The sequence below is a fragment of the Etheostoma cragini genome, chromosome 6 (assembly GCF_013103735.1).
Source record: "Etheostoma cragini isolate CJK2018 chromosome 6, CSU_Ecrag_1.0, whole genome shotgun sequence".
NCBI lineage: Eukaryota > Metazoa > Chordata > Actinopteri > Perciformes > Percidae > Etheostoma > Etheostoma cragini.
The window spans coordinates 22,748,748-22,811,188 of NC_048412.1; the positions used below are offsets into that span (position 1 = coordinate 22,748,748).

Genomic DNA, 62,441 nt, shown 5'->3' on the forward strand with positions numbered 1-62,441 from the left:
TAGATCTGGCTGTCGTCCGCACAAGAGTGAAAAGAAATGCCATGTTTGCTGAGAATAGAGCCAAGTGGGAGTAGATAAAATAAAAAGAGAAAATAAAAGAGGGCCAAGCACTAAGCCCTGTGGGACCCCACATGAGAGAGGAGCAGTGGACGACACAGCCATACACCATAGCCTTAGTACAGCCCCAACCCTTACCTTTTCAATTTTATAACCTTCAATGAGGGATGTTTGTGCCACTTGAAGGAAGCAAAAACAAGACAAACAACTTTTGAGTTGACATGGGGAAACGTGTTGACAAACCTTTAGCCTTTGGAGTCATGCTTGGCCACCTGGTGAACATAAGTCCATGTCCCATCAGGCAATGTATGTTAGGTAATAATTATTGGTTCCTTTGTCAATTCAAGCGATTGCTTTCAGTCATTTAAATCATTGTTATTGTAAAACTGTTGATTTAAGCTGCTAAACCCACGTTTTGAAATTCAAAATAATGCCCCTATGAAAATAGTATCAACATGGGCAGCGCTGGGAAGTATAGATAAGCCACATTCACTCACCTCTCCGTGACGGGAGACATTGGTTTAGGAGGGGTGAGGGGGGGGTTGGTTGGTGAGGAAAGCTGGCCCCATATATGTCATCTGCCTCCAGATCAGTCATTAGCAAAATTGAGTGATGCCCCAATGCCCCCAAAGATGTCACTTCACACAATGGGTCAGGCCCACAGTGGGGAGTAAAGTGGACATATCCAACCTTAAATTGCAATAACAATGACTCTTTTCAAGCTTTGTTTTTCTGCTGATATTGTTTCAGAAGGGACTAGATGTTTCAGTACACATTCACAACTGAAAAATTTCACTTGAAATATATGCTCTGTTTCCATTCCACTCGTCTGTTTGAAAGCTCAGTGTCAGGTTCGGATTATCAATTATTTCCTTCTACCTCCAAAAATACTGTAAGCCAATGCAGCGCTCCATCTCACTGTTCAGTCTCTGCCTGGTTTTTTGCCCTCTTCTCTGCCCTCTTCCTCCTCCCATCCTCTTATTTCTTTCCTTCTCTCCTTACCCTGCTGAGCCCCTTCACACACAGACACACACAGACACACTCACACTCACTTCTTCCCTATGGTGACAGATGACACCATAGCAGGGGGTCTGTGCCAGTCTAACCCCTCTAGCTTGGCATATGCCAGGCTCTGCACCACTGCAGCAATCACCTGCTCTTCTCTCCATTAAAGGACCAGGCAGACAGAGATCCAGCCTCTAAGTACTTTGCACTAAACTGTTTGACTTTCACTCAGCATCCCAGGGCTGTCCATTTCAGAGATTCAGTCGGCAGCCTCCATCTTTGTCTCTGTCTGAGCGCATTTAGGGGAAGCAAGAAAGACACTTCCATTGATACGGCTTGCTAGCACATCACCAGCCGTCAGGCTATTCTGTCACACATCAGTGCTTCCTCTCAGCTCTGTGTGGCATTAAAGTGCATGCACACTCGAGTGCATGTAGTCCCAATCGCAATGTGAACATCTACCGCTAAGGCTTGGACCATAGTGAGATTGTCTCTGTATTATAGACCAAGGACCGAAGAGGAGGAAGACATTTGGTCATGGACTGTTATATGGGTTGTATTTCCTTCCAATCTGTACGGTTTTGTAAAAAACTTTCACATTGGCTATTGAAATTAAAGATCCATAAAACATTTCAGAACTTAGAACATATTAAGCCTTACTATCGTATCAATTTATCACAGGGCTACTGTGTTAGCAAACATTTGCTGAACATTGCTCACACATCCAAGAAACAGAGCAACATAGGCATTCAGTCACAGCTCTCCTTCACCGCTTGTTTAATGAAGTCCAATACTCACTGGTGCTTACTCCACAATGTCATCCGCCAACTCCTGAGAAAAACATCTGGCTCTCTCTGGCTTCCTGGATGTTTGACTGTGTTCACCAGCCACTCAGTTTCATTGGCTCTACACCATTTCATGCTGGGCAGGAAGCCTACAATCAGCGTGTGTGTGGATGACAGCTGAATGTGGCTGCATACTGTTTAATATGAGGGGGTTGGTGAGAGCTGGAGTGACTCAACAATGTAGACCAGCGAAACCAAAATATTGAGATGGGGGCTCAAATTGCCTGATCCGTGGGATCTGTAACAGTTACATTTGAGAGACTCATTTGACTTAATGTAACTCATAGGTTAGCAGTTTAACTGTAATAATTTGTGTTCAGAATATCTTGCCATTTGTCACATCCTCATTCAACAAAGCAAAATTTGAAGTTTCTGCTGAAAACCTCTTAAAAACCCTTTTCAATTGACCACTACACCACTATATAGCTGCCAAGTTTTCATTGCACAGGGAAGACTGAAAGGGAGAAGTCAGATTCTCTGTGAATTAAAACCACCATCAAGCTCAGCAGTCATGACAATTCACTTGTCACAGCTATGGAAAATGAGTCCTATGTGAATATGACTTTTGCCCTCTTGTATATTCAAAAGAAATAATGCATGCATCATGCATTTTTGTTACATTAATGTCCGCTTTTCGAACATGTACAGCTGTTGATTCCGTGTGACTTCCTATTGCTTTTCTGTTAGTACTGGAAACTGTAAATTCTAGGAATCAATCAATCCAAGGCTTAAAACAATATTCAACAACAATCCATTTTATCTACATAAATTTGTACTGACCTACACTTTACACCCAATTTGTTTTACATATTAGTGACTATAACCAGCTCATAAATGCTTTTGGATTCATTGTTGTAGCTGCTGCTGTTGGGTGAAGGATTTTCCTGGTCTAATAGTTAGCTAATTGGAATAAATGTGAGAACAGACAAATAAAACAGCCGCCCATGCAGGTCTGACTTAATTAACAGAAAATTGCAGTTGCAGAAAGACATCAGCACTGGCCACACTGTTAGATTCAAAGGAGCAATCATAATCCAAAGAAAAGTCACACCTCATAAGCAAAAATTATTTGACCGTGCAATCCACCCCAAATTGATTGTTCTTCAATGCAATGTTTTCTGATGCAGTTAAAGTTGCGTTTACATGTAGTATTTTCTCTCTGTCCTGAGAAATGATGTACCTCCAAAACCTCTAAACAACATGTGTTTCAACAATAATGAGGACTGTCTCCAAACCTTAACAATGTGTTAATCATTGTAACCATTAAGGAAGTAAGCCACAAGGTTTCCCTAACCATAACAAAGTACTTCTTTTGTGTAACCCAAACCATGATTTTCCCCTGAGCCTGATCAAACTTAACCAAACCTTAACCATTGTCACATTGTAGAACAGGTTTATTTTACACTGATGTGTAACAATTGTGGAAGACATAGACAAATAATGTCAATAGTGATGTCTGATCAGAACCTTTTCAGCTGACCCAATTGGTTTTGAATGGTTTATTTAGCTTGAGAAGTTGGAGAATTTGAACCATAAAGGAAAATGTAATACTTTAAATATACTAAATATAAATATACAAAAAATACTTTAATTTATCTGAAAAACGTACAGCTTTAGTGCATAACTTTTTGATATTAATAAACGTCTGTTACATTCAAGCCATTGCCAAATGAGTTGCTACAAAGGTAATTAAGACTACCAGCTCCACACAACTCTCTCTGTGTTTCTCAGTACGGCTGTGTTCAGAAGATCTTGTCGTCCGGTGACTTTACCACACAGAAGCTTTAGATAAGACAATAACCTTTTCTGAAGACTCCATCATGTTTTCTTAATCCTCCGTGTCCTCCTTGGCTACTATCAACTGCGTGGAGGAGGGGTGGGGGGCGTGTGCACAATCACGTAAGGCTTGTGTCATGTGGACACAATGAAAGTTTTTGAGGATGAAAGAGGATTTTGCAGTTTAACACATTCTCCTTCCTCTCTCCCATCAGTGCATATCCAAACTGCAGGCCTCCCTGGGTGATCCTGGTTAGTTACTATCGCTGAGTTGATGGACCTTGTGTGTCTCTTCTCCTTCCCTTTAGCTTGTTCTATAGACCCTTCCTTCAACCATCCCTGCTCCCAGCCAACTCCTCTCCCTGACCCAATCGCACATATCCCCACGACACACTCCAGTGGGCCCCCTGGCTCTATTCATTTCATGCCCTTCACTCCATCGGTCCTAAATCTCTCTTTCATTCTTTTGCCATCTCTCCCTGTGTACACTATCTCGATCTGCATGATATACGCTGTCCCATTTGCCGTACCTGTGATGTCAATTTCTGTCTGTCTGTGCTTTGTTTGTCTCTCCTCCCTCCGCTCCTCCTTTCGTATTAGTTCTTTTCTTCTTTCTTTCTTGTTCCTTCTGTTCTACACTCTCTCTCATCTATCATTGCCGCCTCCCTTTTTTTACTGCACAAACCCCCAATCTGTTTTTACCCTTGCTCCTCGTTTCCAAATCCCCAATGTACTTTATTCGTGTAGTGTGCAATTCATTGCCAACACATTTCTCATGGTTGAGGTGTAGCACCACATTCCAATATAATGTAGAATATGTCATGCAGAAACATTACAGGATATACATATTTATTCTCTACCCTTTATTGCTGTTGCCTGTATCTTCATCTGTTTCAACATGCGCTGGGTTAGGTCCAAGCCTCTACCTGTGCTCGCCCGGTGAGGTAAAGGTCCTTGTAAATAACACTTCTGAAAAATTGATCCACCTTATCAAAGACCTCACCTCTTAAAAGAAAAAAAAGCCGCACGTCAGACCAAACAACCATAAAGCTTATATGTTAATGGCAGTCCCTGAGGGACTGGTAGTAACAGTTCATTTGAGCAGATAAGAATAATACTGGGCAGGTAAGAAACGATGAAATACTGGATGAATGCAATCATCCTTTCACCTGTATAATTGTACATATCGCTCTAATTATCTCTTCTATTTCCTTGTGGCCTTGCAGGACAGCTTTCTATGTGAAGGATCTCAATGAAAATATAAATTATGCTCGCAAACAATAAGATGGAATCGGTCTCCTTGATTACATTTGGCAACTTGCTCCAATCTTTTTTCCCAGGGAAAAATGAAAACACTTCATCGCTCAGGCTAAACTAAAATTCAGCATTGAGATTATCTAGTCATTAAGCTAGAAACGCACAAACAAAGCGACCTGAACAATTATTAGAGTCCCACCAGCAGAAGGCTTTGTATAGCCGGCGTAATTAGAATACTTATACTTTATCTCGCTCTCTTTGTGTTTATGTAAAAGAAATTGACTTTTTATGATTTACCTGCTCATTGATTCTATCTGTTATACTTTGACAATCTCTCATTTTCCACTCTCACTCTCAACTTCCTACATTCACAAGTTCTCTCTATCTCTCTCCCCCAACCTGTCCTGGAATTGCTTGGTCCCTGTCAATTATAGAATGTGGTCTAGACCCACTCTATCCAGGGTTGAAAATGGGTTGACATATTATCATTGTTTTTTTGTCCGGGGAGTGAAACCACCTGCATGTTTTCACCAGCTGGTAAATGGTGATCATTTCTCACTTTATCTGTGTCCTGAAATAACTTTTGTTGTGATTTGACACTGTACTCAAAATTGAATTGAGTAACCCTTTCTCTTGACCTGGCAGCACCCTTCGACCCTACGTCTTATAAACACTGTAATTTCGACATGTCCAAGCATCTCTCACATATCTGATCAGCTGGTAGACACTGTGTGCAGTCATGACTGGGTCCTGAGTGACATGAATGCCCTACCTGGTTGGAATAAAAAACGGTGAAGTAGAGAGTTGGTTCCCATAGCACCTGGACCTCTGAATCAGCAGAGGGAGTGAGACAGGGCATCAATCACGTGGCTAGTCTATGTCAGCCTTTTCCTCCTATCCATGTAATTCTCTGCAGGATGAGTGCAGGTCCTACAAATGAATCAGTGGGGCAACTAATATTGAATGACAACAGGTTTTGTGGTCAAACAGGATGTTGCATTTTTGGAGAAATATTGGTTAGTTTGATAAGAATTGGAAACAGGATTTATGAAGATGTGTTCATGTCCAGTATGCACAAGCCGGGTTTGACTGTTTATGTACGCTGATGTTTTTTTTGTTTTTTTTGCACACATGAGTGATTGATTTCCTCTCTTGTAAATATGTGCAGCAGAGTTGAATGTTTTTCTACCCCGGCATACACATTCGGCGCCCATCCCTGTCAGCAGAATGTATGAGCGTGAGAACGGCAAGGTATTTATGATGTTGCACGATGTGTATGTGAGAGTAAGTGCATCTGGATTAAGGAGGTTTTCGCTCTGATGCATCCGTGTTTGCCGGTGCGTTTCTCCTCTACCTGTCCTTGCTACATGACTGCTGCCTGTAGCTGGCACTACCTACAAGCCTTCAGTAATTAAAGTGTTTGATCTCCTTTCCCTCCACGCCGAGACACACATTTCCAGACCAGCAAACACTGTGCTATTGCCACCGTGATCAATGACTGAAGGAGAAACGAGAGCCACGAACTGACAGTGCAGAGATTGAACAAGGGGGTGAGGGGATGGCGAGGGAGGGTGGCAAGGTGGAGTGGAGAGGCAGAAGAAGTTACTTAAGAGGAAGTGTGACTGGGTCAGGAGTGAAGAGAAGGCTGATGAGATTAGCTGATGAATGTACATGCCTCATGTTGGGCAGCACATTTGAAAAAAACATCAAAATCTCATTATTCGTTGCTGCAATCTTCATGTTAATAGAGGCTTCATTTTCCAAAAGATGTTCCATACAGCTCCCTATACAAGAGAACAAAATCCCCTGCTGTTCAAACTTCTTTACAACACAAATCAAGTATCATGACAGACACAATCACATTTTAATTAAAGCAGCTTATATAAGCAGTTGCATGCTAAACAAATAAATTATGTAATTTAGAAAGAGCTGTGTCCACATGTATTGCAATTTTTATTTAAACTACATCATTCAGCAAAAAAAGCCACTTGATTTGCAGGCCAAGCTGTCAGTCTGAAGCTTAGCTGACACATTTTGGGAAAAAAAGATGTAGTTTTTTGGTACCCTTGTGGGGCACAAAATTGTTTTTTTTTTCTGAGCTATACTTACTTAGCCACATACACAAAGACATGATCTAGTGATATGTACACTCATGAGGCTCGCAAACGCACACTGACATTCAAATACACCACTCAAAGGCCTCACAAATGCAGACACATGTACCACACACACACACACACACACACACACACATACACACACACACACACACACACACACAAACACACATCTAAACGGGTTGTCTAAACATGTGGGTGTAGAGAGTAACAGCTGTAGCCGAAAGCAAGTTTAGCACAATCTAGAACGAAAGGTTTGATGTCAGGTATCAGAGGAAAACAAAGACGCCGCCACACATCAAAAATGGCCTCTATACAAAAAACGTTGCAATGCATTCTGGTTAATTTAAGCTGCTGTTGGTGGGAGAAATGCTATATATTCCACTTTTGTACCTAGAAGGGAGCTCTTGCTCTTTGAAACTGAACAAAAACCGAAACCTTGTTAGCAGGGGTGTAGTCCCATATTGCCAGACCTTCTCTTCTTTAACCGGTTACTTCTTGAACGTAGACAGACTGGTGCAGTCCGAGATCTGCTGGTCACGCTGTTCTCATGAACCAATCGTACATATGGGAAACATGTGTTCTTGTCCTGAGACTACCAATTACATTTATAGTTTTAAAACTTTGCCACTGAACATGATTCAGAAAGCAATAACATTGCTCTCAAAATGTGTTTGGCAAAACCAATTAATAGCGAAAAAACATAATTTGGCATGTAACTTTCTTTAATGCTGAGTTAAAAAATGTTTTTTCTAATTTGTTCTCAGGGTGATAGAAGCCAAAAAATAGATATGTACACAGACAGGACAAATACAGTGTGTGGTAGAATTCTTCTTTAGAGTTATCCATCAAGGTTGATAAGGATTTCTAGTCACACAGGAGATTTGGGTAAAAACTGGAAGTTGGCCCTGGTTTCTTTCCATGTGAATGTGGAAAGGAAAGCAAGCTGCACGCTGGCAGGCTCCGACTTGTCAGCATACTGAAGATGTTTGGTGTATTTCGTACTTCTTTTATACCTTGGCACACAAACACAAACACACACATTGAAAACACACAGGACACACATAGGGCACACACACACCTGCTTAGACCCCAGTCATGTACTTTGCTTGTAGACTCCTTGACATCTGTCTTCTCCCTCTCTCACACACGCACACACAAACACACACACACACACACACATATACCTTCCTCTCACCTCTGCCTGTGCCCCGTGCACCTCTCCTCCGGCCAGCCAGCCAGCCCTCCCGAGCCTGCGTTCCCATTCTCCAGAACTCTGTGGCTGGCTGACCTTGGAGCAGCGAGGATGGATCAGAGACAGACAGGCCGGGAAAAGGAGCCACAATTTATCTTATGTCGGCATGCCAGCCTGGCCAAACAAGCTTGGGGAAACAATCCCTAGCATCGGAGAGCTGCAAGCATCACGGGCCTGAGTGGCACGATCTGTCAAATTACCTGAGCTCTCTGGACTGAGGCCCAGCCCCATATCGAGAGGCTGGCTGCAGGCTTATGGCTGAGCACACACACACACACGCACACACAGTGAGACAGCAACATGGGATCATAGTCTTTTCCATGACATTTATTTTTTGTCAGTGTTGCTCCTCTGTTGTTGATGCCTTTACGCCTCTGACCTTGTCCCACTGCAGTGTACCTATACGTGTGCCTTGTTTATGGGATCTTCTTTCTTCACTCACATTTGAAAATCTGTTAACGTCTTAGCTCCGTAGTTTTTTTTAAAAGCACAGGGAGAATAAGCTCTCTCCTCCTCCTATCCCTCCTACTTTTTTTTTCTAAAAGCAGCTAACCCCATCTTCTTTTGTCACTCCCCATTTTCTTCCCATCACAATCAGCTCGATTGTAGCCGTATATTTTCTTCCTCATCCTCCTCCCTTTCTCACCCACTCCCCCTATGTGTTATTTGCTTCTTTATAGTAAAAAACTGACACCTCTTCAGATCCACTGCTGTTTTTTTTCTTTTTACATGGTAATCAGTTTGCAAATCAGTGCAGTGTCAGGGAGAGTGTTGCCAAGTTGTTTGGATCACTCTGCCATAATCTGTGAGACGGCGGAATGGTTGCGGACTGCGGAGCACGCTAGTCTGGAGTGGATTTATGTTTTAAGGGATGCTCAGAAGGCAGAGAAGAAAGAGATATTGCATTTGAAAAATGAAGTGCTCTATAAAAATACCCCAAGCACCCAGGATGCGACAGAATAAAGAGCTGCAGAGTCATAATACTGTTCTTTATGATTCATTGATGAATCTCATTTCAAAAAGAACTAGTTGGATGGTTTGGAATCCATTTACTCCTGTCTAATGCTGGCTGACAACTCTAATTTCTTTTAAAAATGCCAAGAAAACCTGCACTGAAAGTTTTCTCAGTAACTGTAACTGTTAATGAACACAATTATGTGTGTTACTACTTTGTATTCAGTTATTCTGTGGTGGTATCCACCAGGAGTAAATAGTCACCGGTAAATTATCAGTGGCTTTGTTTTGGTCTGCCACGATAGTCTACAGAAAAACAGCTAAAGGTCATAATGGTTTACAAGCCAAGACGTCGATACTTTATCAGCCCCGGTAGAATAATGGAGAGCATAAAACAGGAAGAGCAGGAGGTGTTTTTTTTTTTATACAAGTTCCCCTCAGGGACCTTATCCTGCCACAATCTCTTTCTAGACAACGTGAGTAAATGAAAAGGCTCTGTGAGCGTGGCAGTTGTACTTGATAGAGTTAGTCAGTGTTCCAGTTTGGGCCTTTTACAACTTTAGTAAAGCCAGTGATTGGGGGGCGCGGGTTCAGAAACCTTTGGATTGGAGGGGTGTGGCAGACTGGGGCACAGTTTTGAAGAAGATGACCAATAATAAACTTTACATGATGAATAGATATATTGTTTATTCTGCGTGACAAATTAACGCCTGTAAAATCCTACCACCGTGACTAATCGGAAAGTTGGTGGTTGGATCCCTGGCCCTGCAGTCCAAAATCAAAGTACCCCTTGGAAAGAAACTGAATACAGAATTGGTCCCAATGCTGCACCCTTGGAGTGTAAATGTGTGTGAATGTTTATCTGATGAGCAGGCACCACAGTGTATGAATCTGTGTAAATGGTGAATGGTGCCTGTTTTAAAAGCGCTTTGAGTAGTTGTCAAGACCAGAAAAGCGATATATAAATACGGTCCACATTCATATTTGTGACACTAAATATAGGGCAATGTCCCCCTGGACACAGAGTGGTAGGAGCCACCCCATTTACATGAAAGCAAAACATCTACGTCATCATCTAAAAGACTGAAGGAGTCACACAAAGTGTTCCTTTTGTGGTCATATTGTATCTCTTTGTGGTTGTTTAATGTCTTCTCTTTGTGATTGTTTTGTGTCTCTTTCCGGTTGTTTGATGGACTTTAGAACAATAAATGGGAGGGGCCAATCAGATTCCGGGGGGGAGGGGGGGGGGACTAGTCCAGCCCATGCCCCTGATTGGCTGAAACAGGAGTCATCCAGCATGTGAAGTGAGCTATGGTGGATGGGCACTTGGAGGATAGGTGTGATGGCAGTGGATTAACAAGGCAGACTCGAGCCAGGAATGGCACAATTCTTCTGACTAGGGGAACAGCTGGTTGCATCTCTGCTCGCCTTCCCAAAACTGTTTTCCTCTCCATTTAGCTCGTCATGCAGTGGCGAACACAGACGCAATGTTTTTCGAGGGAAAGTCACATTTAAGGACCAAGGAGACCCTCCCAGCTGTGCCATGCGGTGGACGTTTGGCTCCGGGAATGCATTCACCTTGGAAAAGCCTAGGTGTGGGTGGAGCGTTTGGTTGTCACAGAGATCCGGCACCCCCTCAGAGGGCCAGGAGCAGGGATGGATGGATGTTTGGGGAAAGAAGCCCAGGTTTGCTGATTTATGCTCTATAAGTGCCAGTGAAGAGCTGAATCAGCAGTACAGGGAGATGGTGTGTGTGTGTGTGTGTGTGTATAATAAATAACAACATCACTAGATTTCTAACCAGAGGAGAAAAGAGGATCCCGTTGGAGGCCTTTGCCCCCTGTGTGGAGTTTGAGTGATCGATTTTTGATGAGAACCCTCCCGCAGGTACGGGGATGACAAGACAGCTGTTCTAACAAGTTTATTGATGATTGTAATTGTCATTACATTTTCTTCTGAGTTCTGAGTCAGCTCACACACTCACACACTCAAACACACACTTTCACGCACCATAATGCATACTACAGAGCTTGGATTAAGCTACAGTAGCTGCTCAAGGAACAAACAGGAACACCCTCTTGAAATCCCTCTAAGGTGACATGATAAACAAATAATTCCATGTTGTTATCATTAATGTGTTGAATTCAATAAGTGCTTAGAAACTCCCTCTAAGGCCTTCTCTTAGGGAATTACATAATGAATTACATAAAAGGATGTAAGGAATTTGGGAGGCGTATGCATATCACAGCACAAGGGTATTCTTAATTAAGGATGATTTTCCTCCAGCAGTAGCTTCAATGCACTTTACTCCACTCCCATAATGCTTTAGTCGGGAGGATCCTTGAAGAGTCTGCACCATAAAAGATGAGTTACACAGATATTCAGCTGGCTGCAAATCAGAATATGTACTATTTACTAAAATATATCTTCTTGTTGTGTACTGACCTATTTTCAGGTAAAAAGATTTCCTTTTTCCCGCTTTAGCTGCTTTTGAGAGAAACTCCCCATCATGTTTTGTTTTTCTTTCTTTAATACTCATCCAGGCTTTCTTGGCGCTATCTGAATTCAACTGAAATTGAAATTGCATTTTCACCAAAAGAAAATAACATAGGGCAGTTTATGTAACAAGAAGCACGCTGGAGAATAAGGAGTGCCTTGAGTGAGAACCTTGCCAACAGTGGGGGAGGGGAGAGGGAGGAGGAACGCCCGATCGATGGATGGTGCAACTCGAAGCTCATTTTTAAGTCTGGGAGGAAGTTATTTGTGCAAGAGCCGTGGCAAGCAGTAGACACGCGCACACATTTGCCTACAGATGTGATGGCGTAAGCAGGAAACATAGCTCTCCTGGGACTCCAAAGGGCCTGCTAATATCCGTCCCCACTGTACCAGAACACGTGACCTTACAAATCACCAGCATCACAGCACTTAACTCGCCATGCCTCTGTCGGGCATATACAAAGAGGCGACTAATCGGAATCATCCATTATATGAGGGCAGGCTTGTTTCAGGCCACCGGCCATTCATGGTGATGGATGTGAACGAAAGCTGAGGGAGAGACAGAGAAAGAGAAAGACGTGTAGAGAGCGAGAACATGTGAAGTAAATCATCTAAAGCATGATAATATTACATTAAAATGCACTGATGCATGATAAGAAAGCAATGTATATTCCATGTATTAGTTGTTGAATAAATCCAGCACTGATTTGACTGCTCAACTTAGGACACGCTTTCACAGTTTTACACAGTTTCTTTGCTACACGTATGATTCTATAGGCCATTACAATAGAGGATTAACATGCTCCAATTCACAAAGCTTCTCTTAGTAGTGCAGAGAACCTCATTATCTTGTCTTTCAAAAAGAAATCTTTTACACTGATCTAAAGCATTTAAGCAGCGACACTAAACGACCACTTTGGCATCTCAGCGCTCATTGGCCGGTAAGTGATGGAACGTGTGTGAAAGCTGGAATGACAAATCCATGCTGTATGATTTTGTAGCACCGTTACATTGACTAGGGGCACACAGGGGAGCCTATATAGCTCCATAGTGGAGTATGAGCCGGTAAAACAATGACAAGCCCTATCTATCCACCCCAGGGTGGCTCCTCCAAAGTCTGGCTTATTAAACTGAGCCCTGAGATAAAGTGACTCCTTGCACAGTTCAGCCGTGGGGGGAGATGCGCTCAGTCTCCTTATGTATTCCAGTCATGCTGCATATTGTTTGATATAATCAGCGTGGACCAGGGGGTACTGTGCTGCACTCAAACACACAGCCCTCCCAAGGGTAATACAAGTCTGAGTAACACTGACGTGATTAATGCAGATTCCAACACTTGGATATGTGCAATATTGCTTGTGAGGGGACAGTACTTTCTACAGGTTTTGGAAAGCACGGAGACATGCAAAGGGTTTTGGTGTTGCTTAGTGTATATGTGTGTATACAGTGTGTACATGGTCACAATCCAAGAAAGACGATTGCCAAGGGGCATATTCTGCTTTGCTGTCACAATCTGTCAGAAACCGGCCAAACAGCAATGCTTCACCTCAGGTGCAACATTTTGACCTCACAAGTTGCCTCATGTCCAAATGTAGGCCGGAAGTGGGGGCATACAGTAGTTTTGCACTGCCCATCCACACTGTATACATTTTGACAGTTTGGTTGGGAGTCAGAAAGCCTTAGAAAATTAAAAAGGTTCCACATATCTGAACCAAGATAGGACTTTACATACCAATGGGACTGTCAGAGTGTTACAGGTTTCTAAAACACTGGGACCTATTTTTCAGGAAAAAGTCCCTCACAACCTCTGCAGAAGCTCCACCTCGGTTTGGCGTAGATGTATTTGGAAGATGAGGAAGAGCCAACGCTATTCCAATATGCTGGAAGCCTGTGTTGAGTATTTGACAGTAAGGGACCGGAAGATTTGATAGGCAATGTAAATCATGGAATATGCTTCAGTGGAGAGAAGGAAAGGGGGGGCTGGGGAGAATGCGATTCTATCAGGAACAAAATCCTCCAAATGCAGCTTTGAATAAGAATTAAATAGATAAAAGCTTGGAGGAGCCATCATAGGGACTGTAATATTAGACAAACTGGAGATTTGCATTACTGTTTTATGAAATATCACAAGACATGATCAGTGCCTACTGGCTAATCTCATGCTTTTGCCTGAATTTAGAGGACAGTGCACTTGCTTTTTCAGCTAACATGGCGTCTCTGGAGTGTGTGGGTGGAGTGTCAGGGCAGTGTCGGTGACTAGAGGTCTTTTGTGTTGAGAACAGGGTTAGAGAGGGGAGGCAGTGTTTATGCTGGAATCTACTGCTTAACTTTCTGCAACTGTCAGGGTAATCCCATGAAATGTCCATGGAGAGCTGCCCACTTGATAGAACACATGTCACTTGCTCTCAACTGACATTTTTCTCTCTTACTTCCAACACAGATTTCTACAAAGACCTCACAAAGTGCTTTATATTCAAATTACTACTATTGTATCACAGCAATTGGCACCAGAATGGAGGAAAAAAAAATGTTTTTAATTAACCAATTGAAGTAAGCTCAACAACACATTGATCTGATTATATCTGAACAAACAATTTCTTTTGATCTGGTGTCAGAGTATGTTGACGTAGAATGAGCCATTAATTTGTTACATCAATTAAATACCAATATGAGTAGAAAATAAAAAAATGCACAGCTGTAGGAGGTTGCATCAGTGTTCAGCTGCTCTCCACCACAGGGGGTGGGTAGAAGGGCGGGGAGAGGAGCTCCTATCACTCCCCTCCTCTAATTAAAACTAACGGCTCCAGGTGATGCACGGCGCCGGGCACAGGAACGACCGGGCGGCGTGTTTGTGTTGGTGGTTCGCCTTCATTACCACCTCCATCCATTCTCCTTACTAGCCCACCACAGTATCGACTCGGTTCCTGGCACCCAATGTCCAATTCACGAAAAAAAGGGGTGATCTAAATGCAAATGGCAAGGAGTGATGCATTGCACAGGTTGTGAAGAGAAGTGATATGGGCAGCAGGAAGAAGAGGTAGAGGTGGTGGAATCTCAATGATGGCCGCTGGTCAATAGTATCAGGCCTCTAAATGTTCTCCAAAAGCTTGGGAATGGGGGAAATTGTTTCTCAGCAACTATGGAGTCGATTAACATGCTCTCCCCTCAGCATTTGAGCAAGATCAATGGAAGACGGGAAGAGAGCAACTGTGTCTATTCCCATCGCTGTCATTTAAAAACACACCAGGTCTCGAGAGCGCTTAGGTTATCCCGGCATTCCTCTAACGTACACACACACACACACACACACACACACACACACACTATGGCGTGTGGCTCTAGCCGAAGGCAGCGCTGCACAGATCCATAATTATGACAAATAGCAACCTTCATGATACTGCCCGCAATATCACAAGTGTAAAATTCAGCTGAATATAATCCTAGAAAATGGTTTGAGTTAAAGGTTGTTTGAATCAGATGATGGGCCGTTAGTTAAAGCTGTATTGCACAGCCGGTATCACATTCAGCTAAAACAAAACAAAAATGACTAGAAGAAAGATTAAAAGATTACAAATGTGATTTTGGTACCCACTGGCTGCACAGTGATCTCACTGAAATGGTACTGCTATGTGTGATATCGACAGAGAGAGAGAGAGATTGTGTGTTTCCTGGAGGTTTTGCCGTCAAAGTATTGAGCTTTTCCTACATCAAAGTGTTTCCACAAAGATTCTTTAGATACATTTGCCAGTGAGCAGTGTAAACACACAGCTTTCTTTGGAATGATTCACTTTTTGATAACAAAAACCCTAAATCATGTATGTTTTAAAACTATAGCACACGAGTTGTGTCACTGCCAATAAATCACTCACCAGTACATCAAATAATGTCCCTGTCATGGTCACAACTGCTCCATCTCCCAATTTCCTTTCATCAGTCTTGACTTTATTGCTGCATTCAATTTAAAGAGCTGTTTAGCGGTGTGCTTCCTTCCTTAATGACATGGTCTAGCTTCACAGAGGCTAAAAAAGTCTGTAAACTTATAAAGACATCTTTCTCTGGTGCTGTTTGCAGCATAACAGCAATATTATTTTGGTTTATCTGTAATGCAACAACATATCACGGCTGCAAATAAGAAAAAAAGAGTAATGGCTGGTTTCAATCACTGCAGGCTTTTTCATCGGTCGATGAGATGTGATGTATTTACCAGCAACTGGAGGCCAGTAGCTAGTAAATATAACATAATCTCATTACATTTCTTAACTTTACACAGTGGTGAAGACTACCTGAATGCACCATGAAACAACTGACTCATGCACAATGCGATAGAGTGGTAATGCCAAATCAACAACTCTGACTGAAAATAGACATCAGGAAAGAAGAACCACACAAGGCACTATTTGTGACCAATAAATGTATTAAATAAAGAGCAAAAAAAAATGCACAGTGTGTAAATAATAAAATTAACGATAGTATGATTTTTGACATTGTCATAGCATGACAGACAAGCTCAGATGAAACACAAGTCTTTAACTTTGGCTCAGTTCCAATAAGTGTCCCTGTAAGCCATGACAGTGTGACTGTGAGTCCGGATGTACAATACAAGGACCTCCCCTGAGTGGAATGCAGCCACCATGAATGTTACTAAATACACGTTTCTGCTGTGAATAGATCCTATTGTTAGGGCTTGTCAGCAACATAACACAGAGCAGAGCTGATAATACACACTGCATACACCCGACACACCACTCAGGTGGTTTCAATCTGCATAATTATAATGAATCTTCTCCCAGACTAAACCAATTATTTAACAACACAATCTGATAAACCCACAGGGGACAACATGTGTCTCTTTAGATGCTTTCATAATAGAGAAAATTAAAACAAATGAAAATCGTTAGAAATGTCATCTCATTTTTGACCGAACTGGGACCCCCCCACCATGTGTGTTGATTTTTTTTCCTGTCATGCACTACCTGTCCACCAGTCACCCTCAGTGAGTACAATCTGACCACCTTGTGATTGGCCACCTGCCTGCACGGCTGTTTCTCATTTGCTCATTAACTACCCAGTTTATATAGGGATGGAGTGTTCTATACAGATCATTTCTGTGGAGGTTGTTCCAGTGTTGTTATTTAATTCTTGTTGCTGGCTGTAAGCCTGATTGTACTAAAAGTGTTCCTGAACCATTTAACTGTTCTTTGTACCTTAAGGGGTTTCTTCACCACTCCTACACGTTAAATTCCACACACGCACTCTCACACCCGATGAGGTAACTTTAATTTGAATGAAATCAAATAAACAAACTTGCCTGAAGTGGAACTGCTAAGCAAGGATGAGACAACACAGGGATCATTGTGCTTGTTATGCCCATGGCGTTCGTTCCTTTTGTGTCATTAAAATTCTTATTGAAGTTGTTTTTGCCCTCAACGATGTTGATTTTTTTTTTTTTTTGATGACTCTTTTTCTTTACCTTCTCTAGCATTTGGCTATCTTTGGCGTTTTAAAGCACAGGTCTCGGCTTTTTCCCAAATTAGTTTATTGGATGCACTGGGGCTTGGACTGGGCTTTCACTCCAATTCTATTCTACAATTGGCAGCCCTGTGATTTCTAAAATTACCTAAGGTCTAGGTTGAAATAACTCTTGAGGAAAGAATTCTGGATTAAAAAGTGTGTCAGTGTATAGTGAACAGTGCCAGGTTTGAGTAACTCTAAAATAAAACATTTAACCCTTTTGAGTGTATTTTTTCCCTTTCACCAGACATTTAATGGATTTTTTAAAATCTTTTTTTCTTCTTATTTGATATAACAATTTGCAATATTTTCACATTAGAACAATCCAATGTGATAGAGATTCACAAAAGCTTTTTTTTTTCACATTTATTAAACCACACCACAACGATGACTATTTAACAGCTACAGTTTTTTTTAAAAGGTGGCGGGGTGGGTCAGGCATTTAACTGTTCCAATTCATATGGATGCTCATAAACAGGTGATGAGGCCAAAATTAAAAAGTGTAATTTCTACGTTACAGCAATCCCTTATGGGAAAATAGTGACAGTCACACTTACTGATGGCTGCTCTTAGATAATGATGCATGTTGAAGGATGTCAGTTGCAATCTTACATTTGAGTGTATGACAGTTGTAATGGTGGCAAACACAGTTGAGCAGACCAGTTGTCCAGTATTGATAAAATTTGGGGGCCCACTGCTGCACTGAATCAGGCTTAATCTCTGGTGCATTTACTTTAATTCCAGCCAAGAGGGGTCCTTGCAGGTCTGTTAGTGTTCAAGGTCCAAATCAGCAATGCCTCTGCAGGCCAGAGGAGGGATTTTAACTACTCACTGACTTTAATAGTTTTTCACACTCCTTTGTTGTGTGAAAGGATTGCAGCCCCAGACAGATTTTCAGACTTCATGGGGTCTAAATTAACAGGCTACATACTTAAAGAACTAATCTTCTTAAAAAATGACTTTTTATCATGTTTTACCATGTTTCATGGTAAAAATAAAATAAATACAGCCTGTAAATAAAGACTCAACTTTACTGGATGTCATTAAGCCGTCACACTGTGTTAAAATGAAGGCCTACCAGGAGGCAGGGGAATAAAAACGTATTAAAAAAAGAGAAAAGAAAAAGGATAAAGTTAGAAATAAAAATAGAAATAGAAAACATCTCTACCTTTTTACTGTACCTTCTCACAACAGTCCCCTGTTTGCTATTATGACATGACAAGTTATCGCTCAGCCGGAAGCAATATTTACTCTGTTATGGTTAACTAAAAAGACTTTTAACGGCCTGTGAGTGGGATGTCTGGCAGTGGGATTTTTTGCACTAAACAGGGTGATGGCACAAGTTAGAAAGCTTCTCCAACAGATTTACAAACACAGTGCATCAGCGTTTCTATTGGTCCACCCTGCACACTCCACTGTCAGATGCCGAAGAAACAGAAAAAACACAGTCGGGATCACTTCACTGGCTGTGTTTCAATTGTTTTTGGATGAAACCCACTCAGGTACTCTAGCTGCTGTGTATAATTACATGTGATTACGCAAATGTTGAAAGGACAAAAAATGCCCACCCCTTCTAGACCCCTCGTGTCCTATCTGGCTTTTAGCTCTCTCCATCTTTCAAATACATCTCAAATATTTACCCGGGGTTTGTTACATCTCTGGTCACGCAACTGTTAAAACATATTTGTTTTTTTAGGTTAGCTAGAATTTATCTCCATTTATCCTGTCAGTTTCTTTGCTGCTTTCATGGTTGTACTAACATTACAGATGTAGCGCACTGGGTTTACATTTTTTATAGGTATATCTGGCAACACGGCCTGGCTGTCAAACTGGGTAGTTGATTGTTAACAAACAGGACAAAACACAAGCAGAAATTCTGTCACGGAATGGAAATTTTAAAAGGAGAAAATACTGGCATTAGCATTGTTGTCAGAAAAGATGGTATTTCAACTTAGCTTGTTTATTAGTACAATGCGTCTAATGACGCATTGGGGTCATTTTTGGTTTTGTTACAGTAAATAAATTACACATTGGACCTTTATGCTCAAATCATATTAAGAAGGGATAACTAAGGATGTTAAGTTTCTGTATGGGAGGGGTGGGGTCATTTGAACTGTTCTTTGCTGAAGCGATGCAAAGGCTCATGGGGGAAAGAAATAAATGTTCTGAACGGTTTCTGTTAAAGTGTGTTTTAATAATGTTGTGTTAATGTTTTGGGTGTGTATTTATGTTAGTTGGGTTTTAGTTTTGTATGGTTCATTTAAAGTTCATGTTCATCCAAATTAATTGTTGTGTGTCAAGACCGAGACCAGGGTGGAGACTGATGGCTTGTGGGAAGTGAGTAAGCGTTTAGTCACGTATATACAGATACAGAGGTCAGCCACTGTGTCTACTGAGTGAATCTTCTAATAAAATGAAATCTGAAGAAGTGATAAACAGGGAGATAATCATTGACATCAAAACTGTCGTGCCTTTGAAATGATACAAGCCTTTTATGATCACGCCCCCCCCCCCCCACACACACACACACACACTCCTCCTCAACGCAGTTGCAAGTAGCCAAGGAGGATTAACAAAACAGAGGATTTAAGTCAACAGGTTTTCATGCAAATTTCTAGTAAAGTCAACTAATTTGGGATAACAGCGTACGCACACACACACACACACACACACACACACACATGTTCTCTGTCAAACATGCAAGGAGTGACATTATGACAACAAGAGTATTTGTTTGATATGTTAAATTCCCAACACCACTAATACTTTATGTATTTTGACACACCAGTATGACATCCTAAAATGACTTTTGCTTTCAGCAGTCAGTTAACAAAAATCAATAGCAGGAGTACAACCCACAAGAAGTGACAGACACAGCCTGTAATAATCTGCTAGAATAAGAAAACACTGATTCACAGATGATCACATTTTGTAAAGGAAAGTTACATGCTAGTCACCGCTCTTTCTGTTAAAAATGAGTCCATGAATTATATACATTTTCCATTGATAATCCAGAGAGGTAAGTCAATCTTTGCTGCCTGTTTTTGTGTGTTTGAAAACACCACTGAAATTCTCACAATGCAATCGTATCTCTTTTCTCTGGCTTTTATTGATTTGATTTATTTGATATGCCATGGTTCAGTAGTACTGTTGAAATTAGGCTCATTGAGGTGGAATGGTGCGGAATACATCTTTAAATTAACAGATTTATTTTCCAATAGTAGCTGCAATAACTAGCTGAGGGCACACTATCTAGTTGCGCTGCTTTTTGTGTAGATAATATGCTATGTCATGATGAGGATTTGCAATGCAGAGAAGCTAACCCAACCTGCCTAGGCTGTGAAACTGCTGACACTTCTATTTACTGCTCTCCATATGACCTGCAGGAAACAAATATATCACTTCCTGGGCACTACAACAGAAGGTCTTCTGATGGGAACACACTCACAACACAATGCAAAGATGCAAGAAGGCCAGAAATATTAAATTCAGGGAGTGGACGAGAATTAAGGAGACATCTATTGTAAAAACTATTCCAAGTGATTTAAATTTCAAATGTGGTAATACTATCTGGCATCTGGAGATCTAAAGCTAGTAGTGTTTAGATGCTGCATTAACATCACTGAGTGCAAGTTACAGTGAGACCAAATCCAACAATATCTTGAGTATTTTACAACTATTAAAGGTTAAATTGCCTTTCATCGCTTAATTTCTTCCCATGATTCACGACACACACTGGACAACAGAAATACTATTTAGCATACGCCCCAAGGATTATGATATGGTTCAGTAAAGACCTACTGCTGTTAAGTAATTTCCTCCAAAAAAAATAACATGTTTGCAGTTGCTTCAAAGGGTCATTATTTATTCAACACAAAATATTAACTTGTTAGACTTAATTTAGATGAAGGACAGTGCTGGATTATTTTTAGAAAATAATTTACATAGCATGGAGCTTACAAAAGGACTTACAGGTTGAAAGTACTAAAAAAATACAAAATAAATACTAAAAATAGCTCAATTTTTTCTCAGTGCTCTAGCTTGAATCATACCTCTCTAAAAATGATACAAAACAGTGTAGAACAGGCATTACATTGAAGAAGGAGGTCTAGAAAAGGTAATTTCTTGTGGTAAGAAAAAGAAACAGTAACAGAATTATATTAAGTGGTTGTTGCAGGAATCTTCAGAACTTGCAGCATATGACCCAGCCCTTAACGGCACCGCAGCAGTTGACGCAAAAGCGGCACAAGGAGAGGTGGCTCTGGCGCTTCTGCCTGGTGTGCTCTGGCATCTGTGAGAGAAGACAAGACACATGAGCATTTCATCCTCTCCTTGTGTGGAGAGAGCACCAGGGCACTCCATAGGGAAAACACATCCACTTAAATCTTAATTTGCTCTCAGTAATTGGTTTAATTCATTCAGTCAATTGAACATACCGTCCTCGATTCCATTGACATTTCTTGATATGCCGCAACTGGAGTGTCATTGCTCCCTGCCTCCTCCAGCTCTTGCACCTGTTAGTGAATTATGAACATTTAGGAGCCACATCTGAGCATCCTGACAAAACGTTTATAGCTAATAAGCGAATGAAACAAGTTTAAGTCAAATTCTTACCTCTGCGAATGGGAATGCAGAGCTCTCCAGAATGCAAATAAAGGCGAGCACGAGTGTCACTGCAACTGCAATGCTAAATGCCTTCATTTTAAGGGGTTTAAATGGTTTAATTATTAAAGCCTTTCAAGGTTAGAGATGATAGGTTTTCTTTCTCATGGGCGTCGGGCCACCGAAGAGCACCACGATATTTTCAATGTCTTCTTTAGCTCCTGGGATGGATGGTGGTTGTCTGGGCAAGTGGATTTCTTCAGTTCTTTTTGTGATCCTTGTCAGATCTTTAGAGTCCTTCCTCTGTCTGATAGCTGAGTATGCAGAGCCTTTCGGTATTTATACACACTTGGAGTTTGTGTTGCCTCATCGCTTCGGGAGGCCCGGCCCATTCCTGGCAACAGTTACCTAACTCAACTGGGGAAGTTTTGACCTCCTCTTTTCTCCTCTACATAGTGCTGCAACACTGGGGGGGGGGGGGACTGGGGTCCCCTGATCTGTTTTCTCTTTTTTATATTGGATTTATTCAGCACTATCAAATCAACTAGAAACTTCAAAATGAAATTTCTTTGCACAGACAGAACACATAATTCCACACATGAACAAGCCGTTGGTGGTTTGAGACCATCATTTTACACACTATGAGAGAGCAATATGTATTCTGTATTGACACAGCGCTTCACGCTTGTAGAGATTTATCTACAAATGTGATGAAAAAAAATGGCTTTTTCCTGGAATAAACTGGAAAGAGCTCTGGAGATTCCCACAGCAAAGGCCAAAATGCATGGCTCAATCTATCGCACGGCTGACCGAGCTGCACTTGTCTCGACCCAGGACATCCTTCACTAAGGAGAAGGAGCCACTTCGGAATACCCATTGCTCAGTCCAAAGGATGTAATTACAACCTCTCAAATGGAATAATTAGCCCCACATTTTCAACACATTCAGTTTTTTGCATAATGCACAGGAATCTGCAGTTGAAGCAAATTAAATCCCTTTGAGAGCAGCAGAACAGTAGCCAGGATTAAAATCCTCTATTTGAGAGTCAATGTGTTTCAATGTGCAGTAGTTGAGGATGAATATAATGTGATCTGATGAGGTTTATTATGTCTGGACAGAGATGAGTTGCATTGCCCACAACAAAACAAATCTATTGCATATCATTACTTTATGCACACAACACAATTTATCTTTTTATACTTGGTCTGTATTTCTTTATATCTAAAATAAATTACACACCCATGACAAAGAACAGCTGCATTAGTTTTATAAAAACACCCTTAGTAATTTCGTGGCACACAGCATGTTAATAATTGATGGGTGGATATATATTTCAAACAGTGTGAAATTACAACAAAGTGAATTTAACGACAGAGACATGATATATAATATCCCATATTGCACAGAAAAACCACAACCCTAAAATTGTAAGAATCATTTTTACCCTTATCTCTGAAGCAAGCAGCGATAAACACCTTAAGATTAATTAGCCTGTCAGCGTAAGAAAACTATTTCACACCAACATCAACCTGTGAATAATACAAAAATCAATAATGCTGGAAATGAAATAACAAAAAGCCAAATGATGGTGTAAACTTATAAACGGTGGGCTGTGCATGCTGATAAAATCAGGGGTCATTTGAAATCTCATTATACCTTCAAAGTCTTTCCAAATTGCCTGTGCTGACTCAATTAGTGCAACAACATGTCGCGGGACCCCCTGCGTCAGTCTGTCTCGTTCACTGATAACCCCGCTGGCCTGCGTGCTTGCTTTGGGTGACCGCAACATCAGTGTCAACAAATACAACCATGAATGGCTCCACATCTGTTGGAATGCACCCATGCTTGTCTAATATGAAGGGAGAGCATTACATTATCTATAGTTTAGGCATTTCATTGTGTGTGTGTGTGTGTGTGTGTGTCTCTCTTTCTGATGGACAAAAACAGGCTCTAGTCCACTACCTGAACTTACCCATCATGTCCACTCACGAAGAACACATGTCATTTTGTTTGTCATGCTTCAATAGGCATGACTCAGCTCATGGAAAATCTGAATATGACACTGGACGACTGTACCAGAACAAAGAATAGTTTATTCAGGATCACTCTGAGTGTGTGAGCATAGCAAAGAAAAAGAAGAAGAAAAAAAGAAATAAGGTCACACAAAAAAAGGGCTTTTAGATTGGGGTTTTCCAAGTGTGGTAACTTGGCCTGTGTTTTTTTTCTGAGCATGTGTCTCCTATCAGCCACCGAGGGTATCAGTAGGAATCTTCTGGCCAAACAAAGACAGGCACCAGCACGGCGGACAAATTCACCTCAGCAGGCGCCACTCTGCCTTTTTCTCCTGATCGGGCATTGCCCCCTGTCTGTTCCTGTTTCACAATCGTCCTCTGTTCCTGCCCCTGTCCATTTCTCACCCCCTTCTTCCACTCTCTGTCCCCAACTGCTTTATATGGAGCTGCAAGACACTCCACATAGTCAGCTCATCTTCCTCTTCAGTCCGCTTGTTTGCTACCAAACCCACCACACACAACACTCCTCAACCCTAAAACACAGCCACATCGTTGTCCTGAGTGTTTACATGTTTCCTCTAAACTAGGACACGGAATTATGAAACTGTCAATTTGTAAACAAACGATGAATTTTGGTAGTCATGGGCTCTGATCAGGTACTGCTCCTCAGCGTTAGACAAATGTAAAGTCACTTTTCAGACTCAAGGGGCAGTATGGAGCTAAGGGAGATGTGTTTCTGAATGCTGAATGAGAATGGTGACTGGGGAATTCCCCAGTTTGTGTGGAATCAGAAGCATGTTACAACACATTCCTGGACATGTCCACAGTGTCAGGCCTAATGACATTTTAAGAACTAGCTAAATTCCCTTAAAATGATCATGACAACAAAAGGATTATACCATATTGATTTTGATCTTGATCCTCCATTTCAATCTATTTGATTTCAGATGCTTGACGTAAGGTTCTTACTGCTTGAGAAGTTGTTAAATCATATTGGTATATTGCTAAACACATTTTTTAAATAAATAAGAATTTCAGAGAACATCTGCTAAGAGTCATCTGAATTATCTGATGTTTCTATTTGTGCTCAAAAAGGCTTATCTCAAACAATAACAATGAGCAGTACAACAAAAACATGGTGTTTTTTGAAAATGAAACCATGTAAACCTATTCTACTATAACCTCTAAAAACAATTAGGAACCTAAAAATGAGCATAACATGAGCACTTGAAGTCAGACATGTCTTTCCACATATGCAATCAGTATTTGCCTGTCAGTTTGATCTAAATACTGTAGAATCCAACACCATGGCTGCTGAAAAAGCAATAAGAATTGGCTCTCACTCCTTTCCCATCTTTGACAGCAGCAGAATACATATCTTTGTGCTGATACTACTATTATGAGCGAGACACATGCCGTGTAGTTATTAATGTAGGCCCAAGAAAGATGAGTCAGTGTGGTGTACAAGGTATGAGGAGCATTGTATGTCAGGTAGAATAAGACTCTTTCTGTCAGACATTTTTCAACAAATAACAACCTCCGAGAGAGAGAATGTGAAGCAGGCCGAGGCAGTAGACAATACATGCTCCTGAGTGCTCCTGTAGTTCACAAAAAGGCACATAGGTAAGACAAGCCTGCAGGACATGAAACTGTGGCTTTCCAGCAGAATGTGTTGGCCCAGCACGAGTTCAATGAAAATCAATCAACCGTGTGCTTTGGTAGACGTGCCTAAACACAAATTTAAAAAGGATTTTACAGCGGGTGGCTTTTTCCCACCCTCGAGGCAAACGTGGAAACAGATATCTTGCTCAGTATTGACCGAACATAAGCTACTGTTTTACAGCCATTGCATTTGATTTCAGTAATAACAATGTGTTGCCCAAAGCGGAGACTCTTCATCTTCCAATTAATACATCAATTAATTGTATGTGAATTATCTGCACTGAGAGATAAACGTAACAATACCTTGTACTCACAGCATATTAAATTTGATAGAGAATGTGAGAAATATTTGTCTCGCTTTAGGGTTCTTTTTCCAAACCAACTTCATTTCAAGTCTGCATTGTTCTCTCTTCAGAGAGCTTTTACAGGTTTGGGGTGAAAGAGACAGACAGACGGACAGACGGACAGCCAGACAGACAGACAGACGGACAGGGAATAGTATGTCCCAATCAGAGAGGTACGTGGGATCAGAGATCAGCCACTTCAAACAGAGACAGGGACACACAGACGCCTGGCTGGCTAGCTGCGCGTGTGTGAGTGTTTGCGAGCGTACGTGCGTGTGTGCGCGTGTGTGTGCGTGCGTGCGTGCGTACGTGCGTGCGTGTCTGTTTGAATGGCAGCTGACAAGTCTGGAGACACTGGAGGAGGTCGGCAAGACAAAACTGAGGCAAATTTAACACAGCCTAATTAATGCTGATAGATAATGAGTCTGTAAATTATAAATAATCTTCCTGTTTGGGCGTGTTCAGCATCCCAGCCCGCACTTAAGAGATTATCCAAGCCATGGCTGCTCCCTCTTTAAGAACGGCTGAAAGATGCCTTGACCTGCAAAGTCAAACTCAATCTTACTGAAGGCTTAGATGCGCCTTTTATCCGCCATTGATCTTACTCACCCAAGGTGCCCTCTGTGTGTTCTAACTACTTACTGGTTTCCATTTTACCAGTGTGTTGATCAATCGATTGGATGAACTAAAGTGTAAGCAGAGAGAGCTTTGTTTTCCCCCAAAGAAGCATATTCCTCCAGAATTTATTTTAAAAATAGAGAATGTGTTAAAAATGTTACATCTGGAACTGCATTGCCATGTAGTGAATCCTGCTCAGCTGAGCATTTTTAGAGAATAAACCTTCCAACCATGTCCAGGAGTATTGGAGCTTGATACAACGGTGAATTGTGGTAATCAAGACTCAGGACCCTTGTTTTGCTGCCACCTAAATTGATCATGTTGCTGTTGCCCCATAATTAGTTTTCTCCAGATCCCTCAGAGTAGATGTGTTAACCTAATTTTGTTCAAGCGCAAGTATTAGACAGTACAGCAGTCTTAAATAGGCCACACTAATTTCATGGGCCTATTTCTCGATCAGTTTCTCACGATAAGGGATGCTGTTCTGCATGAACACAATTTGTGGTTGTTTTGACATATCGCTGTGTTTGTGCTTTCATCTGTGTTTGTGTCCATTGGAACAGGTGATGTCATGTGAACCTTTACACCAATCATGATTTGCCAATATTTGAATCAATCTCTGATGAGATTTGGTGGGTTTCCAGAAGCATTGAGGTGTTGAGTAAAGTCAGACACTTTCTTAACCACAGATCTATAAATTTTGGAGTACTGTGTTGACATTTGGGGTAATGCATGCACAACCATTCTACAGAATAGTCTGACAGTTCAGAAAAGAGCAATTTGAATTGTGAATAGTGTTGGCTTCAATGATCATTCTAATCCCTTATTTAATAAGTCAAAACACTGACATTCATGGACCTTGTGAACCAGAAAACTGTTAGTTCTGTATAAAGCTTGAAATAGCCTACTACCTCTCAACATACAAACCATGTTTAGAGAAAGAGAAGGGGGTTGTGCCCTCAGAGGTGAACTCAATTGAAAACTACCTGTAACACTAATGAAAAGCAGGTCCATTTCTTCTGTTATGGAACACATTACCAGAGGAATTAAAAAGTAATATGAATGTCTTCAAATAAAAAAAGGGTTCAAAGACATGACACTAGTTAAATACAGAAATTGAGTAATATTAATGTGTGAGAATGTTGATAATAGTGATGATGATGACCATCATTTTTATCATTATAGTTATCATCATTATATAGGATATCATTCATCTTAGGGTGGCAATGTACTGTATATACAACAAGTACTGACCCTTATGGGTATATGTAGGCGTGCATGCTTATATGTAGGTGTAAGCTTGTATGTATGCATGTAGAAAGTTATCTGGGTAATTGTTCTTTATTTTTTTGTATAATTTAGTTTATCTTTATTGTCAATTTTGTTCCTTGACAATGTGATTGTTACTTAAAAATGTGAGAAGGGGGGGGCCTGGTATAAGCTGAAACTTCTGACTCTTCCCTTTGGTTATGACCAATAAATTCATGCATTCATCCATATGTTTATATGTTATCCATATAATGTTTCAGATATTCTGCTAACCAACTGACGGAAAAACACAGAAGGGACAACTGCACAAAGATAAAGAATGGATGTGTGTATACGTCCAAGACTTGTAGGAGGACAATGAGCCACGACCAAAGTCCATAAAGGTTATTAGCTAGTTTAAAGTTTTATTTTCCACCATTTTCTTAGAAAAGATGTCTTAAAATCTAACCTGAGAACAGTGAGGCTTCTACAGAGAAAAAGAGGCTTTTTTCTTTCTTTTGCCATTTCAAATAAGAAACGCTAGAAAAAAGAATTAGCCACAAGTGACCTTTCATTTGAGAACATCCATCTTCCAAAGCATTATTCATGTCATCACATTCATACTCTGTGCTCTGCTCTCACTGAGGTCTAAAAAAAAAAATTTCTACTGCAAAAACATCTATCATTCAACTTTGGCTAGGAGCCTCATTTGATAGATCAGACACTTGCACCATCCATATCAGGTTTGAATCTAGCAGTAGAAGCAGAACAGCACTTCCAAAGCGCAAGCTGTTAACTTGCAGAGTCTGAGATATTAAAACGTGATAGTCTGCCTGATTTTGCCAGGGGTCTGAGTGTTGGTTTTGCTTTGCTGGATCCTGAGCTGTTGACACAAGGAGAAGCAATCGCACTCTAATAAGTGGCTCAGAAGCTTGATCTCTCTCTTCTACTTTCACTCACATCGCCCAGAGCAGAACAAAAACCCATCATGTAGATTCATTCACAAAATCATCCACAATGTTAATATTGGCTTTTTTTCTGTTTGTAAAACCATTACAGTGTACTTATTGTTTGCCTGAGTGGTTGGAGAAATATGTGATCATATCCAAGTTATGCTACTTCCAAGCTATTACTTCATTTCATGGAGAACAGAGTTGTACTTGACACACAAGATTTCTGTGTACTCCTATTCCATAGTGAGCTGAGTCTTGATTGCCACTCTCCAGGGGGCCTCCCCCCTTGTGCGTTGAGCTGCATTTGAAGTATTGCAATACCAAAATAGAGCACACAGGTTGAAATGAAACATGTGGGGATTATTCCTACACATATTAAGACACCTGTAAATCACACATGAACAAAAGATGAAAATAAAACCTGCAGTATCTATGTATAGTTTGGCAAAAGTTGGAATTTGCATCGCACCCATCTCCAGTCCACAATCCAGCACGCTGGGTTTGTTAATGGTCTTCATGTTTAACACTTATACATTTCAATTTGTAGTTAAATAGCATTTGAACAGTTGGAACTTAACCAGCAATTTGTTGAATTTTGAGTTATTTTTCTCGTTAAGCAAATGCCCAACAATTCAAGTATACCACTATTTCTTTCAAATCAAGCTCCAAGATTGCACACACTTCGTGGTAATTATTATGACAAAGGGTCAGCATGAATTTAATGAGTTATTGATTGTTTACTCCCAGAGATAATCTGCTCTAACATTCTGTAACATCTGTATTAACACACGAGAAATCCTATTTACATAAATCAGCTCAGAAGCATCGGCCAGCACAGCTCCTTGTTTGTCTTTGGGTACAGGTGGGCTGTGTGGTTAACATTATTTCGGTCTGTAGAATCACAATGGTTTGCATACTTTCCTGTTTTCTCACTTAAAATTCAATCTGGTTCTCTGGGGTGCATGAACTTCAATGTAACTGGTCTCCAACAAGGCTTGGGTCAGCAAGCAGACTAATAAATTAAAGCAGCTAAAAACAACATATCAATACAGAACTCAAAAATACAAACAGAATAAAAGCACAAAAGAAATCCAAATCAACAATTTGGGGGGGATAAAATCTCTGACAGGGGACAAAATTAAATGACAAACACCATAGTCCATGAGTGAGGCTACATAAATACAAAACAAGGGAAGAGTTCAGCAGAGGTTGTCTTTCATAGTGCTAGTGTAGCACTCTGATGGCGGTGAGTGGGCAGCTTTTCTTGGAGCACATTTCCACTGAGTTGTAACACGTGGTTATCTCAATAGGATTGAAAAAGTCAGAAGTACAGCCAAAATTTTGCCAGTTAAGGGGTTTGCCACCTGGGAGCTCAGGGAATGGTGCATTCACTAAAAAGAAAGTGATTCTTCATAACTCCTCCATCTCGCCTTCTTTTCCAACGTGTTGGTTGTATGTCTGAGTGGGGGTGCCACTCCCTGTTCTTTGTGTCTCTGCTTCACTGCGGCGGTGTCTCTCCAACCATCTCAATGCCGTGCTGCTGGAGTTGCGCTCGAAGCAAAGCATTCTCGTTCTTCAGCTCTTCAATCTTAAAAAAAAGAAAAGAAATCTCATTATCAACATCTTCATCCCTGGGACAGCAAAATATTGCTCCAAGTTTACAGACCAAACTTTTTTCGTTTGAAGACTGAAGAGTGCTGGCTGTGTGTAATGTACACACAGGGCTATTCAATCCCTGGGATTAAAGAGATGTATGTACAGCTCTTTGCAAAGAAACCCCCTGTCCACAACCTACTGCATCAAATCAAATCTTGAGGTATGTCAACTTCACTACATTTCCCTTGGGTGAATCCCGAATTCTCTGCCTCCCCACTGAGGAACTGGGAAAAGGATATTGAGCTTTGAGCATCAGAATAAGAATATATTGCCTCGCAGACCTGGGATTCAATGGGGACATGTGGCAGCCTCAGAGCTGCAATATTTCACAATACTTTGAGGGCATTAGCATGCAGTTAGTTCTCACATAACCCCTGTGTCTACTATTCCTGCAGTCTCTCAAAGCGCTGATTTCAGGTAACACTTCTCATTATATAAGCGCAAACTCTTTTGATCCTCTTTGTCAGGCTATGATGATCAGCTACAAAGCCTGAAGTCTCTCTGGGGGTCTGTTTTGGAGAAATGAAGATGCATATGGGGCAAGGTGGATTTCATGCTCCTGAGACATAAGTGAAAGGAAGTTGCAATGCACTCCAAAGCAAACGAATTGATTCAATGCAGTTGCAATCTTCACAGACACACATGCAGCCCACTATGGCTGCCTTATTATATGTGACTTTATTTATCTGCTACAGCCAGCCACCTCAAACGAAGAATTTGACATTATCATTCATAGGCCTTCTTTACTCTTTATTTAAGTCCGAGAAACGTCACTGATGCCAATATTTGTAGTCAACAGCACACACTGATATTCATACCTGCTGCCTGCACAACTCATTGTCCACTTGTATCCTCTCCACTTCCTTCAGACTTTCCTGCAGCCGCTGGTTGCTTTGCCTGAGCTCGCGGATGTAGTCACAAGCTTTAGACAGGATGCCTCCTTTGCTCTAAAAAGGACAGAGATGATTGGTGACCATTTGAAAACCAAAACGTCAGTAAAAGATTAGCAGCAGTGCAGAGTGAAGTGCTTACTGCTCCCGTCTTGGTGCTGTCCATATTACAGTCTGGGATGATCTTGGAAAGCGTGACAATCCAGTTGTTGATCTTGTCTCTTCGCCGCCTTTCAACTGATGGAATGTTAAATAGACACAGGTTAAATAAAAATAAAAATAAACTATACAATATATATAAATGTATGCAGTATTTCCTGATGCTTTTTTTATTTTTATTGAGAGATCAGTGGTAATTCTGGTTTTAAGGACCACGTTTTAATTTCCTACATCTCATCATTTTAGTGGTTGCACCATGGGTGCCAAATACTGCCTGACTTTGACAGCTCAACATCACCCTCAGGTGGCCGTTCCATAAACATATGCTTTCTTTTCTTAATAGAATATTTTGACAGGGCTCCTTTCAACAAAAAAATGCTCCATTTAGGCACCACACTGAACTGTCTGATGAAATCAAAAGCCCCACAATCATAGTTAATTACCCACCTTCATTATGTTGCGCTCTTCTCCTTTCATCTCTCGGCGTTCGCGGCCCATCCATTTTCCTGCAGACAGACAGGAAATAAAACACTTTCAAAATGCTACAATATCTTCCATCTCTTGGCACCGTGCAATCAGGAACAAATCCAATCCCCCCAAATTCACCTAATCCTGTGACCATTGAAAACTATTCTTCACTGTTATCTATAAATCCAAGCCTTTTGTAATCCCAGCCTTTGCCCCTACATGTGTGCTATCTAAAAAGGAGCTACTGAAGTTGTGTGGTGCCTTTGGTAGGAACATTGACAGATGCACATTCCATATGAGGCCGCATTTGCCGCCCTGATGCCCCGAAGCTGTGCTGCTTTGACTGGAATACTGAGAGCCGTCCAACCTTCTTATTCTGGTTGGCTGTCCTCTTCGCAGGTGTGGCCCGAAGGGAGCTCTCTGCTTTATTATGCTGTTAAATTACAACACTGTTAAAAAACAGATGCTGTCTATTGGAGTCTGGGCTCGCAGCTAATGACACAACTGTCTCCTGCCTGGGTCCCCCCTCAGGTATTCTTTTAATTAAGTCCCTGAGACGTGACAGGAAGAATTATCAAAACACCCACCACAGTATGGCCAGGCCAATAACGCATACAATACATATCGGTGGCCTACTGAATATCTCAACCATGTTTCGGTCTCACTAATGGAAGACAATTCATATTTCACTCAGTGCAGAAAAATAATGTAACTATACCTTTTGGCTGCATTGCTGCTTACTCGGTGCATAAAGTTAATAATGTCCTGTAAGGTCATTCTTGCTCCTTGTCTGTCCTTCTGAGACACATCATTATTCTGAATTTGTGACCCATCAAAACAACTCGACGGCTGATATCTCAGTTTGAGATATGTCAGCAAAGCCAAACTGCAGTCTCTCTTGTATCTCAGTGCATCTTAATGGGATTTCAGTTGTATAATGGATTCAGTCAAACAGTACTCTTAGGAGTGTAAAAAAAAAAAAATGTGGACGACTGTATGAATAACTAAATGCAAAGGCCTACAGGAATGTATTTTTTCTTGCTTTCAACAAGTTACAGAAGCACACATCATATCAGTGCTCATGAGAATTACTGTCGCCAGAGAAATCCAGAAAATGAACCTCCGCTACTTAAGTGCTTTATCCATATAATTTAAAGCATGGGTGTAGACGAGGACCACATTTGTTTAATCTTATATTGATTTTTGAAAGAGAAAATGCAATTGGCACTCCTTCTGCACTCCCATGTCATTAGGTTGCAGTATTACACCAAGCCAGGGCCAACGAGTCATTTAAGTCTATACTAAGATACAAGTGACTGCAGCTTGGACTTCATGTTCTCTCAATGGATATTAACAAAGAGGAGCCTTAATGGCCATTAACCACTTCCGTGCTAACAATTATGTAGAAGGGATTGACAACACATGGTTTTCATTGGCTTCATTTCTCCTAGTATTCATGTCACATCTGCAAGAAAAATACACCTTGTATGAGCTCAAAAGAAACCTTCAAATACTCTAACTTATTTGAAACTAGGCTAAATGAGAACAAAACTACAACAGAGGGCACTTAAAAAAAAAAAGATACTAAATTAAAAGCCAGTTGTTTCCAGATAGAGAACAATGACCTAAAAGTCCTAATGGAGAAACATGTTTGCCACCAGCACAACTAACCATAATGGATCGGGGTCAGCACTGAAAAGAATGCTACATCTGTGTCTTACACATCAAGAGAAGGAAAAATCACCAGGGACTAATATGAGGGGAAGGGAAGGGCAAAAAAGAGGAGGGCAGAGGTTTGTGTGCTTCTTCTTTCTTCTTGTGATCTAATTTGATTGGTTCATTGGTTGTAAATAAATAAATAAAATAAAAGTGTGTGAAAGAAATGTGCAAACTGTCCTCACCAGTTTAAACCTTCATGTTGCAGCAGCTCGTTTTCATCTCTGCGAACGGCAGATAGGGTGGGAAATTTTCATTCATTTTACTCACATGTCAACGATAATGTCACTTTTAATTAGTTTGCACCTAAATATATAACTCTGAGGCTTGTGTCATCATCGTAAAGTATTCATCCAACAGGAAATAAAAAGAACAAACATATTGCAGATAGGCATTGTGAGAAAGGAAAAAAACAGTTCACTTTGTACTTCAACACATGGCAATGCAGACGTACACCGCAGCAAAGCTTGTCCTTTACTCTTCACTGGAAAGCAGTCAGTTGTACGCTGTGAATATCAAGCAGCATCAAAAGCTGCAGACCCGCTGCCAAATTTAAGGCGGATCTACAACTTTACGCAATGATGCCCGCAACAAAGGGGCCTAAATATTTGAGAAATCTAAAGTTTTCACAGAATCACAGAAGCAGTCAACGTTCTTGTTGTCATACCCATATTTTATATATATATATACCCATATATCATACCTATTTTACCCCAACTGGCAAATGATAAATGGAAGAAAGAGAAAGTTAATAGTCTGGTGTCTTTCTTCTGAGTGTGTGTGTGTGTGTATGTGTTGTGTGTGTGTGTGTTTTCAACTATCATGAGCCAAACTGGAGCTTATGTGCTAGCTAGAACAACCAGTGTTAATATATTGTGTCCTAAAACCACTGGTATTCACTCCATGCAGGTGCTCAAGCTAAATAACTATGACATTTCACGTGTTTAAGAATAAGCCTGGGGGAAGGGGGGAAATGGAGGAATTTTTACTAAGGTCAGTGCTAATTAAATTCAATAAATGGTCACGTGTTCATTGGGTGACCAAAATGACGTTCATCGGCCTTATTTGCTCAGGTTTAGTGTGCTTTTGGCTCTCAAGTGAACTCTGAATCTGAAATAAAGCTGGTTAGAATTCTTCTTCTATACAAGTATCCGTGGTAGGCCAGAACAAGGCAGGTATCACGCAATTAAAATGATAACTCAGTTTGTCTTCTTTGCTCACATGAGACTGCTGATTATCTTAATCACGGCAATCACCAGCATGTGGCTAACAGTTGAAGAGAGTCGGAATCTTTTGATGCGTGATTAAAATGATGCATGTTGTGAATTTTGAGTTAAACAACAAAGATTTTGGAGAAGGATAAAAACCAGGATGGGGTAAAAAAATAATAATATATCCTTGTTATAAAAACAACCTTCCCAGTAAACTCAAGAGACAACAGACACCCTGGACAGCAACACAGTGGGTTGTAAAGCAGGAAGACAGCAACTACAGTCACATTTAATGTTGCAGCATAAACTGAGCCTTATGGTAGTTTAAATAGCTGGGGAAGCTGTCTTAAATTCCAACCGGTTTTGGTGCTCTTTCTCTCTGCATAGACCTCTGCCAATCACCAAATCCCTGCACATTTCCGACTTCCGACTGCCTCTTCCTCTTAGCATTTAGATTTAAGTCAATTCAGCATGCTTTGTTTACTCAATATGTGTGAATGTTGAATGTTGAAATGTGTGTAATTCTTGCATTAAAGGGTTAAAACCATGACAAAAAGTCATACCTGAAATTAAATAATTCATTGCTGTAAATGGCAGCTCTAAACCCATTCAAAAGCAATTCATGAGTTGTGTGCTGTAACTACCAAATGGCCTATTTTGAGTGGCATTTCCATTGAAGATAACAAAAGTGTTTCACAAATAATGACCAACGGTTTGTAATCGGAAATAGCTGCATCTCAGAATGCAATATCAATGCTGTCTGACAGCAACTGACAGCGCTGATACTCACGCAGGGTAGGACTGTGTGCGTGGGGCGATGGTTCGCTGGGTGCCTGTCTGAATGACATCAGGGGGGGTCATCATCACATAAAATTGACCTGTGGAAGGCATGGCAGTCATCAGTTAGCAATGAGGAAAAGGGAGACAGAAGGGCATATGGGCATTAAAGACGGACTCAGGTTGCTCCCATGAAATATCTCACAACAACTTAAAGCCGTTACTTCGTAAAAAAAAAAAGATGCACATACTCCACTGTAGAGCATGCAGAAACCATCCCTTTCAGCTTTGCTATGAGGCCTGTAAGATACAAATCCCCAGTAGCACCAGATAACAGGACATTTAACTTTTTGACACATTATTTTGAAATACTAAAAATCTGGTTAAAGACCCCAAAATCTGGGGGGGAAACATAACATATATAAATTATTTCAAACCTTAATACCTCTTTAAAACTAGAATTACCATGTCATGTTTTCATGCCTCTGCCAAGAACCGGACAATTTGCAAGACATTTTTGGGAAATAGAAATGATTCCTTTATTGACATATGATTTCAGTGATTAGTTTCCTGTGGGAAACAAGCTATGTTTATTTAGAGACTATTTTTACTGAGGACTGATAGAGAGCTTCGTCACATGGTGCAACAACAATCACCTGAAACCAATATCAGCAGAACCGATCAGCTTGTGGTGGACAACCAGAGGAACAGGATAGAACACAAAGTTGTAGGCATGAATGTGGACAATGACAGACGGACGCACGCACAGCCAACATGTGTTTTGTGAGGTCACAGTGACCTTGACCTTTGATCTAAAAAAATCTAATCAGGTCATCCTTAAGTCCAAGTGGATGTCTGTTAGGCCTGCATGATATTGGAAAAAATCTGACATTGTGATATTTCTTCCTGCGATATATATTGCAATATGAAGAAAGAAAAAGTTATTTTTAAAAGATTACATAAATAGCTCTATATTTGAAATAGTAAATCATTCTTGACTACCGCTGTGATTTGTAGGCTAGTGCATCTACATAGAAGATAAAAAAATTCAAAAGGGTCTTTTCTAATGTAAACCATTCTTTGTTGAACTGCACAATTGTTCTAAACAGCCCAAATCGTTAACATGATATTTATGTACAGCCTATGATTAACATGGGCTCCGAAAGGAAGTGGGCGGCACTATGCAGGGCTTCTGCCTCCTGTTTCATCCCTGCAGCTGTCAAAATGAGCAGCGCAGCAAAAGCTTGCACAGAGAGTTGGAGAGACACAGCGGTGGAGCATTTACGGTGTTATCGGGTACACCGGTGTTATCACAGGTTTATTAACCTGTGAGGAAATTTCCTCACCATGGCAAACCCACCTTTACAGTGTTCTCTGGCAGCAGGCAGTCTCATGGTTGCATGAAATTCAGGTCAGTTTTAACAGAATTGCTTGTTTTAAAAAAGAGGGTCTTTTTTGGTTAAAAATAATGTTAAAGAAGCAAGAAAGCCAAGATGATGCTTGCACAAGGACAAGACTTTGATACTTTGTAGAAGGTCAATCACTCCCCTAACGCTGGATCCAGTCTTGTCAGAATGTGGCGCATTGCCAGAGTCCCACGCACTTTCCTCCACTATCCCTCACCTCATCTCACCTAAGACATGGCAGCTTGTAAAGCATTAAGGTGCACTCCTTAGCCAGTGTGTCATGCCTGCTAAAAATGCTGCAGGCTCACAGAAAGGAAAGCTGCCCACTTCCCTCAACAAGGCCCTGGCTTCAGCCCTTACCCACAGCAAAGAAACCTCATGGTCTTCTTCCCGTTCTGTGGCATCACCAGGCAGCCACTCACAACACCCAATAGAAAAAAACACAACAAGCAGCAAGCACCTCTTGTCTGTGGTTTTGTGCTGCCGTGTATCATACAAATTATAATTGAGGCGTGTCAATTGACCTGTACTAACTTGTATTGTTCAGCTAGGAAAGATGTTATGGGTTTATTTGTTTAAATGGGCTTAATACCTTAAAAGCACATAAAATAAAATGGTGAAGTGTTGTGTGCTGCTACATTTGTTTTGTTGCCACCTCTACTACTAGAGCTGCAATGAGTAGATTCTTTTTCTGTCAATTGACTAATCATTAACTATTTTGATAATTCATTAATCGTTTTGTTCTTTTTCAAGCAGAAATGCCAAATATTCTTTGGTTTCAGCTTCTGAAGTGAGAGGCTTTGCTGCTGTTTTTGGCAATATATGAGGGTAAATTACATATCTATGGCTTCTGTTGTTGGTTGGACAAAACAAGCATATTAAGTTTTTTAACATTTTGTAAAAACAAGTGATTCATCAAGAACCTAATCAGCGGATTAATCAATAAAGAAAATAAACGTTGCTGAAGCACTAGACTCACAAATGTGCATTATAGCCACAAGCATGCCTTTCTCTTTCAAAAAGGAATAGGTAAAACACAACATCTGATCAGATTGGATTGGATTAAACTGGGTCTCGAGATGCAGGTACAGGTCTCTGTTTCTTGCATGTGCACAGCACTAGTCTGGGCCAGTGCGGTAAAAAGCACATACACCAGCAGAATCACGTGGTGATTAATTACAAGGTCCTCCCATAAACACCATCTAGGCAACAGTACACCAGAACAAGCAGATGCTAGTTGTGTATGACAGAGTCAGGGGGCTACATACTGCTCTAGAGGTAGACCAAACCCTGTCCCCCCTTTTTCACAGTCCACTAGCCTCGTCTGGATCCCCACAATAAAACCGCGAGAACACTTAGTGCTGACAGAAGATGAGATATGGCGATAAAGAGGAAGATCAGCAGAGTCTGTGGACATGTGACATGAAGCACACAGTAAATATGATCAGAGTAACCAGAGACGGTTTCAAACCGAGACGTCCCAACTCAGAGTCAAGGGGGTTTCACCACTGCCACGCCTCTTTAGGAGACTAGTGGGAGGTCCTGAGTGTATTGATTCCAATAGGAAAAGTGAACGTGACAGATTCTTTCCCCCCCAAAATCACCAAAGTACTTCATCAGAATCCTTTTTCACAAGACCCATACAGTATCTACCAAACATTCTAAATCTAAAATGGCATTTTTCAAGTGGACCAATCAGGAGAAAACTAGCTTTGTTAAAGACCTGATTCTCTCGCGAGATCCGGCAATACAGGTGAGCTAACGTCAACTGTGTAAATATCTTTTAGCAAATAGAAAGCTGGGGAAGTCGTGGGAGTTAATGCAAATATGAAATTTCATCCATCCACACACGATGCCACACCCATTAAGGAGACAGGAAGTGTGTTCAGTAAAATACCCCTGGCGCGGCAGGTAACGCAATATCCTCAGTTATAGAGAATCTGTTGCATGACTTTATTTAAGATAATATTTCACATTGACAAACTGTTAGAGAAACCATATTTTAATATATCATATATATTAATGAGCAGAGAACTTTAAATTGAACCGAATATGTTGCTGGGTGTGTGTGACATATTGTGAAAATATTTTCATTGTTCAAAAGTAAGTAAAACCTTAGTGTAGAGAATCTAATTAACCTTTGAACACATTAAAAAAAAAGCTGAGCCACTGTTGGAGGGAAACTCTATGTCTACCTTTTTCAGAAATCATATTTCAATGACGGTATTCGCCTAAACAGGGCATTCTAATGTATAATCTAAAGTTTATTTAGCCCTACTTTCTTTCACATCAGCCAAAGCTGCGGGGATCTTGGTTCATTAACAACTACTGAAAAAAGGACCGTTGTGCTCTCATTATGGTACTCAAAACACTCCTGTTTGCTATGGGGCTAATTTAGCCATTATTTTCAGAGACACTGCCACGATCTTCAAGCCAAATTGAGTGTGAGAACTGACTCACCCCCTGCCTGTGTTAGTGTAGGGTCGGTGGCAGCCTGCACAGACACAGTCCCGTCGCTCACCGCAGTTGCGGGAAAATAAGCGAAGCGCGTCTCCCCTCCCACCGCCTCTCCTGCTGGGCTTCCACCATTACTGAAAGGGTTTTGGATCACAGCCTGTGACAGATAAGAGGGAGACAGAGGCAAGGCTTGAACAAGTAGCAATGGAGCAGTCACAGCAGGTAAACGCACACCTCGGTCTTTGTCAGACTCAATACTGGTATCCCCTCTAGACCCTCCAAGTAAGACGCAGTGTAGTTTGACATCTGGGATTAAGGGAAGAAAAAGAAGCAGCAGTGATCTTGTTAGCAAAGATACCAGCAAGGTCAGTAAAGACATTAGTGTACCGAAAATGAAAACAAATCTGATCTGCTCTTGCAAGGAAAATTGTATGGTTTTGAATTTGCTAGTGTGCCTTATTCTAAAACCCTTCTGCAACTGCATTTTTATTCTCCGTGAGTAGCTCTGTGTCATGCTCAGACACACGCCTCACTCTTTATACTGCTTTGCTAGTTTGAGAAGCTCAGAAGAATTACTCACTCCTGCATCTTTAATGACAAAGAAGGAATATGTCACCCTGTATAATAATATGTCTCTTTCATGTTTGGACAACATTGGGTTTTATGGCACAAGCAAGCAACATCCGTCTACAGAGGCAATACTTGTTAGTGGGATTAATTCATTGTTGGTTTTCATTTCTTAAGGCAGACTGAACGGTAAAAGGTAAAATGCCGCCAGCCTTCTTAAAGGAGAACTAAACCCATTCTCAAATATAAATGTAAACAACTCACTTTCAAATCCAAAAACTACAGTGCTGAAACTCTCAATTTGTAAAATATAGTATCAAAGTCTGAAACTCCTTCATAGACAATGAATTGGCAAAGATGTTATAGATGACACTGTTTTAGAACTGAGAACACCACAATAGAATTCAGCTCATTTAAGTATTAAAAAATAAATAATAATTCTGTGGGTCTTTGTCATTGTCTGTGGAGCAGCTCCAAGCTAGGAGAAAGCAGCTCATGTTCACAAATATTGATTAAACTTTCCTCAGCCACAGAAATAATATATTGTATTTAAGTTATTAGTTTAGGTGGTTTCCCTTTTAAAGACCGTTGCATTACTTGAAGACTAAAGCGTGCAGTTAGTCTTAAAACAGTCCATACTACCAATGGGTTATCTTCGATCAATAAAAAAAAAAAAAGGGGGAGATGTTGGTACCTGAGCCACAGCCTGAGGAGCCCCAGTGAAGGCGGCTGTAGAGACAACACTCACTGCTCCTCCCCCATCGTCTCTTCCCTCGAGGTGCTGGTGGTCAGTCACTTGAACAACACGGTACGTCACCTGCAAGGGGGAGAGAGAATGAGAGGAAAACAAAGTGAGCAAACAATTGTTTTGATATAATTTACTACAGTCCCTTTAACATGCATACACTGTCCAAATCAAGCCTTACCTGACTTGTAGATTTGTTTAGCATATCTATTGCTTCCATTCAGCCAAGCCTAGTATGTGAACTTATAGCCCTTATCGCAGTAGTGCATTCATCTCACTTTAGGCACATTCTGAAGCATAAGCATATTGTATCCTTCTCAATTTGCTTATGCTTCAGAATGTGCCTGATTCAATTTAAAAAAATAAAAAAAAGTGAGTTCTCTTGTTCCAAGAATCAGTATTTGTATCCCTCCATCATGTGACTCTCCTCCTGACTGACATGTGACAGCGGCCCCATGCCAATCCCAGACCAGACTGCAATCACATGATCTCTCACCATCGCCTTGTTTACGCCAAGTGAGCCACATGGATCACTGACTTTATTCCCTCCGGAGTAAATTATCACAAAAAGGATAAACCAACTTCATTAGCACACAATTTCATATAGAGAATATGAATCATTTGGGGTTTTATTGCATCACTGTCCCATTGTCCTTCACTAACCACTGCCTGAGTGCATACATGGCTCTCAAACCTTCTTAAATATCAAATTCATGGACTTTTTAGGGACTTTCCAGAGCCAATTTTCTCTAATTTAAGGACCCAGCATGCCTTAGTTTGAAACTTAGATCGAGGTTACTTATTGTTCTAACTCTGACCATTTTTATAATGAAACTAGCAGGCTTTACAGAAGCTTTCAGCTTAAATCATTTAAAAAGGGAGATAATAACATTTCTCAATTGTGCTGTGGTACAGTGGTGGTGGACTATGTGGTCTCTTCACTAACACAACACAGCAAAACAATATACTGTATAGAACTTTAATTTATATTTTGCAGAAAATCTATAAATTAAAGTACTTTTTATGACCCATGTCTATTTATGTCTTTATCCAAAAACACCCCCCAAGTCCCTCTCAATGTTCGTGAGTGGAACTCAGGTTTTTCCTGACAGCGCTTACACATATCACATGATCTACTACCACTGTCATGTTGTGCTTTGCATGCAACTAAAGCCATTCAACCACATACATCAATATGTAATGTGAAGCTCTGTCGGTTGCTTATTATGGCTCTGCACAAACCGTCCATGGTCGTTTATTTAATCTGACAATAATTCTGAAGTGTTCTGTTTTCTGTTCTGAGTGCTGAACAGATGCAATCTCACGCTGAAACTTTAGAACTATATCCCATTATGGTGGGATGTAACATTAGTACATTTACTCCAGTACTGCATTTGAGTACAGTTTTGAGGTACTTGTATTTACTTAAAAATTCTGGTTTTATGCTACTTCATTACTCTACATTCCAGAAGCAAATTTTGTATACTCCATTACATTTATTTGATTAATAAATTTGATTTATTTGACATTAAAGTGATGAACACATTAATGCATTACTAATTAAAGTCCAATGATAATTTTGATGCCGGTACTTTTGTACTTTACTCGAGTTAGCATGTAGGACTTTTACTTGAGTATTGTTATACTATAATATTACTACTTTTACTTAGGTAAACTATTTGAATACTTTTTCCGCTAATGCAGTACGGCCACATTGAGTAAATTTCTGGCACTGGCAATAAGAAACAACGATCACAAGTAGTGCCACAATTCCATCCATTAGTAACTTACCTGACCACCTTCAGTGCGGAACTCATATTGTATGTTGTGGTCACCAAATGCTGCGGCCTGCTGAACACTGGCTATTGTAACAGCTGTCTGCTCTTCTCCTGTTCCGTCCCAGGGGGGAAAGAGGACAGAAAAAGCCAGATGTGAGAATGGAAAGGAACCAAAACTAATAAAGACATCTACCAAGCCCTGAGTTCAGCTGCCGAAAACAATACCACTGCATGTTGCAGTTTACAAAGAAAAGAAATGCTAAATTTTCTCACACACACACCTCATTATACATAGGTATTAATGTAGTTGTTGGGGAATGGTCTCTCTCTCTCTCTCTCTCTCTCTCTCTCTCTCTCTCTCTCTCTCTCTCTCTCTCTCTCTCTCTCTCTCTCTCTCTCTCTCTCTCTCTCTCTCTCTCTCTCTCTCTCTCTCTCTCTCTATTAAAAGGAGCTTTACTCAAATCAAGTCAAGTGGATTGTATTGTAATTTCAACCATATACTCTGTATACGGTGAAACATAACAACGTTTCAGCATGGATTATGTGGTGTTACACATTTACACACATTTAAAATATATAAAAACTAAAATATATCAAAATTGCATTTGAGACCGGCTACATTTTGTACACACACATTATAGACTATAAAGTACAATTACTACCTAAAGTAGACATTTAAGACGGACAAGGGACAGACAACAAAAGACAGGGCCTAAGAACACATTTAACAAAGAACTGATCATTATAAATTAGGTTCCCCGTGAGGTCGAATTTTAGCAGCAGAAAAAAAAAGCTACTGGAGTTCATTTCAGTTCTGTGTGAAACATTTGCACTAAAAATTTGCAATAACAATGTTGCCTTAGCATCAAAATATAATTTGTCAACAACATTACATTAATATTGATTTATATAAATAATAAATGATTTTTATAAATTATATTTCTTTCCTAATCTCTCTCTCTCACTACTCACAACTGATTGAGGCAGATGGCCGCCCACCTAGACCCAGGTGTCTGCCTGTTAAAAGGAAGTCTGTCCTCGCATCTGTCGCACCGAATTCTATTGCAAATATGATTGGGTCTATGTAAATGAGTGTGGTCCAGACCTACTCTATCTCTAAAGCGTCCTGCGATAACTTCTATAAAAACATGTAATGGAATTGGATACTTTCGGGTGTAATTTGTTATACAAAATATGGTGCGAGTTGCCAGATGTCCATGACAGCTTAATAGGCAACGTTACATACTTACCTTCAGATGTCTGGACAACCTCTTCTTCTTGCTTTTCTTGGCTGCAAACCCGAAAAACAACTAACGTTAACTCAGTTTCAACGCAACCAGCGTTCGTGAGTATTCCTGATAAAATAAATATAATTACTGACCCTCAACTTTGCTTTAGCTGATGGTAAAGTTGTGCAAGACGCCAGTCAACCAACATCACAATTGCAATGTAAAAACACAACATTGCTACTGTCCTCAGGTTACCTAACGTGCCGTGGCTGATGCACTTGTTTTGTGTTTTAATGCCTAGCCTAAGCTAACCTGGCTATCGTAACGTTACTGTTATTAACTAATAAGTATCATGTTTTTCACAACTGGACATTGGTCCTCTAGGATACGACTAGACAGCTATCCAGCTTGCAAAGTCTTCCACTTCTCTTTCAAACTTACACATTCTTTAGCTTGAATTCATTTTAACAACAGTTTTAGGTCAGGCCTTAGTTAGCGTCGTAAACTAGCTATCCGAAATAGCATGTTGTAGCTAGCTTGTCCCAGTTAGCCATTTTGGGCGACTGTCGATTACCTTGCGTTGTCCAGACTCTGTTCAAGCATATCCATCAGGGTTATGATAAAAAGTGTTATTCGGTGTCACAGACGGAGATGGAAGTGCTGATCACGGGAACAAACACTCGGGTCATGTGAGAGAGACAGCCCAGGACACGTGAGGTATGGCTCGGTGTCGAAGTTAAAATGGAGACCGCTGCTGCAACTGGCTGACTGCTGGGATAACCCGAGCTGACTCCATCAACTGGCGCGGAATGGACGATGTACAGATTAAACGCGTTCCAAGCAATTACAGTTTTGAACTACAGTTGAAGGAGTTGGTCTTATTTATTCTTTTAAAGGCTTTTTAAAGGACCTTGCAGAAAGGCAGTCTGTATATTACTGTTTATAAATTGATTTAGGACACAGTTTTTAATGATGACATTGTTGTTTGAATATGAGTGAAAGTGTGTTTATGTATTTAACTGTGAGTTTCTCTGTCTATTTGAAACCGTGCGGCTGCACTGCCAGGAAAATAGATTTTCAATGTCAAGGAGTTTTTTATCCTGGTTAAATAAAGGTTTGAATGAATGACAGTAGTTTATATGAAGCAACGATTTGCAGCTTCCGATTTAGTAAGGTTAAGGGGAACATTAACAACGTTACATTGCTAAAAGCTTGCTTCTCATTTTCTGCGAAAATTTGACAAATTTTACATTTAAAGATTTTTTTCACGTGTTTTCACATGGAAATGCAAGACCAGGGGATTATTTGTGTAGGCCTAGTCATTAACCAAATTCACATCTGGGATGTTGGTCATCCTAGAAAAGTCAAAAACAGAACAACAAAAAATCTGAATAATGTCCTGAGAGTAAAAAAAGTGACTGGTCTGTTCCACTTTTAAACAAGATGAAACGTGTACGATACACATCAAGAATAACACTTTGAATACTTTGTGCATACAAAATGCAGCGTCTCCTTCATCACAGCATTTAAAGACTTCTGTTTATTTGAGTTAATTTGTAATACTCTTTCACCATCACTTTGACGTTTATTTTGAAGCTTTCATCCATTCAACATTCCAGCCATCTTCAAAATACACTGTGTATTTGTGGTAGTTTAGTAGTGGTTTGATAAGGTCATTTTGACTTGGGATAAACCCAGCTACCAGTAACTGGTAACAGGTGTTCCACCGAAAACTGCGACCCATCAGGAACCTGACCGCAGAGGGCGCTGTTGCACATTGTCTGCCCGTGTGTGGTAGACAATGCTGGGCGGAGAACAAGCCAACCTGATGAAATATAAAACTTTAAAATACAATATAAAAATTAACAAAATACAAAAAAATGTATAATATAATATATACAAGAATCAGAATCAGTTTTATTGGCAATATAGTCCAAGGTTATAATCGTCCTACAGCTAAAACTAATACAGTCCAAAACAGCAGCCACTGTCCCGTTTTGACAACCTTTGAATGGGAAAGCCTGAAAGGTATTAATTCAAAAATATTGGTCATGTTAGAGGCTGTAGTTTGTTGTGTTGAAATCCATACTTATGTGTAACTTGCCATGTAGGCCATGTGACTTGACGACCCAGTTGCCTTGAACTTTGCCACACATAAAGCGGAACGTTTCTTCTTCGGCTTTTGTTTACGACCCAAGCATGAGGGGCAACACTTTATTCATTGGTGATTTTTCGTAATTCACACAGTTTGAGCAATTTAAACTAGCAGACAACCAATTGTGTCCATTAAAATTTATTTAACACGCTGTCCCCAAAATCCTAGCGTTACATACGTTTTTGTTTTTCATTCATCAGCTAACCTCAACGGCGACACCAACTGACTTTCTGTTGAATTTGACAACGAGTCAACCGCAGTTCAGCCAATCAGTGTAGAGAGCGTTAATTCTCGTCACTTCTCATTGGCTGGAATAGGAGGTGGTCCCTCAGCTTCCTCCTCTGGAATCACCCTAAAATAATTCCGACCTCTCCTCCTTGGGTGAAGGTTCATTGCGGTCGTTAGCTGGCTACTACTGCATAGAAACCTTTCAGCAAACATGTCTGGTCGTGTCCTCGTCGGAGTTAAGCGTGTCATTGACTACGCTGTTAAGGTAATATCCTTTCAACGAGCGTATTTAGGTTTTAAAATATTTTTCCTTTACTCACTCAGCTGACTTTTTGTGTTCAGCTCACGTAACGTTAGCTAACGTTAGCCTGTTGACATCAGCTGTCTGTGGCACAAGAGCTAATTCACACAACTAACTGTTCACGTATTGGAGTGCTCACGTATCAGTCTGCAGCTAAACTCATATGGTCATTTTACAGCATGCAGCTTGGTGAATAATTTAGGCTAAAAACGCTGCAATGTAAGACTTCCTGCTGATAACCAGCTGTAAGGTTGATGTTTTCTAGTTATGTAACCTAATGTCTGTCTATTGACATGTTCACCTTTTACATCAGTTTTTTTGTGGCTTTTTACACAATGGTGTAAGGTACAGTAACACAATCTTTCTTTCACCTTTAGTGAGGACACTGTCTTGCCCCAGATAAAGTGATAGATAGATAGATAGATAGATAGATACTTTATTGATCCCCAAGGGGAAATTCAAGACACCAGTAGCTTACAGACATCACACGCAACATACACATATATCACAACAGATGATAATAACCACAACAAACAAACATGTATATGAATATGGACAATGAAAGAAAAGATACTAAATGAAGAAAAAAATCCACATGCTTGTACTTAGGGAAATAGGCTTAACTGTAATCAATCTATGTTTCTTTGCAGTGACACATCTCTAGCTTTCTTCTGCTTACCTAATCCAATCGTGTCAGGAAGGTGATTAAACCGTTCAGTTTGATTGTTTGTATGTTTAAATAATTTTGTGTTTGGAAATACAATTTTGTTTTGCTTTACCTATGCTGTTGTTTGAGATTATGTCCTCTTTAAGGTACAGTATGTAACATTTCTGCATTAAAATGTCTAGAAAACAAACATACCTATGTTATATATTTTTATAAGTTGTGTTTTTACACTATCCCAAATGTTTCCATTCCGATTACAAACCCAGAGAAATCTGTTATTTCAATTTTGACTCGGGACGTTTCCTGTCAGTGGCGTCATAACCTTTCCCCCTCTAGTCTAAATCATACAATGTCACAGAAAGAAATACTATTAACCATAATACAGCTTTTTTTGCCCCACAGCATCATTTTGTGATTATTTACAATGGCTTGAATAAGTTTACAAACCCATGCTAAAGTTGATTAAAAAGTGGAATAAAAAAACATCTTTTGGAAATTGATCTTTATGGCTTAATTCAGAAAATTTAGGAAAATCCAACTTTTTAGGGACACCAATTTTCTTTGTGAATGAATAATGTATTGTAAATAAATAAATGTTCTTCCTTAAAATACAGGCAGCATAAGCATACACACCCCTGTGTTAAATTCCCATAGAGGCAGGCACATTTTAATTTTTAAAGGCCAGTTATGTCATGGCTCCACTATGCATCCTGATAAAGTTCCCATGGTCTTTGGAATTAAAATAGCCCCCCATCATCACATACTTTTCACCATACCTAGAGATAGGCATGGGGAACTTTCCATAAGATCATCTCTCAGTGCAAATCAAACCAGCTATTAAGTTAACTGAAATAAAACCATGCCAATCTCTAGGTATGGTGAACATGGTTAACAGCACTGGGCTAACCCACGAATAAGGTCACTCCAACCAAAAATCTCCTCCCTGCCAAATTTCTCCGCTAACAAAAAACCCTGTCCGCCCTGGTGTTAAAAACCTCCAAAAGGTGACATTGATATGTGAAATATATTGTGATAGTGGGATTTTAGCTGCTTGCTAATGTTAGCTTGCTGGCTCACTAGCTAATTGGTCCGCTTCCAATACAAATCAAGAGAATTGTTGTTATGCTGGTGAAGCTGCAGCTATTTTATTAGAATGACATGAATAAACGTAAAGTAATGAACTACAATGGGTAAACTTGTCCGTGAACAGATGCATACTAATTAGGGATGGTGTTTAACAATAAACACTACATCTCCCATAATTCCATGCAACTTCCCAACCTCGTCAAAAGTCAGTTTATCATCCGTTGTTTTTATTACGAGACCCCTAGCGGCAGAAAGTTTCATACTGTATGTTTAAATCACGTGTTCCCTCATTTATTAAGACTAAATGATTATCTTTGCTCTCGTAATTAATCTTCACATTAACTCTGGTCACATTGGTCTGAGCTAAAATTCAGGGAATTCTTAAAGCTTTGACAAGAGTTTAACAATAGTATGCTTTCTACTTTGTAGCAACAGTTTGCACAAATCCGAGTCCACAAAGAAATGTTTTATTAGTTTGATGTTGAAGTTCTTTTCTATAATTTTACAACAGGACATCAATAAATTCAAAGAATAAAAAAGGAGATGAGAGCTTATCAAAAAATGAATACATATTTTGCCAGCTACAGGGCTCCTGTTTAAACATGCATCACTTGCCCTTCACCTTTAAGACACCGTGCTGGCTCACTCACTTTGTGAGTTTCTCTGTCAGCGTGTCTGACAGTTTGCCCTAGCATCCAGGCTATCTGGAGTGTTTGTTATTCATCTTCAACCCCCCGTAGTGACTCTGTCCTGTGGCCTTCTTCCTCCTCAGATCCGTGTAAAGCCGGACAACAGTAGCGTGGTGACGGATGGCGTTAAGCACTCCATGAACCCCTTCTGTGAGATCGCTGTGGAGGAGGCGGTCAAGATGAAGGAGAAGAAGCTCATCAAGGAGGTTGTGGCTGTGAGCTGCGGCCCACAGCAAGCCCAGGTGGGTGAGATGGGGCCAGACTCTGCACCCCTCCCTTCTTAACCAATGTCCTCGAGACATACAGTGTTGTGTGGCAGGTTGCCTACTTATGGAAGGGTTCTTTTTAGTTGGTTTCACTGTTTTTTATAGGTTTTCACTGGGCTTCGCATCTTTATCTTACATACAGTTTTAGCAGAATCATGCTGTGATTAAGTGTTATATGTATGTGTAATGGATATGTATGTAATATAATGTCACAAAAGAAATATCTTTTTATTAAATAGCTGGCACAGACATACAGCATATCCACAATTTTAGCTCCAGAGGGTGTAATTAGTCATGCTGTAATTATAAAAGGCAACTTCAGAACTGAGCCAACATGAGAATGGGGGTATTACGCATAATGTGTTCAAATAAGTTGTTATAGAAGTTACCTGTGGTTGTGTCTATCTTTGACTGTTGATTTGAAGGTCTGATGGCCGAATTGTCGTCAGAATATACAGGGATATGCAAAGAAAGCCATTGTGTGTAACACTTCTTATTTTCATTGGAAAAAAAAGTAGTTGGATTTATTTATTATATAAGGACATACATTTAGTATAAATTGTAGCCCCTACCAGATTGTTTTAATCCTTTTGGGTGGGGTGAACTTTTAATTGGAGAGCAGAACCCCCTAAATAACTAAATAATAATTTCCCTGCAAAACAAGTAGTTTGACCCATATTTCCCCCTCACTTAGGAGACCATCCGTACTGCCCTTGCCATGGGAGCGGATCGTGGCATTCATGTGGAAGTGACAGGGAAAGACTATGAAACCATGGGACCGCTGCAGATCTCCAAGATCCTGGCTGCTTTGGCCAAGAAGGAAGAAGCTCAACTCGTCATCCTTGGCAAACAGGTTGAAAAAAGCACGGGCTGATTTCACTCATTAAATCTGATCAAACGTCCTGCTGTCGTACTCTGATAAAGTCGCTGTGCAGTGCACCTCTGTTTCCTTTAATCACTGTAATGTGTTGCTTTCGTAGGCTATCGATGATGACTGCAATCAGACTGGCCAGATGACCGCAGCCTTACTGGACTGGCCACAGGTGAGTTCAAGCTTTAATGCAGTTATTCTTAACAGGACCAAACCAGCCTGTCAAACAAAAAATGGTCTGACTCTTAAGTGATCAATGTAAATGTGATCATGTCAGTTTCCTTCTTTTCCCCCAACTTTTTTTTCCAGTTTGGTTTTATAAGTGTCAAATGTGTGACGTAGCAGCGCTGATATCAATCAGTTTGCCCCCGTCAGTTAGCAGAGACTGGTTTGAGTGATTAAGAGCGGCGGTGGTCCTGCATAGATGAGGTCAAAGGCTGCATGGACATTTGAAGTGAAGTTCCACTGGCTGGCCAATAGATGGAGCACTTTGTTGACAGGCTATCTCACAGTTCTCACAGTGTACAGTTTGAGCAAGAGGGTGGGAGCGTCCACGAAGGATAGCTCCTATGGTGCCATTTTAATGCTACCAAGCACTCACCTGCCGTTGGCATCCCTTTGACTGCCAGTCATTTTGGTGCCACTTTTACAGCAAATAACTTTACGTCTGACGCGTGTAAAGACTCTTTGTCCATTGTTTAATTCTAAAGAAACATGATGATATACAAAAGGCTCCATTACCTCATCTCACATTATGGCACCAAAACAGACGTATTTGTAAAAATAGGCTAACGATTGAGTCCCAACCAAGCGACTTGCTGTCGCATTATCGACAAATCACCGTATTGTCAGGAGACGCATGCAGACAGTTTTGACTTCTATCAGCTGTTAAGGTTTAATTACTACGGTTAACTAGCATTTTAGTTATCAATAATTAACCTGTGCCTATTTTCTTTTCTTACATATACGTACACTCTCTGTCTGTGCAAGATTAGGAATTATTGAGATTTCTCTTGGCACAGCTGCCAGAAGACTTACAACTTTGAGACAGGTTGCTCACGTCACATCTACGTTGTCAAGCTCTGTTGGAGGTTGCACAGTAACACTGTAACAAAAGTGCTTCTATTATCCTGCACTGGTCTCCGTCCAGAGCAACGGGATTAAAATGCAAAAATCCAGGAATGCATCAATACTGTCAGTTAAACGCGTTAACAAATCAACACGCACGCCACACACACTTGTTTGGGCTTGCGAGTCGGCCAAAGAGTAGTAACGTTACGCTTTGAGTGGATGGCAAATCCAAGACTCGAAATGGAATGTAACACTTTACATTGCGTGATAGATTATTTGCTCCAAGTGAGAATTGTATTCTATTGTCCATGCTGAAGTGTTAATGTGCTCTTCTTTGTGTTTTATTTTAATGCCATCGACCTGCCAGGGACTGCAGATTAAAAGCCGCCTGTAAATCTGGCACGTTTACATGTGGGACTCAAGCGCTCATGTTAGGCAGAAAACTGGGCAGCAAGATCCTGGGTCTGTCTGAGGTTTTACTCACTACTCAAGGCTTCTGCCTAAAAGGAAGTTTTTCCTCGCCACTGTCACACTAAATGCTTGCTCTTAGGGGATTACTGGAATTGTTGGGTCTTTGTTAATTATAGTGTGGTCTAGACCTACTCTATCTGCAAAGTTCCACGAGATAACTCTTGTTAGGATGTGATACTATAAATACAATTTAACTATTTATTGTCTCTCTTCTTAAATAAAATGAACAAACACATTTACCCTGGATTAGTTCAAATTAAATTGCAGTTACAAATTCCACTCAGCAGATGTGGCACAATGACTGTCTCAAGAACTGAAATATACTCACTGTTAACTATTGCAAAATTAACGGATGGATGAAAATGTTTTCCTGATGGACAAGATTTGACGATTCGTTTAATGTGTTTCAATTTATGAGTTTTCACTGTATCTTCATGTCACAGGGTACATTTGCATCAGAGGTGTCATTGGAGGGAGACAAGATTAAAGTGGTGAGAGAAATTGATGGTGGGCTGGAAACTATTAAGATCAACATGCCAGCAGTGATTACCGCAGACCTTCGACTCAACACCCCCAGATATGCCACCCTGCCTAACATCATGGTAGGTAGCAGGGAAACGGGTTCAGAAATACAAGAGGCGAGAATAAGGCATGAAATACTTTTCAGAAAAGAACTTGGATTTTGTATTCAGAAAATGTAACCGTATAAAGGCATTGTTACATAAATTAGTTAAGATGAGATAACATAGACATTTATGGATCCCACACTGGGGATTTCCCTGGTAACAGCAGCCCAACATTCAAACACAACAGGATAAGAAAAGTACACATGAAATAGAATAGAAAAATACGACAGGAAATAGAAAAAAATAAGAGTAATAGAAATATATAAACTATAAACATCTTTTTTTTTATACAGCTAGGAAAAATAAACATACTATTAAGTAAATGTATACAAGTGTGCAAACACAGTTATAATAGTAGTAATAATACATTTTATTTGTCTTTTATTTTTTCATTGAAAAGTCAAGCTCAAAGTGCTACAGGAGTTTTAGAACAGGTTAAAAACAGAAAGCAGAGAAGTAAAGTTTAACAAATGAAAGTTTAAAAAGGTTTTTAGGTCAGTGGTTTGTGGAGCCCTCAGGTGGTCTGGGAAGGAATTCCGCAGGCGAGGAGGGGCTGAGCAGAATCTGGCTTTCTGCTTCCCCCCCCCCAATCATGTAGAGCTTGGTCCTGGGGGTAGGAGGAGGACTTTGTTTCCAGAGCGGAGGTTACGTTAAACGTACAGTTGAGATACTAGTAAATAGTCCAGAATGTGTACTTTACCCTTCTCCTGTGTTTTCCTACTTCCAGAAAGCCAAGAAGAAGAAGATAGCCAACATGAAGCCTGCAGACTTAGGGGTGGACATCACATCCCGGTTGGAGGTGTTGAGAGTGGATGAGCCGCCACAGAGACAGGCGGGAGTGAAGGTGGAGACGGTGGAAGACTTGGTTAGCAAACTGAATGAGGCAGGGTTGGTGTAGAGGCTTTAGGAGCACGGAGCATGGACCTTGGCTGAAGGGTGAGTATCACTGTAACTACCGATATAGAGCCTGCCACAAAAGTAGATTATTATTAATATTATTATTATTCTTACATTACTAACCAAATATATGAGCAACATCCTAAGCAAGGATCCCACAGATTCAGTTCATTCTATTGATTCAGCTACAACCAACAATTATTTACATTACCAAGTAATCTGTGAATTATTTTATAGATTGATGGATTTAATGGTCAATGAATTTGAAAATGTTGTAATATGAATGTTTTTAGGTGGTCAATAAGCCAAATTAATATTCTTGATAAACCTATATGTGGGTGGCTTTTGGCCTGGAGGTAAAATGGTTGCCCCACAACCAGAAGGTTGGCGATCTGGATCCACATGTCAAAGTGTCCCTGAGCGAGACACTCGACTCAAAGTTGCTCCCCGGATGCTGTGTACATACAGATGGATTAAGAATAAAGTTTGATCCTTTTTGAGTTTGATGAGGAATTTAGCTTATGCATGCATGCATCAAAGTTATCGCCTGTGAGGAAGGATAGAATTACTTGCTCTGAATATTAATGTATTATCCTTTTATTATCACCATCTCTTCATCTTAAAAAAATAAATAAAAAAAATCTTTATCTAAGAGTATTGAGTCTTGTGGTGACGGAAGCTAAACTATTAAAAGATTTTAATTGCAACTCATATTGATCTACATTCTCTTCTCTCCTCGCAGGACTAATGAATTACTGGACTGTATTGCATAAGCATACCCGGCGGACTATCTTATGTATCGGTCTAATCCCTCTGTTTGAGACCGGGACTCCTGAGGATATGCACCGAGGTAGTGACAGAAGGGGAGAGTACTGAGAAACACTATCCTGCAGCAGCCCCAGACAACCCCAAAAGGATCATCTTGTCTTTTATGTGCATTTTAACTTCCCTTCATCTGTATCATAAGCTACAAATCCGACTTAAGACAAGAAGTCTTTATGCAATAATTGAAACCCAGAAACAACTATCACTATCATTCATGCTGCTGTTTGTATTACACTGTACACTACCAGTACGATGCATTTCACCCACAGGTACTTGGCTGTTTAATCTCGTGTATCTGTAGTCACACATGTTGAGAGGTGCCATTTGTGTAAATGATATATATGTAAATATGTACCCAAACATGGTGAGATGATAACGTCCTTAGATAAGTGTCATGTCTACTGGTAACTTGTATAGTTTGTGTAATTGTAACTGGGTTTCAGGACTGCGTAGACAGTGTCTCTCAGTATGAGCAGGGGAAGATGATCCTGAATCCGACTTTTACCGTAAGCGCCTAATTTGTTGATTGTGCAGAACATTACCTTGACAATAAAGCAGCCAGTCTTTTTCATATCTAAATACACATGTGACTGTTTCTTTTTAGTATTTCCTTTAGTTTAAACTTGACATTGTAAATAGGGAACAGATTATGGTGGGGAGAAAGGGAATATTTGTTGGAGTGGTGGTGACACCGAGGGATTTGTGTGATTAATTGTTTGACCCTGGTAAATTGATAGTATAATTTCTGTAGCACTGTTCTTTCAGTATAAAATGCTACATTACATTTGACCAGTAACCAGCTTCTGCACCATCTTATGTTAAATCAAGTACCGGTAGTAAGACTTTAAAAACACTTTGTTGCCAGACAGTTAGGTATACATGGCTTCAGTTTAAAAGCCTTTAATTTAACTATATGATCATGTTGGAAACTGCAGTTTGTGCTACTGATGAATCGTATTGCACTATACTGAGGGGTGTTTCTAATATTTAGCCTGATTGGAATGGGGTGGACAAAATTATGGTGCAAAAGCACCAAAAACGAAAGCCTCCAAATGACCATTATCTTGAATTGCCCCCTTTCTTGAAATAAAAAAAATATAATTAACTTATAACTATTGCATCCGTTCAATATTAACCATGAAATTTTGAAATAATCTAATACATTTAAAATAGTCATAGAAGTCCTAGTGCAAGGTAATTTTTTAATGTAAACACAATAGGAGTTTTATTTCTGGCATCGATGCTAATGGGGCGTGGCCTCACGTGCACAACTAAGGCTTTGACTCAACACAGGTGAGCCACTCGCGCGCCCTTCTGACGGGTGTAGCTCGAGCGCACAGGGGGACAGTGGTATAGTCATTGCTGGCCAAGACACCTAGGGTTTCTTCGCTTGTGTTTTTATGTGCTTGGATTTTAACTTCAAAATCAGCTAAAGAAGAAAAAAACTCTTCTCGGAAGTTCTGTGTGAATTACGAGCTACACGGCTGTAGTCCTGTTTTAATAAAATGACGTGGCCGGATGATTTTGGGAGGATAAACGCGGGGTTTCTGACCATTTTACTTAGTTTTACTTTTCAAGGTAAGATGGAACTTAAGTGCTTGCTTTACTTTGTTTGTTCCGAGAAAATTTATGGAGGGAAGAATGTCATAGGGCAACAAATGGGCTAAAAATTGTGTTTCTTTAGCAAATATTTTTTTCACTTTTGTTCACGTTGAACTAGCGTACATTCTTTTTTTTGTGTCTATTTTTGAAAGGAACAGACACTCACTATAATCATAGGCTAATTGCTTGCCATAGTTATTACATAGCCTAAACTGTATTGATTGATTTATTTATTTTTCTCTTCCTTTTTGTAAACGTCTAATCATGTACTACTGACAGGTGCATACTGTGAACTGGTGGTTTCTCCTGTTGGTCCTACTCTGGTCAATGCTATATGTGGCAGCAATGTGACTCTGGCTGTGTCCTTCAGTGGTGCCCCTGACCCAGCGGTTACCTGGTTCATGAAGGGGTTTAGCCTACCTGTCGTCACATGGACTATCAACTCCAAAACTCTCCCAGACATAGACGAAAACAGAAGAAAGGTGCTGAGGATTGAGCCAAATGGATCCCTTACCTTTGTAAATGTGCCACTTGAGTACACCAGCAACTACACTATTGAAATGACTAAATCTGGACTGGGAAGATCCTCGGCTACTTTCACTCTGGAAGTATTTAGTGAGTACTCTGATTTTGGAGATGTGTTGTTGTAGGATTTGAATTTAATGGCTGCTAAAACATATACATTATTCTGACCTGAACTTTCTTTGTTGAAGCTTTCACACATTGTCCCATGCAAATCCAGCTAAAGTTTTCAATTTTTGTCATCAAAGCAAGTGGCAACATTCTAATCTTGAGTACATTTTCCAATCTGCTGCAGAGTTGTGAGTTTGAACAATGTTTGTCTGAATTGTCTCTGGGCTGAATTAAGTTAGTGCTTGGGCAAATTGGGAGAAAACGGTTTACAAAGCCACAAGCTGTCTTAACACAAGATCCCTAATTTCCTCAAGTGAAGGTGAACTGCCCTGAAAAATCATGCAGATCCAACATTTGACTCAAGCCGCACATGTGCTGCAGCCTTTTTAGACTCTTTACCTTAAATGTTGACTGTATTTACCATCTGAAATATATATATATTTAAATGGATGAAATATATATGTACAAAACCTATATAAAATCTAAAACTTAATTGCAGTATTACTGCAAGTTAGTTTAGATTTTCATTGATTATCAAGCCAACATAAGTTTAATTTGTTCCAAAAATACAACCGTGTGTGCATTAGTAATGTAAGTAGCCAGCCCCCAAACAAGAGCCTTATCTTCCCCAGGTAGTCCAGTGAACTTCTTGCCAGCTGTGGGAACCAGAGTTGACTCTGAAGGCAAAATAGTGGTGGCTATCCAATGTGTCAGTGAGGCCTGGCCTAAGGCTGTGGTGTCATGGTCCAAAGGCAGCGAGGCTCTCACCAACGGGACAACCCACCAAATCAGCAGTGACACCACACAGCTTGAGATTCTGGGTTATAATGTCAGCAAATCTCTCCTCCAAATCTACTTTTGTAACTGTAGCAACCCACTGGGCAGCCAGAGGAGGGATATTCTGTTAACAGGTATAGTATTGCTGTTCTTGGTTCATTAGTTGTAGCATTAAGCAACAAGTACAGATGTTGAATACAATTTTGTGCAACTTCTACTCTACAATATTACAGCTGGAAAGACTGTACTTCTTAATCTACTACATTAGCAGATTACTAAATACTTTACACATTGATACATTAAAGCTAATTTATGGTGACACTTGTTTTACTGTAGGTTAAACAAGGTATATCACCTTTGTGCATGTAGCTTCATATAAACCAGCTGAAACATTAAAATTCTGCCTTTAAATGGATATGTCTTTTGACACTGAAGAAGCAGTTCTACAGAAAATGGCTGAAATTGTTAGTCGATCCAATCGTAATCTACAGAAAAGGACTCCATTTGTTAATCTGTTTAGAAAATCCCTCAATTGAGATGAATTCAAGCTTGTCTTTGTGTCATGTGATAGCAACCTCTACATATTTCATTCTGTGCTGTGCAGGTGTTCTCTGGATATTCCAGGTGTACTTGTTTATTTCATCCTGTTAATGTCTATTGAGCACCTGTACAATAAAAGAAAAACCCAGTCGCGCTTCCTCTCATTGTCTTATTTTCTTTTTCCATGTCAGAGTGAATAGTTTTACCTTTTGATATAAACTAATATGTTCATGTCCAAAACAAAGCAGTGACTTTGAGTCTAACAGCATATTTTGAGTTTTGTATTGATGGTTACCTCTTCCACCACAGCCATACAGCACATTGCATTCATTGTCATTTTTAAATACTGTAAGGATTCTATTCTATTGCCTTATTATTTGGAGCGCTTGCATTCTCTGAGTATAAGGAAACAATGGGCCCTCAGACAGAGTTAAGAAATACTTGAGATCCCCCCCCCCCTCGTTTACAACAAAGCTCTCTGTTCTTGGTATACCCTCACACCGCCCCTCTTCTGCCCTCTCTTGGTCTTCCCCCTCACTCACAACCCCTGTCTTTCCAGGACCGTCCATCTCAAATTCCAGTTTGTTCTCTAATCACAATGGAACAATCGTCACATTGACGTGGGAGGTCCCACCTACCTCTGTTGTTACAGGTAAATTCGTAATTTACTCAACGCAAATCTGGAATCCTAATGCCCAGAAGCCTGAAAAGCAGTGAGAAGGGGTGAGGAGGAGGGAGGGGCGAACTACCCTTGTTTTGTTTGAAATGACTTTGAATGTCAACAAGAAGGGCTGTCACCCAACATTAATTACAGCACCTTTTAAACGTCACACACAAACCCAACCTTCTTGTTTTGAGTTTGTACATCTCAGCAGAACTCAGTGTTATACAGAAACTCAACACAAGATAGGGGTGTAAACAATGTACAATGTGTGAAACCTCTAGCTGTGCAAGACTGTTTTGTGGGGGGGAAAAAATTAGGAATAAAGTTCAGCAAAAAATCTAATGTCTCAAATGTTTGTAGGTACATGATATAACTAAGATTTTCCTAATCCAAGGGGCCTGTAACATAAGTGAAATCAAATACCACTATATGCTTTGAATTTTCAACACTGATCTAGTATCATACTAAACCGAATGTCATGTGCTTTTGCAAAGGGTTTGACATCCAAATGAAGGGACCAGACCTCCTGGGAAAAAATCACACTCAAGCTAGCTTAAACGGATTCTACACCATCCAGCATGAGCTTGGCACTACCAGGAGTGCAGACATCTTTGTCCTCGATCCCAACTTGACGTACATGTTTCGGATTATCCCCAAAGCTCTTAAGGCAGAAGGAGACCCTTCTACGGTCCACAGAGTTGGTCCAGGTATGGAAGTTTGTTTTATTGTGTGTGTGTTAAAGCATCACACGGTCAGTGATGGTGCCACAGTAGTAAAACCATTGCTTACTGTTTGTCCTGGTGATACTAGGTGAAGGGCTGAGTAGATCTGCCATCGCTGGCATTGCAGCTGGAATCCCCAGCGGCATTGTCTTCCTAGTGCTGCTGGGCGGCTTCGTCTACTTCTGTGTCCAGTGGAACAAGAACAAAAGTAGGTGCTTGCTTAGCAAAAAAGGAATCTAGTAGGGCTGGGCGATGGACAGAATTAAATAGCACAGTATTCTTGACCAAGTACCTCAAAGTCGATATTGTGATAATATTATTGGGTAAACATTTTCACAAAAATGTTTTCACAATAAGATTTTTGATACGCAATCGTCAGTAATGACTAAGTAAATGGACTGTATTCATATAGTGCTATAAATGCTTCAGAACCATTCACACGCTGGCCGAGGCTGGCCTCACACATTTACACTCCTATGACGTAGCATTGGGAGTAATTTCGGGTTCAGTGTCTTGCTTAAGGACACTTTGACATGAGGGGCAGGTTGGCACTTCTATGAAAATTCTACGGAATACGGAATGAACAGAATGACTCATTTAAAGTATCGCTCCATCACGCAAATGATTTGATTGTGGGAAGCCGTGATCGTGATCAAAATTCAATAAATTTTTCAGCCCTAGTGTAGGACATAAAAAAATCCATGCAACAGAAGCTGGCCTAATGCAGCCTTTAAAACCAGCAAAAGACAACACTTACCATATGATATGATGATATCCAAAATGTAAGACTATATTGAGTCTTGTATCATATCGATCTATTGCCCAGCCCTAGAATCAAGTCTTGTCTAAACATGGTGACATCTTTTCTTAACATTCTGGGATTCTCTGATATTTTAAACTCTTCATTTTCTTTGTTTTGTAGGTCGACAAACAAGATATCCATTGTCCAAAACAGTTGAGAAGGTTAGAATCACATTAGTTAATAGTTACAATTGATGAGGAGCTTGTGGATTGTAGACTATTTAACATTATTATTCATTATAATTGTTTATTATTTTTTAATGCATCAAATACACTATGTATTCATCCATTACCATGTTTCAAAAATGAATTCTGCATCTGTTTTTTGGGCTGTTTGTTTAAGCTTCTTTCTTGTCATTCACAGGCAAAAACATCTCAAACAGAAACAACTCCCCCTAACCTGCTGACCGGAGGGCTGAGGTCGCCCCCTGATTACAACAGATTGCAGCAGGTAGGATTTCTAATTAAACACATTAAACAAAGTACAAGTGGAAAATTTTTTGGGTGATTCATAAAAAAGGAACTGGCTTGTTTTCTTTCAGACTCCCTCTGAAAGATCAATGGCTCTCCCAATATTTGGCACTCCTCTGCCTGTCAGAATTGCTACAACTGTCTAAACTCCCAAATTTGCTTTGATTTTTGTAAAGCATGCTATATATTTGTTTAATTTTAATGTATGATATTCTGTATTTATATTTTAACTGAAAGTAAGAATCAGTGTTATACATTTTACAGTGGAGATTGTGTGGTGTTTCTTCCACTTTTCTGTATAATCTGCAAGTTTAAGTTATTTTGTAACTATTTATTCATAATAAATGAGTATAAATCATGCCTGTAAATTTTATTTAGCTAAATATCAAGAAGTGTCCACTACCAATACTGCATCTTCAAGTTCAAAACATTTTCACTGTAACTATACTGTTTTACCACTGTAGGTCCTTCACTATATTATTAGAACATAATGCTCACTTGGATTAAAAAAAAACTTTTGTTCTGCTTTTATGATCGACCTACTGATCAAAGTAATGTATTGGCTTTTGGTGTATGGTATGGCTTTTTTGATCAATTAGAAATGTATGCAGAATCAGTATTTGCTCTAAAAAAAGTTAATATTGCTTGCATAAGTAAACTTATTTATTTTTAAAAATGGATCATACCACTTTTATATCAGTTAAACTGCACCCCACTGTAATGCTTTGCATATGTTTCCCAATTTAAAGACGCTGATAGGGATGTAAACATGATTGTCCTTTCAGTCAACAGTGTGCATGACTTGGCAGGGATGTTTTGTATCCATTGATTGAGTCATTACGGTAATCTTGTGATAATTCTTTATTTCAATCCCTGACATTTAAGCACCTGTAGGACCATGCATTAAATAGTTAGGGGGAACAAACTGACTAATATGGAAAACATGTTTACACAGCCTTCATTTTGTTTATGGTGCCCTTGTGGAACAGATAACGACTGGGGGCTTTCCTAGCGGACCTTACTTCCTTATCACTCAAGATTTTACTTGGCAAAATAGTTGGTTACACTTTACTTGAAGGTATCTACATGATAGTGACATGACACCGTCATGAACGTGTCATAAACAAGTCAAACGTTTGACGTAACGCTTCTTTTAGTATCATTTGGTTTTGTCATGACAAGTTAAGGTTCATGACAGTATCATGTCCCTCTTACGTAGATACCTTCAAGGAAAGTGTTACCAAATAGCTTCTTGTTCACTATTTTCAAGCTTTGGTATGTCCAACGTACTTTATGACAGTGATCTGCTGATCTATGTGGATTCAGTCTTGGTTAGTGGGTGGATAACGAGATGAAGCCTTTGAAAGGATGGTGGTGTGGTTTTGTTTCCTCCGGGGACATAAAATGCTGTTGTGCTCAGAAAAGCGGTATGTAAAATACAGTACATTTACTATTATTTAGCACGTAATCCTCGTTATGTGTCTCACCATTGTATCCCGTCACCCTCTCTCCATGTGATTGCACTTTGATCAGCTTACTAATAGTTTTTACTGATGTGGGGGTTGATGACAAGTGGAGAGATACTCTGCAGAGCCAGGTTCCAGACTTGACAGGGGCTCGTTTGATCATCCCTTGTTCTTTGGCATCTGTATTTCAAGCTATTTCACACTACTAGTACTGTAGCTGTTTCTCTACAGCAGCACTCAACAGTTCAAAGGTTGAAATAACAGCTCTTTTATTTCTAAATACCAGTACTTGCTTGAAATCGTTTTTGGAATACAGTTTCTCTAAATGCATACATTGTGATGATCCATTATTTTTGAATGTTTTCTTATGCACACATATTTTATCCAGGAAGAGAAACAAAACTAGACTGGAGCCTAGAGAGGTATGGTGTTGCCGGATACAGTGCATGTAGTACAGTGCATGCGGTACCCTGATGCATCTTCTGTTGTAGGGAACACACATTCAAATAGTTGTTATATGTTTCCATCTGGGTGATCTGATGTTTTTAAGTACATATTTCGGGCAGCAGATGGTGCTTTTGTGCAGTGTTAAAGACATCCCATCACAAGATTTTCAACCTTTAAGTACAATGGAAATTTTAATTTTTTATAAAGTTTATTATACTTAAATACAGATGTATCATAATAATCATAGTGAGTTGTCAATGCTGCAGTTGTCTATTTTGTGTTTATTTATCTTTAATGCTCATACTATTTTTGTCTTACTGATATACAGTGGTGTGAAAAAGTGTTTGCCCCCTTCCTCATTTCCTGTTCCTTTGCATGTTTGTCACACTTAAGT

General features: G+C 40.1%; 4 protein-coding genes across 9 annotated transcripts; 2 read left to right on the top strand and 2 right to left on the bottom strand.

The window, feature by feature from the left end:
* Positions 1–21,117: 21,117 nt before the first annotated feature.
* On the bottom strand, positions 21,118–22,201 carry hamp (hepcidin antimicrobial peptide). Its single transcript, XM_034874965.1, has 3 exons — positions 21,888–22,201; positions 21,710–21,787; positions 21,118–21,564 (listed from the first exon to the last, which is right to left on the bottom strand). The coding sequence occupies exons 1-3, from the start codon at positions 21,972–21,974 to the stop codon at positions 21,457–21,459; spliced, it is 273 nt and encodes a 90-aa protein (XP_034730856.1). The 5' UTR covers positions 21,975–22,201; the 3' UTR covers positions 21,118–21,456.
* A 5,959-nt stretch (positions 22,202–28,160) lies between these two features.
* On the bottom strand, positions 28,161–44,587 carry LOC117946331 (upstream stimulatory factor 2). Of its 6 annotated transcripts, none has more exons than XM_034874403.1 (11): positions 44,346–44,587; positions 43,793–43,833; positions 42,556–42,653; positions 40,714–40,836; positions 39,456–39,609; positions 35,603–35,690; positions 33,787–33,825; positions 31,865–31,923; positions 31,401–31,495; positions 31,187–31,315; positions 28,161–30,300 (listed from the first exon to the last, which is right to left on the bottom strand). In XM_034874403.1, exons 1-11 carry the CDS (start codon positions 44,378–44,380, stop codon positions 30,211–30,213), a joined length of 951 nt encoding a protein of 316 aa, XP_034730294.1. In that variant the 5' UTR covers positions 44,381–44,587; the 3' UTR covers positions 28,161–30,210. The 6 variants fall into 6 exon arrangements, with proteins under 6 accessions (XP_034730294.1, XP_034730296.1, XP_034730293.1 ...); XM_034874405.1 differs by having other exon boundaries at positions 40,768–40,836; positions 42,556–42,662; XM_034874402.1 differs by having other exon boundaries at positions 42,556–42,662.
* Positions 44,588–46,175: 1,588 nt separating this feature from the next.
* Positions 46,176–54,507, top strand: etfb (electron transfer flavoprotein subunit beta). The gene is made up of 7 exons (XM_034874801.1): positions 46,176–46,419; positions 48,981–49,139; positions 49,858–50,016; positions 50,144–50,206; positions 52,020–52,178; positions 52,930–53,138; positions 53,842–54,507. The coding sequence occupies exons 1-6, from the start codon at positions 46,366–46,368 to the stop codon at positions 53,098–53,100; spliced, it is 765 nt and encodes a 254-aa protein (XP_034730692.1). The 5' UTR covers positions 46,176–46,365; the 3' UTR covers positions 53,101–53,138; positions 53,842–54,507.
* A 727-nt stretch (positions 54,508–55,234) lies between these two features.
* Positions 55,235–60,618, top strand: vsig10l (V-set and immunoglobulin domain containing 10 like). Its single transcript, XM_034874872.1, has 9 exons — positions 55,235–55,502; positions 55,806–56,141; positions 56,792–57,070; positions 58,036–58,128; positions 58,635–58,847; positions 58,951–59,070; positions 59,785–59,825; positions 60,028–60,114; positions 60,206–60,618. The coding sequence occupies exons 1-9, from the start codon at positions 55,430–55,432 to the stop codon at positions 60,278–60,280; spliced, it is 1,317 nt and encodes a 438-aa protein (XP_034730763.1). The 5' UTR covers positions 55,235–55,429; the 3' UTR covers positions 60,281–60,618.
* The last annotated feature ends 1,823 nt before the right edge of the window (positions 60,619–62,441 follow it).

Bases quoted from the DNA above. Each gene is read 5' to 3' on its own strand.
- vsig10l (XM_034874872.1), top strand. From the start codon at position 55,430: ATGACGTGGCCGGATGATTTTGGGAGGATAAACGCGGGGTTTCTGACC. The intron at 58,848-58,950 runs GTATGGAAGTTT...TGGTGATACTAG, and splicing joins GGTCCACAGAGTTGGTCCAG to GTGAAGGGCTGAGTAGATCT. The intron at 59,826-60,027 runs GTTAGAATCACA...TGTCATTCACAG, and splicing joins TGTCCAAAACAGTTGAGAAG to GCAAAAACATCTCAAACAGA.
- etfb (XM_034874801.1), top strand. From the start codon at position 46,366: ATGTCTGGTCGTGTCCTCGTCGGAGTTAAGCGTGTCATTGACTACGCT. The intron at 46,420-48,980 runs GTAATATCCTTT...CTTCCTCCTCAG, and splicing joins TCATTGACTACGCTGTTAAG to ATCCGTGTAAAGCCGGACAA. The intron at 52,179-52,929 runs GTAGGTAGCAGG...TCCTACTTCCAG, and splicing joins CCACCCTGCCTAACATCATG to AAAGCCAAGAAGAAGAAGAT.
- LOC117946331 (XM_034874402.1), bottom strand. From the start codon at position 44,380: ATGGATATGCTTGAACAGAGTCTGGACAACGCAAG. The intron at 39,610-40,713 runs GTACCAACATCT...TATCTGTCACAG, and splicing joins CTCCTCAGGCTGTGGCTCAG to GCTGTGATCCAAAACCCTTT. The intron at 31,316-31,400 runs GTAAGCACTTCA...TGTCCTTTTTAG, and splicing joins ACAGCACCAAGACGGGAGCA to AGCAAAGGAGGCATCCTGTC.
- hamp (XM_034874965.1), bottom strand. From the start codon at position 21,974: ATGAAGGCATTTAGCATTGCAGTTGCAGTGACACTCGTGCTCGCCTTT. The intron at 21,788-21,887 runs GTAAGAATTTGA...ATTCACTAACAG, and splicing joins CTGCATTCCCATTCGCAGAG to GTGCAAGAGCTGGAGGAGGC. The intron at 21,565-21,709 runs GTATGTTCAATT...CTTCTCTCACAG, and splicing joins TGTCAATGGAATCGAGGACG to ATGCCAGAGCACACCAGGCA.